Below are 71,403 nucleotides of genomic sequence, written 5' to 3' on the forward strand. Positions count from 1 at the left end.
TTCGAATAGAAGAACCAAAATGTTCCCAATCTAATAGTATTGTATATTGAAAAATTCTCTCATACTCTTTTCACACTGAACTCACATCAAACTACAAGCACAAACCACATAAGCGCTTCAAAGACCCACATCCAAAAAATGTTTGCAAATCCTTATATAAGCATATCAAGCACTATATACAAAAAAATTACCAGTTTTTACTCAGTTTCTCGGCAACCAAAAAAAGGGTCAAATCATGAAAAAACTAAGAGAGAGAGAGAGAGAGAGAGAGAGAGAGATTTCTGACCTATGACAGAGAACTACGTAGATCACGAAAGCTTCGAGAACACGAGTTTTCGATTAGGCAGCTTGAGAATGATGGCTATGGCAGCTGAGTGAGAATGAGAACTGAATTAGGAAACTTTTTCGGGATTTTATTTTTTATTTTTAAAATAATTACTTATTTATATGGGTCGGGTTGGATAATACCCATTGACAAATGGGCTTTTGACATGAGCCACTACCAAGTAAAGCTAGGGATATCACTTCTATCATTTCGATCAAAAAAAAAAAAAAAAAAAGAAGAAAAAGCTAGGGATATCAGTATCACTAATTAACGTATTACCTATTTACAAAAAGGGGAAATTGCAATTTACCCACCTGTGGTTTGACCCGTTTTAACAATGCCCACCCATGATTTAAAAGTTGTCATTTAACGCACCTGAGGTGGGCTCCGTTAGACCCCCTTTACCCACCTCTGCCCTTTCCGTTAAAAAATCTCATTTACTATATAAGCCAAAATTAGAACACAATTAGAACCCTAAAAAAGGACTGAGCTCTCTCCCTCTCTTTACCTTCGAACCCTCAAAAATCCCCAAACCTATTTCCGCTATATCAAGATCCCTTAAAAACCCCAAACCCATTTCCCTCTGTACTCCGATTGCCTAAGCTTAATCCCCGAACATGTCTTCTTCAAGTTATTACTCGGGTTGCAATCACCAATCATGCTTTGCTGACAGTTGCTGGCTACGGACTGCTCTGACCTTGAACAATTTTGGGAGAAGGTTTTATGGGTGCAGCTACTATGATGTGGTGAGTAATAGTTGGTTTTCATTTTTTTTTTCCTTTTTTAGTTTTTTTATTTATTTTTTTTTTCTGATTTTGTTGGTTTTCTAGTTTTGTTGGCTTTATAAATAACCCTAATTTGATTTTGTTTGTAGGATGATGAACATACTTGTAAATACTTTAGGTGGTTGGATGGCAAAACATGTAAGCGTGGATTCGAAGTTGCACCCATTGTCCTTGTAAGATTCAGCATGTACAAAAATCAAGCAAGAGTTGCAAAGGAAAACGAAAAGGAGGCTATTGATAGGGAAACAACAGCTATTGAGAGGGAAAACAAAACCAAGCGAATGGAAGAAAAAGCTAAGGTGAGAGAAAGGATAGCTAAAGAGAAGTTACAAAAGTACAAATTTGCACTTGTTGTGTATCATGGGGGGTTTTTGCTATTTTTTATGTGTTTTTTTATGTATATGTATATTATTGTGTATGTGTATGTGTATGTGTATATGTATGTACGTTTATGTGTATGTATATGTGTATGTTTATGTATATGTGCTTATGTATGTGTATATGTATGTGTATGCGTATGTGTGCTTATGTATGTGTATGTGTATGTGTTTATGCATACTTATATTTATGTATGTTTATGTGTATGTGTATGTGTGCTTATGTATGTGTATGTTTGTATGTGTATGTCTCTTTGTCTTTTTTAGATTCAAGTGCAATACCCTGATGCAATTGTAATAAATGGCTGAGATTAAAAGTTGAAAAAACAACTTTCAATTTCAACCATAAAATAAAATATATTAAAGGAGAGTTAAAAAGTTAAAAAAAAAATGTAAGAAATGTAAAAAATTACCTACGACAGTGCACCTGATCTCAGTCCGTCTTTCTTCTCTCACTATTTTTCTTTTCTTCTTTTTTACACGGTGCTTTGTTCTTCTTCCTTTTATTTCTCTTTATACATCGCCTAGACTGACAGGAGAGGAGCGAGCGAAAGCCACGTCAAGAAAGGAAATCGAAGATTGTGCTGTCGAGCCAAAGACTATGAAAATCTCTTCCTCTTAACTCAGAAGATCCTCTTAGGTGAAATTGTGGCTCACGAGGCTTCATCGGATTATGATGTGTGATTTTTGGTTATTTATTTATTTATTTGAGATTATGAAGCAAATAGTTTTTATATTTTGCTTATCCTTTCTACTTTCTGAAAACACTTTTCTGGGAAATATCTTTTTTTTTTGCTTTACTTTCAGTCTATCATTTTTGCTTGTGGTATGTGTTTGATTAATTTGGATCTAAAATTAGTTCAACAAGACAATTCTTCTTCTAAAATATAATAACAAAACCAATATATATTTTTTTAACGATGAGTTCATTTTCAGTGTTTTCATTTTGTGATTTTGGTTGTTTTGTGGGTTTTGTGCTTTGATTTCGGTGTGTGTGATTTGATTTGTGATTTGGTGGGCTTCTGGGTTTTTGTTGCGATTTGATTTTGGCTGGGTTTTGGCCGTGGTGGTGGTCGTGACTTGATTTTGGCTGGGTTTCGGCAATGGTGCGTGGTTGGAGGTGATGAGCTTGAAAAGCTCCGGCCATGGAGGTTTAGAAGGAGAACTTGGTGGTCAGCCATGGAGCACGGTGTGATGTGGGTTGAGGCAGAGAAAGGATGAGAGGGAAATAGGGGTGGCCCTAGACATTTTGGGGCCTAAGGCGAGAACTAAAAATGGGGCATTTTTTATACTTATATATTAATTAAATTAATGTTTATTTAATATTTTTATAGTATATTTTTCATCATTATTTTCATTTTCTTCTAAATTATTTTGAAGTTCATTATCAAGATTTGTTGTATTGCAAAATTAAACATCATTTTCTTCTAAATTATATTGGTGAATTTCTTGCTCATTTGTGATATTTTCATCTAAATTTTGTATTATATTTTGTTTATTACTAATAACAAATTTATCCATTAATCCTTTTTGAGACTCAATTAATTTTTCTTATTTTTTTTTTCTGTTTTTAAGTTTTTTATATTTAGATGCATATTTTCTAGTAGACATTTCTAATCAAACAATATATTTATAAAGACTAAAATAAAAAATAACTTTCAAGTGTAGAGCAAATGAGAAATAGAACCTGATTTATATAAAAAGTATTGTTGTAGTTTCACTGAATAATAACAAGTTTTTAGCAATTTCAACCTGCATAAATTAAAAAAAAAAAAAATTAAGCACAGCCATAATACTGACACAAGACTTATTAATAAGACCCACCAAAACAAAAAAAAACAAAAACACAAAACAAATCCTATCTATAACCAAAAAAAAAAAAACTTGAAGGCCCAAACTTAACGCCCAGTCCAGGCAGCCATAATGATAAACTGATAAGTGAAAAACAAAGTTACAAAACCAGCCAGAGCTAGGGAGGGCCCAAATAAACAAAGTTATCTTAAGTTCTTAACAAATAAAAGCCCAAATATTTTATAATTTTATACCTGATTCCTGAGGCGAGGTGAGCAGTTGAGACTTGAGAGAGGCGGAGAGCAGAGAATCAGACTGAACAGTGGAGACTGGAGACTTGAGAGAGGCGGAGAGCAGAGACTAGAGAGAAAGGTAAAATTTTTAGGGTTTTGAGTGGATTGTTTTGTGTTTCTACTACCCGGTTGGTTCTTTTCTAAAATTTTGGCAATTGCCTAACTCGCCTAAGGGGTCGTCTAAAATGGTTATGTTAATTGGATCTTTTGTTAGTTAAAATTTTCAAACTTAATGTACACCAGATTCTTTAATACATTGTGATTTACTAATTTTTAGAGCTGTAACCTGTTTATATATTGCCATTTAATCTGGATCAGTTTATGTTGGATAAATTATTCAGTGATTTTCCAATTGTTTTTAGAGCTGTAACTGCTTTTAAGGTCTCCAAACTCTAAACTTTAGATTTAATAGACCCTTAGATTAGATTGTGGCCATCCCTACTTTTTTCCTCTACTTTCCAATTGCTTATTCTATGAGATCATGGAACGAGTAGCTAGGGTATTTGTCATCTACTTTTTAACTTATGACTAGGCTAATTTGGTAATCAACTATGTTTTTATGAACAAAATTTGTAAAAGAAACATAATACAATTTTTTTTAAAAGAATGTTGTACACATTACATAAATTTCCCAAAATTTTAAAGTGATAAAAAAAAAAAATCAAAATAATATCTTAAGTTTCTCAATGGAAATTCTTATGTTTATACATTGATGGGTAAGGAATAATCTGATAGAATCAAAGTTGATAATGCAATTTTGGGATTAAAGGGGTTTCATTTCTAATGGAGTGGATTGTTGGAAAGTTGTTGTTGCATTTTTTTTTTTTTTTTTTTTTTTTGGGGATAAACTCTTGGATGTGGATGAGGCCGAAACCAAATGCAAACGGCTTGAAGTTTCAAATTTTGTTTCTGTTTATGTTGGGGATGTATTTGATGATTACTTTTTAATAATTTTGGGCTTGGAATTGTTAACTTCAAAGGTGGTTGTTGTTGTTGTGCAAATTATGTTGGGGTTTTGAGAATGGGTATGGAACTAAGGTGTGTGTAAGCACCATAGTGGCCATGACGGCTGAATGAATTATGCACACACTCACACTCTAAATTCCACAAGTAGACTTTGATTTTGGACTGTGGCTGAGTTAAATGCATCATGGTATTAAATGTTTATGTACTGTTTGATTGCCAATAAAACATGGCAAAGGAAATGAAAATATATGGTTCCATTGAAGATTAAATAATTGAATGCTAAGATACAATTAAAAGATAGATGAAATCAATGTTGATAAACTTCCAATGTTTTCGTGATGTGTGAGAAATTTTCTCAGCAGGTGAATGAATTTTATAATTTTAGAAATAAAACAGACAATACTGCGTTAATAAATGGAAGTCAAAGACCTTGAAGGAAGGATCGAAACCATAACCTCTATTTGCTTTCATACATATTTTTTTAATGATGATAGAAATTCCAAATCAGTTTTTAGTTATTAAATTTTGAAATGAAATTATGCTCACTGATCTTATTAGTGAGATGAGTTAGAGATAAAACAAAATTATAGATTTTTAAAAGCTTGCATGCACTTGCTGTTTTACTAATTGATTCCTCTTTTAGTTAGAAAGAAGATATATGTGCCATCAAGATTCCAAAATTTAATTTTCTTAATAGAGTTTTTTTTTAATGCAAAAATATAAATATTGTTTCTTAGGTTATAATTTGTGGTTTCTTTGGCTAATGTATTTTTATTAATTTTTTTTTTCCTTTTGACACTTGTTTATCTCTCAGAATTCAGGTGATCATTTCACTTTAAGCTTAATGGAAGCCAAATTTTTTCGCTTTCTTAAGATTGTGGGTGTTGGGTACAAAGCAAGAGCTGAAGCTGAAGGACGTCTCTTACTTCTCAAATTGGGATACAGCCATGAGGTTGAACTGACTGTTCCTCCAGCTGTGCGTGTGTTCTGCTTCAAAAATAATGTAATTTGTTGCACCGGAATTGACAAGCATAGAGTGCACCAGTTTGCTGCTGCTGTTCGTAGTTGTAAGCCGCCTGAAGTGTACAAAGGCAAAGGCATTATGTACGTTGATGAAGTTATTAAGAAGAAGCAAGGAAAGAAATCAAAATGATTGCAAAGAGGATGAGTAGTATTGGAGAATGTTTTATATCAAGCCATGTCTGGACATACTATTGCCTCATCCTGCAAAGATGGGTTTGGCACCTGACTTCAAATCAAAGTATTCATGCAGCACAGCACAGTGCTTTCGAACTAGTTTAAAAGCTTTGTAATATTTGATCCAATTTTCTCTGAATCAGCTAGGAGTTTTTGCTTAATTTAAGGCCTTATTATTACTGTTTTCGCTGTAATAAGATACTAAATATCTCCATGTAATTTCGTGGGCAGAGTTTTCAAACTAATTCTTGATCCTATTGTCAATTAGGAGAGTATAGAGACCCATCACTGACAAGCAAGAATGGCCAATCTGTGAGCCACCATCTCCCTGCTTGCTTCATGTAGAAATGGGGAACACATTTAGGAGTTTATCAAAACTGAAGGAAGTTAAAACCAGGGCATCAGCTAACCGTAAATTGAGTTGTTAAATATCATAAATGATATTATGACTAATCTATAGATATTCTCACTTCTTACAAGTAGTTAGTGAGCTCATTTCCACTTTCCTACTTCAATTATTTAATCTGATAAGCTGAGCCCTGAGTGTTAAAAGTCTGGTGCTCTGCCATATGATTACAATATTCTGATGTTAAAAAGGCAAAGCATTGGAAAATGCATGCTTGTTATTATGAATTGAAATCTGGAAAATCCCCCCCACCCAAAAAAAAAATTCTTTAGTGTTTGTAGAAGGGCAGTATAAACTGTATAATGTCAATCTGAAGAATTGCCGTTTGTTTCAAATGCCATAGTCACATTTGGAAATTTGTCTCATGCATTGAACGATGACTCGGGTCAATTCAAAAAAAGAAAAAAAGAAAAAAGAGGAAAAGAAGAAGTTGTAGTAGAAGGATGACTGTCTCAGGTAACGAGTCCATCAAACAAAGATACCTTCTCTCATTGAATAGAAAATATGCTTAAGAGCCTAGGAACAATTCCATTTTAGCTTCCATAAATGCTTTGGTATTGTCAAAGAACAAAAAATGACTCCCAAGTAGGCATTAATCAAGCACATAGATTCGAGAGGCTACATCCTGGACCAACCAATCAAATCCTTCAAGCAGCCCCTCGCCAGTATATGCACTACAACCAACAATTTGCCAACGCCGGGTTTTGTCCATGGCTTCCAAGTTCAGTACCTGTAGAAGTGATAATAACCCTTTAGAATTTTAGAAGTTAATGTACAAATATATAAACACTAATCAAAGTACCTGTGTAAATATCTATTATTTTAAACATACAATAACAATGCCTAGAATAAAATGGATTGATTTGGCCCATAAACTCATTACTACAAACATCATTCTTCTATAGAAAGAACAATCATAAAAGGCATACGCATTACATAGTATAAAGGCACCACATGTAGACATCTATATTTGACAACCACATACAGAGTTGAACTCATGACCAACATAAAGATATCCAGCATAAATGTGTTTATACACGAAGCTCGTACTCAGATTCCAAACTTGGTTTCACACTTCACACTAAAAGAGTAAAGAATTTAGTACATGCAAAGTTTGCCACTGGAATTTTTTTGAAAAAGAAAGAAAAAGAACTCATATGACAGAACCAGTTTCAACAGAAATTTGTGCATAAGCAGAAGACAATCTAGTAATCTACAGCTCTAAAATACAAATTTGAGGCTTTAATATGGCAAACAAATGTACCTTGAGTCAATGAGAAATCAAATGTCAAGTCTACAATATTTAATCTGCATTCTAACAAAGGCCATATTTAACTACATAAACAAGAGGAAATTATCAGCCAGCAGCCTTACTTTTGCAATCTCCTCTGGGGTAAGGGCACCTTTTATGTCCTGCTTGTTTGCCAGTATGAGTAAAGATGCTCCTGAAAGCCTCTGTCAAGTGAACAAACAAGTTAGAATTTTTCAAAAAGTTCAAAAAAGAAAAAAGACCAGAAGTCCAAGAGAACCCTTTTCTTTATTTCTTGCAATACCATTCCTGAAATTTTTTTATCTTGCAAATTTTAATTTCAGCTTTCCAAAACAAGCAAAACAATTAGAAACAATTGTTTTCAAGTGTACTACAAATCATCAGTTTATTCAGTAAAAAGACAAATTACATAAAAGAATTTAAGCACTGCCTCAAGTATAGACGCTTAAAGTATACATCTTATTGTTAACAGTTGGTTCATGGTCAATAAACCTAACAAAAAATATCTTAAGAAAAACTTTTTGAGTTCCATAAAGCAAATTAAGTGGCTCATTCTGGTAGTTGGGTCTCTCAAATTAAGAGGCATCTCAAGTGAACTACAAACAGAGAGCTCCTATTCTACGATTCTATCTAATGTAGATGAATGAACAAACATTCCACTGAGAAGCAAACCAAAAGAACAAAAGTAAGCAGGATGGATAAACTACCGCTCCAAATGACTCGCCTTTTAAGCATGTGTGTAGAAAATTTGATATGGGGTATATACCTCTTCCTTCAAAAGATTATCGAGTTCCATTTTGCAGTCATCTAACCATCTAAGATCCGAACTGTCAACCACCCATACCAAACCATCAGTTTGCTCAAAGTAGTTTCTCCAGTAAGATCTTATAGTTTTTTGGCCCCCAGCATCCCATATATTTAAAGTATACCTGCCAAAAGTCACATTAACTGGAATTTCAATATTCTACATATTGAAGCAAATTTTGATCAACTCAAAAGCATGAAGCAATATGCAATGAAGTGCAAGAACAGCAGTGAAAAGATTAAATTCAAGAACTTGATGATAGCTTTTTCAAGGGACTTAGACATACCCAATTAAGATATAAACAAGAAAACAAAGTATAAAACCCGTCTTACAAAATTAAATACCATTTCCATGCATGTTGCCCGTTGCCCATTGCCCATTGCCCAAATGGCAATAATTTTAATGAGACCTCCATTACTGTATGATATATTGCCCATTGCCCAATATACTAAATCATCATATATTTGCAAAAATATCAACCAAAAGACACAGACAAAAAATGTAATCAAATTGTTAAAGTTGAATTACTTTTGGTAGTGTTGAATTGGGCCCGTGTGTGGCTTGAATTGCCACAAGCCCAAGTCAAGTCTAAATTCACTTTGTTTTGACCGAATCCTATTTGTAATAGGAAACCTTATTCAGCCAACCTTAATATATATATATATATATATATATATTATATTTCAACTGTAGCCGTGGGCTGTGAGATTAGAGAGAAATTCCAATTAACCTAGTGAGCAGCCGCATGAGAGAAAATAGAAAAAAAAGAGGCAGCCAGCTTCTATTCTTATTTTTTCTGTGAGAGAGTGCTAGGGTGTAATTGGGATTTGGGTTTCTTGAGAGTGTTCTTTTGCACTATTGTATTTTCCCTGATAATAGTGAAATCCTTGCAACTCCGTGGACGTAGGCAAATTGCTGAACCACGTAAATATTGTCTTGTGCGTGTGATTATTTTTTTTTATTTTTTATTTTTGGCGTGTGTTTTCTCTATTTGTTTTGCTTCTCACAGGTTGGGATTTTGGTTAAATTCCCTACAACTGGTATCGGAGCCTAGGGTTAGGTTTGAGTGGGAGCAATGGCAGAGGAAGCAGGAAAGGTGTCTGGAATAGAAAAGTTTGATGGCACAGACTTCGCGTATTGGAGGATGCAGATTGAAGATTATCTCTATAGGAGGAAATTGCATCTAGCTCTTTTGGGGACAAAACCTGAGGCTATGAAGGCTGAGGAATGGGCTCTTATTGACAGACAGGTACTAGGAGTTATCAGGTTAACTCTGTCTAGGTCTGTTGCACACAATGTTGTAAAGGAGAAGACTACAGCAGATCTGATGAAGGCTTTGTCTGGTATGTATGAAAAGCCGTCAGCAAACAATAAAGTGCACTTAATGAAGAAACTGTTCAATCTAAAGATGGCAGAGAATGTATCAGTAGCACAACATCTGAATGAATTTAACACTATCACAAATCAATTATCGTCTGTAGAAATTGATTTTGATGATGAGATCCGTGCACTGATCGTTTTGGCTTCTTTGCCAAACAGTTAGGAGGCAATAAGGATGGCAGTAAGTAATTCTACAGGAAAGGAAAAACTCAAGTACAATGATATACGAGATTTAATTCTGGCTGAGAAGATTCACAGAAGAGATGCAGGTGAAACCTCAGGATCTGGTTCTGCCCTAAACCTTGAGACAAGAGGCAGAGGTAATAACAGAAATTCAAATCGGGGCAGATCAAAATCCAGAAATTCAAATTGGAACAGAAGTAAATCTAGATCAGGCCAACAAGTACAATACTGGAATTATGGGAAAACAGGTCACTTTAGGAATCAATGCAAAAGTCCTAAAAAAAAGAATGGAGATGATTCTGTTAATGCTATAACAGAAGAGGTACAGGATGCATTACTTCTTGCAGTAGACAGTCTACTTGATGATTGGGTTTTGGATTCAGGAGTTTCGTTTCATACCACTCTACACCGAGAAATCATACAGAATTATGTTGCAGGTGATTTTGGAAGGTGTATTTGGCTGATGGTTCAACCTTGGATGTTGTTGGTATGGGAGATGTCCGAATATTGTTGCCCAATGGGTCTGTTTGGTTACTGGAGAAGGTTCAACATATTCCTGACTTGAGGAGGAATCTGATTTCTGTTGGACAACTTGATGATGAAGGACATGCAATACTATTTGTTGGTGGTACTTGGAAGGTTACAAAGGGAGCTAGGGTATTGGCTCGTGGAAAGAAAACTGGTACTCTGTACATGACCTCAAGTCCAAGAGACACAATTGCAGTTGCTGATGCAAGTACTAATACAAGCCTATGGCACCGCAGACTTGGTCACATGAGTAAGAAAGGGATGAAGATGCTGCTGTCAAAAGGAAAACTACCAGAATTGAAGTCCATTGATTTTGACATGTGTGAAAGTTACATCTTAGGAAAGCAGAAAAAAGTGAGCTTCTTGAAAACTGGCAGGACACCGAAGGCTGAAAAATTGGAGTTAGTACACACTGATTTGTGGGGGTCTTCTCCGGTTGCATCCCTTGGAGGTTCAAGGTACTACATCACTTTCATTGATGACTCAAGCAGAAAGGTATGGGTTCATTTTCTGAAAAATAAATCTGATGTATTTGAAACTTTTAAGAAGTGAAAGGCCATGGTTGAGACAGAAACAAGTTTGAAAGTAAAATGTTTGAGGTCAGATAATAGAGGAGAGTACATAGATGGAGGGTTCAGTAAGTATTGTGCTGCACAGGGAATTAGAATGGAGAAGACCATTCCTGGGACACCACAGCAAAATGGTGTGGCTGAGCGCATGAACAGAACTCTCAATGAGCGTGCTAGGAGTATGAGGTTGCATGCTGGACTACCAAAAACTTTTTGGGCTGATGCTGTTAGCACTGCAGCTTACCTGATAAACCGAGGACTTTCAGTTCCCATGGAGTTTAGACTTCCTGAGGAGGTTTGGAGCGGTAAAGAGGTAAAGTTTTCACACTTAAAAGTTTTTTGTTGTATTTCTTATGTTCATATTGATTCTGATGCTCGTAGTAAACTTGATGCAAAGTCTAAAATATGTTTTTTTATTGGCTATGGTGATAAGAAATTTGGCTATAGGTTTTGGGATGAACAAAACAGGAAAATCATCAGAAGTAGAAATGTGATATTTAATGAACAGGTTATGTATAAGGACAGGTCAACTGTAGTGTTAGATGTTATAGAGATAGATCAGAAGAAATCTGAGTTTGTCAACTTAGATGAATTGACTGAAGGTACTGTCCAGAAAAGGGGTGAAGAAGATAAGGAGAATGTAAATTCACAAGTAGATCTGAGTACACCTGTAGCTGAAGTCCGCAAATCTTCCAGAAACATTAGACCTCCACAGCGTTATTCACCCACTCTAAATTATCTCCTGTTGATTGATGGTGGTGAGCCAGAGTGTTATGATGAAGCCTTGCAAGATGAGAAATCAAGCAAGTGGGAGTTAGCCATGAAGGATGAGATGGATTCCTTGTTGGGGAATCAGACATGGGAACTGACTGAATTGCCAGTAGAAAAGAAGGCTTTACACAACAAGTGAGTATACAGAATAAAGAATGAGCATGATGGTAGCAAACGTTACAATGCCAGATTAGTTGTTAAATGGTTCCAGTAGAAGGAAGGCATTGACTACACAGAGATATTTTCTCCAGTTGTGAAGATATCAACAATCAGACTGGTACTGGGAATGGTGGCTTCAGAAAACTTACATCTTGAGCAGTTAGATGTGAAGACAGCATTCCTTCATGGTGACTTGGAGGAAGACCTTTACATGATTCAGCCAAAAGGGTTCATTGCTCAAGGACAAGAGAATCTAGTCTACAAACTGAAAAAGAGCTTGTATGGCTTAAAACAAGCTCCTAGACAGTGGTACAAGAAATTTGACAGTTTTATGCATAGAATTGGGTTCAAGAGATGTGAAGCTGATCACTGTTGCTATGTTAAGTTTTTTGACAATTCTTACATCATATTACTGTTGTATGTGGATGATATGCTTATTACAGGGTCTAGCATTGAGGAGATTAATAATCTGAAGAAGCAATTGTCCAAACAGTTTGCAATGAAGGATTTGGGAGCTGTAAAGCAAATCCTTGGTATGAGAATCATTAGAGACAAGGCTAATGGTACATTGAAGCTCTCACAGTCAGAGTATGTGAAGAAAGTTCTCAACAGGTTCAACATGAATGAAGCTAAACCAGTGAGCACACCCTTGGGTAGTCATTTCAAACTAAGCAAAGACCAATCACCAAAGACAGAAGAAGAAAGGGACCATATGAGCAAGGTGCCCTATGCCTCAGCTATTGGCAGCTTGATGTATGCTATGGTGTGTACAAGGCCAGACATTGCACATGCAGTGGGAGTTGTGAACAGATTCATGAGTAGGCCTGGAAAGCAGCATTGGGAGGCAATCAAGTGGATTCTGAGATATCTGAAGGGTTCATCAGATACATGTCTTTGCTACACAAGTGCAAGTTTGAAACTGCAGGGTTATGTAGATACTGATTTTGCTGGTGATATTGATAGTAGAAAGAGTACTACTGGGTTTGTTTTCACTCTGGGTGGTACAACTATATCATAGGCTTCAAATCTACAAAAGATTGTTACTTTGTCTACTACAGAAGCTGAGTATGTTGCAGCAACTGAAACTGGAAAAGAGATGATTTGGCTACATGGTTTCTTAGATGAATTGGGTAAGAAGCAGAAGATGGACATTTTACACAGTGACAGTCAGAGTGCAATCTTTCTTGCCAAAAATTCAGCTTTTCATTCAAAGTCGAAGCATATACAAACAAAATACCACTTTATCCGTTACCTTGTTGAAGATAAACTGGTAATACTTGAGAAGATTTGTGGATCTAAGAACCCGGCAGACATGTTGACTAAGGGTGTCACTATTGAGAAGTTGAAGCTGTGCTCAGCTTCAATTGGTCTTCTAGCTTGAGGACAAAAGGATGAGTTGCAGGGATGAGGGATTGTGTTATGGAGGATTGTGGCTGATGTTTGCAGCTTGTGAGCCCTTAAGGGCTATGGTGGAGCTGATGGAGGAGTTCGCTAGTGTAGCTTGATCAATTCAAGCCAAGGTGGAGATTTGTTGAATTGGGCCCGTGTGTGGCTTGTATTGCCACAAGCCCAAGTCAAGTCTAAATTCACTTTGCTTTGACCGAATCCTATTTGTAATAGGAAACCTTATTCAGCCAACCTTAATATATATATATATATATATATATATATATTATATTTCAACTGTAGCCGTGGGCTGTGAGATTAGAGAGAAATTCCAATTAACCTAGTGAGCAGCCGCATGAGAGAAAATAGAAAAAAAAGAGGCAGCCAGCTTCTATTCTTATTTTTTCTGTGAGAGAGTGCTAGGGTGTAATTGAGATTTAGGTTTCTTGAGAGTGTTCTTGTGCACTATTGTATTTTCTCTGATAATAGTGAAATCCTTACAACTCCGTGGACGTAGGCAAATTGCCGAATCACGTAAATATTGTCTTGTGCGTGTAATTGTTTTTTTTTTCTTTTCTTTTCTTTTGGCGTGTGTTTTCTCTATTTTTTTTGCTTCTCACAAGTTGGGATTTTGGTTAAATTCCCTACAGGTAGGTGATGGTCTTGATATTGAAACCGAGTGTGGGACTGATTACGCTGGTGTCTTCCCCATTGATCTTCAAGACAATGGTAGTCTTCCCTGAATTATCAAGCCCGCTGCAAAGCAAGGCAAAGTATTCTAACATTTTTAGCAAATTACATATTCATATAACTATGAGATTTTGGAGGGTATACACTATACAATACATTATACATACACCACGAGTATACGCATTTCTTTCTCTTTCCTTTTGATTTTTCGGATTATACTGAGTAGCCCCATTGCCCCCGCAGCAAGCGACCACTGCTGTTCTCTTTCTCAAACCGATGTGTTTCTCCTCTCTTTCTCTGTAGCTGTTGTATTTCTCTCTCTGTCAAGTTGGGCTTCGTCTACGAGTAATTCTTAGATACTACCAAATATATTGAAATGACTTTTTTTTGGGGGGAAGAGGGCACCGCATTATTGTACTCTAGAAGTACCTCATAATTTTTGTTCATTCCAAAGTATTTTATATTAGACTTGATAGAATGCTGCCATAGGTCCAAGAATTGCCACATGGCATAGGCTTCATTTGGTTGTTGAATGGAAAAGTAATTAGTATTAGATACTTTGGGATTGTCCCTCCTTTCATGTCCAACATGAATGTCACTAATTAAATTAAGGGGAATGCATCATAAATTTGAGATATATTCCTTCCAGACTACCTAATAATATTTCTTAATTGTACATTATTTAAAAGTTTGGTTGAATGCGTCTCACAAAGAGGAATGAAAATTATTCAGCCAAAACAAATTTAAGGGCATGAAAATTAGTTACAACCTGATTGTTGGCTTCTTCTTTTTTTTAATGTGTGGGCTAGCATAGTCATTGTTTTATATATTTAATAAAACATGAATTAGTTAGAGTGTATTTTAGTGAGCATTTGTTAGACCCAATAGTGGATAGCGAATACCACCTATTGTTAATATTGAGCTATTTTAATGCATTAATAGTATTGTTTATTTGTTTAATTATAGGCCGCCTTTAATGTAATATGCTTGCATTTTTTTTTATACAAGATAGAATTTCTACTCTAACATAATCTAAGTGTATATGTGTGTGAAGTTCCCTCCTGAAGACTTGAACCCTGGCCCTTACCCCTCACACCCCACAAGCATTTGTACTTATGAAATAACCACTGCACCAAGGGTGTGCGGTGGTTATGCTTGCATTTTTAATTCTCACTTATTGGTTTGGCTCATGAAAATCTAATACATTATCTTACTCTCTCTCACACATATATATATCTACACCTAAGGCCAAAGTCCAAAAAACCGCCTCATTCAGGTCACATCACCAAGCTCATGACTTCTTCCTTACATCAACAAGTATTTGTACTTGTAGAGTGACCACTGCACCAAGGGTGTGCGGTGGTTATGCTTGCATTTTTAATTCTCACTTATTGGTTTGGCTCATGAAAATCCAATACATTATCTTACTCTCTCTCACACATATATATCTACACCGAAGGCCAAAGTCCAACAAACCGCCTCATTCAAGTCACATCACCAAGCCCATAACTTCTTCCTCTCATTAAAGTATGTTGTATTTTCTTCTCTGCTCATTTATTTTGGTGACAAAGATATGCTAGTAATACTTGAGTGATAAAGGTTCTTTTATCCAATCTTGATTTTCTGAATATTGGAGTTTTCCATCAATATCTATTATAATTCATAGATGTACACATTTATTTGAGTTCATTACTGACATCACTTTTATTATCTACCATTAACAATCTGTCATATTTGCAAATATCAAATTTGTTGTGTCTATAGACTTTCTAATATTCAAATACTTTAAAAATAGACTCTTTTTCCGCATGATGGATTTTTTTTTTTTTTTTTTTTTTTTGCATTATACATACACAAATATTGTGTATATTATAGTTTGATTGAACTTGAATACTCTTGTAAAGTTATTTATTGTGCCAAATTGTATTATTATTATTGACAACACAATTATCAAAATTATTAATAATGTAATCTATCTTGTAATATTTTCTTTATATTAAAGACCTCTCTCTCTCTCTCTATATATATATATATATTCATGCTTTTTTTTATCTTTTAATTTTTTTTTTAATTTGGATGATTAGATCTTAGTGTCTAAATTACAACTTTTTTAAATTTATAATGATACAAGGAAATTTATATTATGTAATTTGTTTACTGATTTTCTTGAAATTATAACAAAAATTAAATAAATATATAATCAATATATTATTTTCCTAATTAGTATTCTAAATTAGTTTATTCTAAAAATATCTTACAAATATATACTAATAGATAAAATAAATATGCTACTAAATTTAAATATGATAAAATAAATAATCTAATATAATATGCATAGTTGTTTTCCTTTTCCGAATTTCCTTTATTTAAATCCGTAAGATTATCCTATGTCTTTTTTGTTTTTTAATTTCTGTTCTATATACTATATTTTAATATATGTTTTTTAAGAGCAAATATACCTTCCAGTGTTCAAGTCCTATAGACAATGATTATCCAAACTTTAAAAAAATAAAAATAAAAATCAAGAGGTCATAGTTGGCCAATTGTGAGGATTCTCACTTCTCTTTTGTCATCAATTAAATAGATAGATAATTTAGAATTTTTCGATGAATAGGATGGCAGGAAATTAACAAGTCATGGATGTCAATTTAATATCATTGTCTTGGGCTGGCCTAACTTTTTGATTCCCTTTGTTTTGCTTGATAAAGATAATGATAGAAGTAACATACCATTTAAAAATTAGATGAGAAAATCCTTGCCATTCTCTAAGATATTTGGCCACATTTTGCTCCAAAAATCCCTAAATTAAAAAAGAATCTTGTTTTACATCTTCCTATTTCAATTTTCAAAAGTGTTGCTTTCATACTTGGTGGTGGGTTCCATGATCGCTTGAGAGGGCGAGTACCTAGCACTTTTGGTTTTGGGTGTAAATACCTCTTTTCTACCTTCATAATCATATCGTAGATTACAGATTGAATTGCATGCGTAATTTGCTTAAACTCATATGGAGAAATTACATAAAATGGTCCAGCGTTTATACTCTGCATCATATTAGGTTTGAATTTTTATTTATTTATTTTTTTTGTCAATTCAAAACCCCAAACTTATCAAGACTTTTAATTTAAATTCTCTGTACATCTCCATTATTCATTTACATTGTTTTGGGCAATAATGGAGTGGAGAAAATGGAAAAAGTATTGATAAAATCATGTGTTTCACCCAGGTAATAAATTTCGGTCTTTTGGCAAAATCACTTATGAACAAATCCTAGGGCCTAGGTGAAACGCCAAGTTAATCAATAGTTCTCTACTTTTATCAACACTCTACTGGTGTTCAAAATAATTGAAATGAATAACAAATGATGAACAAATGCCTTAAATTGAAATGATTCCATAAATTTGGGAATTTAATTGACAAGATTAAAAATATGTATGAATTATCCTCTATTAAAATGGTAGAACCCGTAGATAAGAGTTGTTAGAAATGGTTGTAGTGTTATTACCGCTCACCCTTGGCATAATAGTTAATCTACAGCCTACAGGTATAAGTTATTGTGGGGTGGGGGGCAAGGGGCAAAGGTCAAGATACAAGTTTTTAGGAAGAAGTTTCACACATATACACTTAAATTATATTAGAATATAATTTATATCTCATATTAAAAAAAAAAAAAATTGTGGTAGTGTCTCCAAATAGCAAAAAAAAAAAAAAAAAAAAAAAAAAAAAAAGCCCATGAAAAACAATTTTATGACTAAAAAAAGAGCATGATAAACTTGGGTGGGATTGGCATGGATGAAGAATGAATCGATGAATCAATAAAGTACATAAAATGGGTAAGATTTAGATTTATAAGACAGGCCCAAATTAGGCTCATGGCTGCAATGCATGCCCATTGATTGATTTTATGGTCCACAAGGGCCACAACCTGTAAACATGTCACGTGTTGATAGCCAATGAGGATTGAGTTAGGACCCTCACCGCACGTGCAAATGCTAGAAAATGTTTTGGAGAATAAGGACTAAAAACATGCATTTGTCAGCTCTCATTGCACCATTGCTTACTCTGTGCCTCCTCATGCCCATTCACCATCTGGGTTTCATGTGCTTCTTGAGAGCACCTGACATAGGAGACACACATGAGAATAATGTTTTTGAATTTCTAATCCAACATCAATGGGGAAAAAAAAGAGCAAATAAAGTTTTTCATTTTCTTTTTTCAAGTTTTGCCTTCCTTTTAGTTAAAATAAACAATAGGAAAATTCAAATTTTGAGGGGGAATTTTTTTTTTTTTTAATTTACATAATGTTTCTTTATTTATAACTTGCTTGTATTCAAGTTCTATATATAAAGTATGGTACTCTGACTGAAGGAGATATAGAAATTATGTGAGATATGTGATATGGTAGAATGTGTTACATATAAACGTTCTACTTTTAGTGGAGCATTTTTTTCTATTGTGCAATGCAAACCTTTTTCTTTTCTTTTCTTTTTTTGTTGAGAAACAAACACACACAATAGAAAAACTTTTTTTTTTCTATTGTGCAATGCAAACTTATATATGAAGCTTAAAGTATATATAGCTAGGCTATTGAATCATGAGAGCGAAATAATCATGCCTCAGCCAAGCTATATACCGATGATATATATCCTACTATTATTATTATTATTATTATTATTATAGATGTATTTGCATATAAAATGTATTATTATTATTATTTTTTTTTTTTAGAGGTAGAGTTTCAATTTATAGAATCCACATATTATTTTTTTGAGTGATTAAAATAATAATAAGTGAAAACTTATACAATTTGTTGTGGGTTTGCTAAATTTACTTTGAATTTTCTATACTACTATTTAAGGGGCTTCCCCTGTTTGGATTCTACATTTTTCATGCCTAAGATACCCTCATCATACCCACTTACAAGTTTTCAACTACCGGGGATCGATATGTAAATTAAAACTCCTACACTTTAAAACTACAAACTCACGTACACTTTGCAGTTTCTATCTCACTTTCTCTCTCTCATTCTTCTTCAAATTGAAGACATTTAGTTTAGATTTACATCTTCCTTTCTTTTTCTTCAGATTAAAGACATTTACTGTCAAAGGCTTTAACAAATTTTCAGGTTCTATTTTTTGCAAGTTCCTCTTTGTTTTCTTTTCTTTTATTTATGATTGACTTTCTTTAAGTTCTACTCTTTTTTTTTTCTTTATATGTATCACGTTAACTCTTTTTTTTTTTCTTCTTTTTTTTTTATTTTATAAATGTAATTTTGAAATAAACGGTTCCTTCATGTTGTAGACATTCAATTTAACTCTACATCCTTTTCTTTCTTCTTTTTCTTTTAGATTTGAGACTCCAACAGCTTTTCAGGTTCTATCTTTTGTAAGTTCTTTTTTTTTTTTTTTTTTTTTTTTTTTTTTTTTTGTTTATCATTGACTTTTTTTGAGTTCTTACTTGCCATGGCTGCCAAATACTTACCCGTGGGCTGTGGGTGAATGTGATTAGGGATTCAAAAGGTGTTTGGCAGTTGCTTATTACCCATGTTTCAAACAAGAGGGTTTGTGCTTGAATTGGCGGCTTGAGAAAGGATATTGGTTAGGGCTCTTTCTTTTTCTTTTTGCAAACTCTCTTTTGGTTTTTTTTTTTTTTTTTGGAATTTACTACGCTACTTGGTTTTTTTTTTTTAATTTTTTATAATAATAATAATAAGAATTTACGCTTTTTTTTAGGGGTAGGAATTTACTCTTCTTTTTTTAGGGGATTATGCTACTTGGTTTTCCAATTTAAATCAAACACAAACTCTTTGATAACAAACCACTATTATCTTTACGCTTCTTCCTCTTTTAGATGTAGGAATTTATGCTTCTTCTTTTTTTAGGGGATAAGGAGAGAATTAGAGAGGTTTACGAGAGAGAAATCGTAATGGCAGTGATATATTTACTTATTGTAGGTATTGCTGTTTGAGAATTTGGATTGAAATTGGCTTAATTGGATTTCGTATGCTTAAACTTTGTTGCTGATTGTTTGCCTTTTGCCTTTTGTTTTATAGGATTAATTATGCCATGTACGAAGAGCTTGACGCCCCCAAGACATGGAGCACACAAGAGAGGTGTATAGGTAAGTTTGTGATTCTTCAAAACTTCTTTTTGTATTTGGTAAAGTTGATGTACTGTGTAAAAGTTTATGTTTAGACTAAAAAATGTGGAGAATTGCTTTAATGGATTGTGTTGTTTCTTTTTTGAACGAAGATTGTGTTGCTTGAGTTTGGTGTTTGTTTAATTTTTAGGAATTTACGTTACACTATTTAATTTGTTTCTCAATTTAAAACTAACACAAACTCTTTTTTATTTATTTTTTTTTAATAGGAATTTACGCTACTTTTTTATTTTTGAGGGTATTACACGCTTTTTTGAGAAGGAACAACTTCCCAATATCCTAAAAAAAATAAAATAAAATAACTTCTCATTCAAAATGTATTAGTTGCGCTCCAAAATCAAATCAGTACAAAAGAAAAAAGAAAACCCTTCACGCATAAAAGGAAAAAAAAAAAAAAAACTGGTATTCTTACCACCCATTTATATTCAAATGATTGATTCTTATGTGTATTAATTTGTTGTCTATTAAAATTCAAATACTTCAATTATTTTTATACAAAAAAATAAAAGTAAATGTTACCACAATTCTTATCTCAATCCATACAATTATCAAAACAATTATCTTTTGAACAATAAAAAAACACTCTACTGAATATTCATCCACTCTCTTCTCAAAAAAAATAAAATAAATAAAAAAGAAAATTCACCCCCTCTTTCACCCACGTACAAGTTTAAACTCCCCTCATATAAAATAAATAAATAAAATAAAAATTAACTGCCCATTATCATCAAACAGTTAGGAGTCTAGCCGTTACAATTTTATTTGACTTTATCCATTCTTATCCTCACATCCCATCTTTTAAGCAAATTCAAATTCAAAAAAAAAAAAAAAAAAAAAAAAAGTCTTTGATACGTTAAGAGCCCTAGAGGTCTGGTATCAAACCAGAAAAATAAAAGATTGGTATCTTTCCTTATGTATTCTATTATTGACATTTTAGTTTTTATGTGTTGTGATTATCATAGGTTGTGATTTATTTATTAGTTTCAATTTGGTGGTGTGTAGGTGGAAATTTATTGGCAAAAATTTGATACAGTTGTTGGTGTATCTCATTTATATGCTAGGCCTCTCTCTCTCTCTCTCTCTCTCTCTCTCTCTCTCTCTCTCTCTCTCATATGTTCTTTTTAAATTTTTAGTTTTTTGTTTACTGCATTATTGCGGCCAAATCTTTTTTTTTTTTAATTTTTTTAATTTTACAATGTCTTATATAATTCTATCAGCAATTTATGGCATGTTGATTTTGTATGTTGGTTTTGTGTATTTTGTAGAAGATTTGCACAGATAAGGTCTTCTGGTAATGGATCAATGTCTTGCACTCGGCTAAGTAAGGATCAACAATTCGGTGGATTGATATTCATGTCTATATCTATACCTTAGAGTTTTTTTTTCCTATTTCCGTTTTTTTTTTTTTTTTTTTTAAGATTTTAGAATTTCTTATACAATTTTATTAGCAAATTATGGCTCCAAAAAACCAGGATGTCCATGAACAATTTTTTTTTTTTTTTGTAAATTTCAAATTTTCAAAAGAAATTTAACAAATCTTTTAGACACCCACATTTTCCTTTGTGCTGCTTTGTTATACTATTTTCAAGTTTTAACAAGAAAGAAACTTAATTTTGAGTTCCTTGATGCCCGTAAACAAGGGATTAAAGCTGCCAAATACAACACACTTGGAGTGGATGCTAAGTCAAGTGATCAATTCTATCCACATAAGGAATGGAATGGTCTATTTCTTCCCAAATTTGATGCCGCTGTCTAAAGAACCCGCAACATACATAATGGGTTAGGCTATACGGAAACCCCTTTCTTTGGATTTGTTATCGATAGATTCTATATTCTAATTACAAGGAACATAAATTGTATTCAGGCTTTTTTATTTTTTGCTTGAATAGTAAATGCTTTGTAGGCTTTAAAGTAACTAGCCTCTGAGCACGCGCTCACGCGCGTGCTTAGAGGCTCTTCTATTTTTTGGGTAAAGGTTAATTTAGAGCATTTATTATAATTTGGGATTACTTCATTTTCCAATCACAAAAAAATCTAGGGGTGTGATTGGAAAATTATTTCTCCACACATGACACTCATCACACCCCTAGGTTTTTTTTGTGATTGGAAAATATAGTAATCCCAAATTATAATAAATGCCCTAAATTAACCTTTACCCAAAAAATAGAAGAGCCTCTGAGCACGCGCGTGAGATGCTATTATAACTCACGCGTGTGCTCAGAGGCTCTTCTATTTTTTGGGTAAGGGTTAATTTAGGGCATTTATTATAATTTGGAATTACTACATTTTCCAATCACAAAAAAAACCTAGGGGTATGATGAGTGTCATGTGTGGAAAAATCATTTTCCAATCACACCCCTAGATTTTTTTGTGATTGGAAAATGAAGTAATCCCAAATTATAATAAATGCTCTAAATTAACATTTACCCAAAAAATAGAAGAGCCTCTAACGCGCGTGCTCAGAGGCTAGTTTATATTATGTTTTTTCGTTTTAAACCGCGGAACCAGCAAGAATAATTTTATAAAAAAAAAAATTAAAAGAAAAAAGAGAGAGAGAAAGTGAAAACATAGCTTACGTGTGTAGGCAGTGGAGAACCTGGAGACAAGTGGCGTAGACATGCCCTCTCTCCAAATTCAAACGAATATCTCTCTCTCATTAACATTTACTTAAACGATATTACATCAATTTTGACTCCAAAATTCAATTTGTTACCTTTCAAATTCAAAATATTTGGAGTTGTTTTTTAGAATCATAATATTTGGAGTTTAATTTATTATTTTTGAAACTATAGTATTTAATTTAGACTACTCCTAAACTATAAGGTTTAAAAAAGCGAAAATTTTCCTATACTTTATATATATATATATATATGATTTAGAAACTTGAATTCTTCTTTAATTTGTTTTTGATAATACTTGCCAAAAGTCACACTTCTCTTTCCTTTTTTTTTAGATAATTTTTCTCCACCCACCTCTTACCTTCTAATTTATCAGGTCATGTCATTGATTTTTATGAGATCATTAACTAGTGTAAAAATAAAAATCTTATCTTGTTAGCCAACTTGGCTTTTTTTGAGAATAAACGGCAAGCCAACTTGGCTTTAAAGCATTTCTATCTTATCAGTTATCACGTAGGTTATACGGTCTAGTAAGCAAAGCAATTCGTATGATTAGACTGAAAACTGTCTCACCTAAGTTAGTCTAGCTAACCATAATGGAAGTATATTAAAAGTCAAGAAAAACTCAACCATACTTTGGCATTTTAAATCTACGAAGGAGAAATGATATTCTCACACTAATTAACTATTAACTATATAAATCCATTTCCTCAAAAAAAAAAAAAAAAAAAAAAAAAAAATATATAAATCCAATGCCTTGAAAGAGAGTAAAATAAATGCTTAAAAAACTTATTGGTTTAATGAAATGGTTTTTGTCCCTTTTTTTAGCTAATATGACTATATGAGTATTTGGTCATTGAAATTTCGGTTTGAATCATGGCTTTCATCGGGTTAATTGGGAATTGGCTACTTTTGGATTTTAAAACCTAGAAAACAAAAGGGGAAGGGAGGTTGGTGGGGTTCAAAGGCCCAATGCCCAAGTACCACAATAGATGATGGAACCCTATCTTCTAGAACCCATGGTAAATTGTTAAAGAAAATAAGGCAATGTAAAAAATTTACATGGGACATTTGGATTTTTTATTTTTATTTTACATGCCTATTAATACGGTTAAAGTATTTCAATTGCTTTAAAGATAAAGGTATTTTGCATAAACATATTGGACTTTTAAAGATATTTTCAAGTTGTACAAATTTGTTAAAATAAATTAAATGACAAAAAAAAATCTGCTTAAAACATATAATAGCTAATGAAAATATCATTTTATCTTTAACCTCATTATACTATAATTAGTGGCGGAGCCAGGATTTCAATTTAGGGGGGGCAAGATTAAAAGAGAAAAGATTGAAAGTAAAATTATTCTAAAAAATAGCAATTCAATATTAATAACAAATAAATAAGCAATTATATGCTAATGTAATTGTCATTTGTCACACACAATCTAATACAAATGTAAACTTTAATTTATTTTTTTATACTTAGTTTAATTTACTTAAATGCCCTCAATGTAAATAGTTAATTAATGACAATCAAATTGAGAAATTAACTTGAATGCATATAGTTTAATCATATAATTTGATGATTTCTTCAAAGAAATTGAAAAAAATAAATCAATACAAAAGTGTTAAGAATATGACAATATGCCTACAAAGTTGTATACGTGTCTCATTGTCAGGAATGCTTTTAAAAAACTAAGCAAAATTCAATTTTCTTCTTTAATTCTTCTAAATAGTTAAAATTTTGGATTATAACAAAAATTCAAAATTCAAAATTGTGAAGAGAAGGAAGAGAAAGATTAGTAGATGCTCTAAGGTTTCCTTTAACAATTAGTCTGGAGTCACCATTTTTTTTCTTTTCACAATCATTGAGCTGACAATTTGTAAATGTAGACAATAAAATAATGTTAATGATAAACCAAAATGAAAATAAATAACATCTCAAAAGTTGTGGAATTTGTTGCAGAAAATATTTTGTTTAGCATTGCTCGCTTTTCAGTACTTCTACTAACGTGTATAAAGGCATGGGAGAGTTTTTTAAGTTTTTAAAAATTTGTGGGACTGGCACCTACTATTCAATCTTGATTCTAGAGTCCATGACTTACCGTGAATAGAATACTAGTTTTTTGCTTTTGAGAAGCTTTCTGTTAGTGGATGGTGCAAACTACTTTCAACTATAATAAGAGTATATTATACATGATTTTTTTGGTGAGCTCAGGGGGGGACAACTGCCCCCTCTCGCCCTCCCTTGGCTCCGCCCCTGACTATAATCTCTTTAGATTTAAAAAAATAAGAATTAGTGAAGATTGTTAATTTTTATACATTCATTTTATTTATATCCATATCACATAATTAGTAAGTCATCACGGAGTACATGTTCTTATCTTAGGTAGGTTAGGCAACCACCTAAGTCCCCCAATTTTTATCAAATTAAGTAAATTTTTTGATTCCCAAAAAAATTAATTATGTAAAATGAATAAATTAAACCCTAAATCATAGCCAAAAAATAAATAAATAAAAAAGGTCAAAGGAAAAAAGACCTATAAATTATACCTGAAATATAGCCAAACAAATAAGGAAAAAAAATATTTAAGAGAAAAAAAAAATGAAGAAGAAGAATAAGAAAGAGGGGAAGGAGGCCAATAAATTATGCCCAAAGTATAGCCAAAAAAAGGGAGGGGGGGGGGAAGAAAAAGAAAGTAGTTTGTGACCTAGAAGCTAAAATATCTCTCCCTTTCTCTTTTTTCTCTCTCAACAAAACAGAACAAATCAACAAAATATTAACCGCCCCCCCCCCCCCCCCCCAAAAAAAAAAACTCACACCTCTTCTTTTTCTTCTTCTTCATCTTTTTTTTTTTCCAATATCTCTATATTTTTTCCAATTTTTGCCTTAGGCCCAAAATTGCATAGAGCCACCCTTGACATCATGATTTAGCCTCTAGTTGGATCTTGATATGACCTTAAAACCTTAAACGTTTCTTATTTTCGGTTCTTTTAACGGTTCGGTTTTTAAAACTATGATTTGAATACATAACTTTCTGAATCATGTGCACATTATGCAATTATAATCATTCGACTTTGACAAAAAGATTATTATTATATTTTTTTTATACAAAATAAAATTTTTACTCTATCCTAATATAAGTATATATGTGTGTGAAGTTTTCTCCTGGAGATTTGAATCCCGGCCTTTACCCCCCACACCTCACAAGTATTTATATTTGTGAAGTGACCACCGCACCAAGAATGCGCAGTGGTTGACAAAAAGATTATTAACATAAGGCTTGATTTGTTACAAACTTAATATCTATGAGATAAACTTTTCAGGTCAAGTTTAAATTAACATTAATGTCAAAGTCCATTAATGATATTTAAAAAAAAAAAAAAAAAAAAAAAAAAAAAAAAAAAAAAAAGCATGTAATGTATCCCACCCTTTTAAAATTGATATTAATAACTATTTTTGTGTCACGCATTTCTTTTGCAGAACAAACCCCAAAAAAAAAAAAAAAAGTCTAATATCATGTAACCCTTTTACTTTAACTTTATTAAAATCTTTTTCTCCAAAAAAAAAAAAAAGATTATTAAAATCTTATATATATATATATATATATATTGTAGGGACACGATTCTCAAACGGCCCAACAAGGACGTTGGGCTCGCATGTGAAGGATCCCTCACAATAAGATTTGTAGAGAGTGGGCTTGAAAGGCTAGCGTTGGGTCATAGGTCGTTAGTTCAGCCCGGATCTTAAGGGAACTCAGGTAAGAAAGGACTACAGTCAGGATATCCAAGCCTTACAGCTTTGTAACTTGAGGGATTGGACTCCTCGGATTATGTCCGAGAAGCACTAATGCCTTTCTCCGGTTACCCGGCGGTGGGTTTTCTGTGGTGATCTACATATATTGTCCGAGCATTCTCATCCCTGGAGTTTTTTCCCGGAAGCGAGATGGGGGATCTCCCCTCCCCTCCCCCTTTTCTAATTAGTTTACCTTTCCTTTATACTAGCCTACGTTTGCTGTCCTTCGTCCACGTGTAGGGTCAACTTTTCCAGGACTGATATTTGTCCCGTCAGTCTAATCCCAGAATTGTTGGGGATGGTTAATAAAGCCTAAAAATCAGGTTCTGTTAGGTGTAAAGTATTATCAGTGAAGGGTATTAAGGACAACTTCCCTGAGATATTTTAGATATTCTTACGGATTTGTTCTTATAGCTCTCTTTTACCCCTTTTGTCAAGGGAGTTTTAGGCTTGCCGAGGACTAAACCGTCCTCGGCTGCATATCTGAGCCATCCTCGGCCTTATACTTTTAAGCTTGGGCCATAACTTTTTTCAGCTTGGGCTTGCAGGTTCCCCACGAGCAAGTGGGTCTGGCCCATAAACTATCGGGCCCCACATATATATATATAAAATAAAATAAAAAAATTCTGCATCTGGTTATAATTAATGTCGAGCAGTGGTAATATTACTAACTAAAATAATTCCAAACCCTCGTGAGTTTACGTCAAAATTATTGAATTTAGAGTTTATCAAGTTTCAGCAAGATGGAATAGATGTAAAAATTTTAATGTAAACTTCTTTTTATGTATTTTTGCTGGGCTTTGTACCAGTCATTTTGATAGTTACGACGGGGATAGAAGATTTGAAATACAAGACTCTTGGGGAATATAATTGTTTTGTACCTACTACTTAATTAAAGAATATTATTTCAAGATTCAAATTAATTTTAATGATTATTTAATAAATACAATAAAGAATAAAATCGGAAAAATAGATGCATGTATATAACAGTATATAAATATGGTAGTTTTAACTACTTCAAAGTAATTTTTATGATTGCACCCAAAAAAATAAAAAAATAGTTGTTCCCTAACTATTTTTATGTAAGTGACGTTTATGTATGCTTGTGATTAGCTTTTATCAAAAGGTAAGTTGCCCTGTCATTATTAGGGAGGTTCATGTATTTATTCAAATAAAAAAGGAAAATAGGGACGTTTATGTATGCTTGTGATTACAGAAAAAATTATGGGCACTATTACCCTATACTTTTAATGCGTGTTCAACTGTCGCAGTTGCAGACGTGTTCGATTTGTATCGAATGGTGTCTTGGCAAAACATGGTGCCTGTTTTAGCCACTTCACTCTTGACACACCCGACAACATGGCTTAATATTTGGTCGGTTTGTCACTTCCTCACACTGCCCCCCTTTCTCTACTGCTATTACTGCTGCTTGAACAATACAAACAACATTTGCTCAATCATTAGAATTCGGTGGGTTCTTGTTAACTCAACTGCTAAAATATATTGTTGTCGAATATGAGATTTGGGATTTGATGATCATTGCTTATACCAAAAATCAATTAATGCCTTGAACCTAAAGATAAAAAACAATTATTATAGAGCAAACATTATAAATTGAAATATTATTGTATCTAAAAGAAAGATAGAACTTGAATATACTCTGGGCCTATATCAGGAATTTTTTTTTTTTTTAAAGCGACTTTATCACGATTTTAATTATTTATTGTCATCTTCTTCTTTTGTTTATTTTATGATCAAGTTATCTGTTATTTATATATATTTGTATTCTTGCAAACTTATAAACTTATTTTGGCTCTTAAAATTATTTGTAGATTACTCATGGGCTTCATTACGAGTGTTAACTGTCTTCTACTATAGGACCTCTTTCAATGGTAACTCCAAGTTTATTAGTATAAATACTAGTTATTAATCCATGTGATGCCTATAAATGAGAAAATTCAATAAAAAATAAGTATTAATAATAAACAGTAAAATTAGAGAATTTTTTTTTTTGAAAAGAACACTCCTAATTCAATTAGAAATTCTTTTAAAAAGGGCAAACTCAATTTAATTAGAATTTTTATAGCATTAAATTATTTTATGAAAATGAGTTTGTAGATAGGTGAAACTGACAGACCGACCCAACTTCATTAAGGACATGGTTGTGTAAAAGTCCAATACAATTAAATTGAAGAGGTAGGTTATCAAGGCCAACCTTTCAAGCCTAACTAGTTATGTTAGATGATTCAGAGAAGAATATGCAATCAAGGAATAAGCTTCATGAGGGAAAAATAGTGGAAAAAGACAAAGATATTGGTATAAATTCTTCCTCAGGTTGGTCCGAGGGGCCTTAACTCATATGATATCACCTTCTCGGTTACAAAGTTCTTGATTACACTTTGTATTTCTCCTTCTCAGCCCTCCACTCGGACAACCATTAATCTTCACTTGGATGTTTGTTCTATCAGGGCCTTGCTGGAGGTGGTAAAATGTGCTACAAGTTGCGAAGGCACTGTTCAGGGGTCATTTTGCCATTAATATGACCAGTTGAGTTGGTGCAATGTATTGAATGCGGAGGTGATGGGTATTTTATCTGAAAACCTCCCCCTTTCTTTACTTGTATGTCTCTCCTTCCCTTCTCAGCTCCTAGCATTGTGGACTTAATGGTCATTCTCTGGTCTCCTGAAGAGTACTTGTCCCTCAGGTTCCTCGAGTGTACCACTCTCCTCAGTTTCTTAGAAAATCTTATCCAGATTGATCTGGACCTATCCTGGCATATAGTTTGGATGTATTACCCTTTGGGCAGGTTCTTTTTTATGGTTCTCTCTCTTTGATTCCTCATCCCCACAGAGTTCTAATTACTTTAAACTATATAATTTAATAACTCTAAAAACTAAATTAAATTATATATATATTAAAAGAATAACATAAAAGGTGTTAAAATTTATGTGTCAACATTAAAAAAAGTCAACAAAAATTTAAAGAATTTATTTTATATTATTCATGAATATTAATACGGGTATAGATCGAGAATATACTTAAAATACACAAAAATATCTATATATATATATATATATATATTATGTACACTTTATATATACAATAATATAATCAATAGCACATTTACTATGCATGCGCCTTTCAAAGTGGAGTTGCTTGGAGATTGCTCCTCAATGAGTCAATGTCATTATTATTAAAATAAAATAAAATAAAAGTGCCATGCTAGCAAAAATACTGTTCTATTTTATAATTTTTTTGTTTGTTGGAAACTGCAAAAAATACTAGTTTTTATTTATTTATAATTTTGCAATTATAATAATGAATGAGAATCGATTTGAACTCCGAATATTTCTATTGAAAATACTAAAAATTGTGAATTGAGTTACAAACACTTAGCAAAAATAGAGTTTTTTGTCATTAGTGCATTGTCATATTTTTTCTCTTTAATTATTTGCTATTGATTAATGTGATACACTAAATTGTGCATTTTTTTTTTTGAGAGAGAAACTTTGATTGTTTGAGTGTGTGTTATGCAATCGAGTGTTGAGTCTCATATTGGGTGTTTGCTGGATGTTGGGTTTATAAGTGATTATGAAGAGTCTTAGTTACGACTTAACTAGTCATTTTAAGTTTACTAAAAAAAAAAAAAACTAATCATTTTAAGTTATAAACGAAGATGTTGCCAACACATTTTTTAAGTTGTTACAAAATCGTGTAGATGTTGCCAGAAGAGATTTGACCTTTCACGTCCTTAATCAATCTCAATGTATCTTGTTTATAGCTATAGGGGACTGAAGTCCTTACAAACTCCTCATCAAATAATTTAGTTAATTTATCTTCCCTCCATGTATGAGTTATAGGGTTAATAAGGCTATTCACCATCATAATCTCTCTAACAATGGATCTATCTCTTGGTTTTTGTTTGAAATCTTCTAGTCAAGGTACCCAAGGACCATCCCATATATTAATCAGGTGTAACTTGATCCTACTCCTCTATATAACTTGTAAAAAATTTCACCATTTTACACTCATTATTAGTTAATACCCCCAAAATACTTATGGTGGCAAATATGATACATGGTACAAATATGATACTATTTTATATTTTTTAATGATTATTGTTTCTAGCAGCATCACTATCTATTGTTTTATTTTATATTTTCATTTATATTTTTTACAATATGTCAAAAAAAAAAAAACAATATATGAGACAGAGACAGTACACAGTTATGTTAGTTAATAGTTACTTAAAACAATCCGTGCGTATTTGCCCAAAAAACGGAAGACCGTATACATCTACGGTCTACCTTCCTACCTAACCGAAAGACAGTACCAGTTAAGTTTAAAATCCCCCACCTCTTATTCCTCCATTTCTAGTTTCTACCTTAGTTTCAACTTTCAACCTTTTCAAATCCTTAAATTTTACTAACCTTTTTCTTTTTCCTTAAAAATTAAGAAAAAACAAAAAAACACAAAAAACACAAACTATAATAAAAATATTCCAAATTTTTTTGAATCCGACAGATCCTTCGTTAGGGTTCGGATCCTCCGATCCATTGTCACCATCTTCATTATCATCTTCTGTCTCTCTCTTTCTCTCTCTCTCTCTCTCTCTCTCTTTCTCTCTCGGTTTTGGATGTGGTCCATAGATCTTTCAAAGCTTCTACTTCAAATGGAGATTTAATAATTGCTGCACGCTTTTTTTTTTTTTTTTTTTTCAGGTAAGAGCGAGCAGTTAGATTTTGAATTTTTATCTTACACTTTCTTTGTTTGGTTGCTGAGAAAATGATGGGAGAAAGTTTTTGAATCTAGTAGTTTCTATGTACTGTGATTCTGTAACATACGGGTATTTGTTGCATGTAAGTGTCTGTAGCAGATCAATGTGGAAATCTTAGTTTCTATCTTTGAGAATGTGCTTGATGTGGAATTTTTTTATTTTCTTTTGCTCTATTTTGATTTGGTTAGTTGGCTGTGGTTGCTTAATTCATTGGTTTTTCTAAGTGGGTATGTAATTGGATAGATATGCTCCGTTTGCTTCCTGAGAAAATAGTTTCAAGTTGGGTTTTTGTGTACTCTCTGAGTCTCAAATTTTCTCACATCTTGCATTATTCTTCGTTTTCACGTTCGCAATGGCCAATCCAGGTTAAAGGGTTTTCTGGGTAGCTTGGGGTTTTGTAAAATCTCATGTTGTCTGAGACAATTAGTGCACTGTGAAATACTATGCGATTTGATGAACTGCATTCTCTAAATGATTTGTTCTCTTCATAGTACTGGCATATTTATTTACTCTTGTTTGTGTGCGGGGTTTGAAAATTCAAATGATTCGTTTTTCATACATTCATAGTTCGTATAAAATAGAAGACTCGTACTAAAAATTATTTATTTGGGTTATAGGACTAGCAGCTGGTTGATTTTCAGCTTTATCTTTCTATGTTGTTTGCCCATGTTGTCTTAATGGTTAAGCTTATAGTTCTATGCGTCTTTTCTTTGTTGTAGTACTGTTTGAGTGATGGACTCAGATAATCTTGTACCCATTGCTGGGGTTGAGGCAACCCATCAAAATGGTGTTTATGGCCAAATTCCTATTGTTGGAGACGATGGCGTTGTTTTGGATAATGTCAATTGGACTGTCATTAAAGGTTCAGATACTGCAGTGCCAAATGGGAATTTAGAGAACGTTGTCAAGTTGTATGATGATGCAACTATTAACTCATCTACTGGGGAACTTGATGAGGGTTCAAATGTCCAGCTAGAAAGCAATGGCTTGACAACTTTTAAGGTAGGAGGTTGTTGTTTTGTTGTCTGTTTGGTTTGTTAAATTAGCTCTTATGATTTAAATTCTAGATGTGTACCCATGTTTTAGGATGGGGAAGTGAAAAACGAAGATCATTCAAAGCAGTCCAGACCTCAAAAGGCTCTAGGCAAGAGCAAGAATGAGAAGCCCTTGAGCCTTAAAAGTGCTTCAGCAGCTTCCGTGATGAAGAAAAAAGATGGAAAAGATGTGGAAGGAACATCCACTTCAAATGGTTCAGTTGGTTTGATTTCACTCTCAAAACAGCCTTCTAACAGCAGATCTTTCAACGGAAGACAGGTTCAGTTATCCAATATAAAGTTTCATATTGTCTTGCTTCTGTAGCCAACTTTATATTGTCTTGCCTCTGTAGCATGGCCATATTTTGATTTCAGCATACCACTTTTACCTCTTCATCTTGGTTGATCCTTTTTTACCATCTTTGTGGTTACTGATATTTCGCTCTCTATCTGCTTCTGACAGCTATCAGATAAGTCTGATGCAGCATTGTCTGTAGGTCTCATGTATGTATTTTTTACCCTTAAGTTTCATTTTCTTATCTAATCCTTTTGAGTTGGAGCTATATCTTCATCTCCAATTTAAATTAATGTTAAGTTCATGAGGCTGGATGTAGGATGCTCTTACAGACCATCTGTATTTGAAATGTTTGATTAATTTTATAGTTTTTTTTTTTTTTTAAATATAAAAATGTTAATGTTTAAGTTAATTGATAGAGCTATTTTCTGTGGCTGTTCTGTGATTTCTCTGGATACAGGGATAAGACAAAAGTGAAGCCCTTGAAAAAAGGACCTGGTGGTAAAGCTGAAGACATACAACCTTCCTTGTATCCTTTGCATTTTGAATGTTATTCACTTTCTCTTGGGTTAGAAATAGAAATATAATATTACTAATATCTGTTTGTTTATCCTTAAGTACTTCATAGAAGTCCCACAGGAGAAGATGGGAAGTCTCGCAAGGTTGGCATGCTTCCAAACTATGGGTTCAGTTTTAGGTGTGATGAACGAGCTGAGAAACGGAGAGAGGTTAGTTCTATACTTTCACCTTCTTGAATTATTATATGGTCTTCTCCAGCTATGTCTGTACTTCAATATATTTTTGATAATGCTGTGCAGTTTTACTCTAAACTTGAGGAAAAGATTCATGCAAAGGAAGTAGAGAAGAATAACTTGCAAGCCAAGTCCAAGGTGGTTTATTTGTGAATCTGAATTAGAATGTTTTGCATATGCAATATGTTCTTGCTATGACAACTTTCCAACTCTTTGCAGGAAACACTAGAAGCTGAGATTAAGATGCTCAGGAAGAGTTTGACCTTTAAAGCAACACCCATGCCAAGCTTCTATCAGGAGCCTCCACCTCCTAAGGTGGAGTTGAAGAAGGTAAGTATTTATGTTTTGTCATAATGGTATCTATCATAAACCTTTTTCTTCTGTCCATAACTTAAACATGCCATTGTATGGACAACGTCTAAACAAACTCTCTAGCCTCTTTTGGAATGTCTGTAAGTTAGTTCCTTTGTGTGGAGCAGCAGGTACTTGTTGCTGGTGTTGGTTTTTTCCCCACATCAAGCGGATTATCTGTTTCAATTTGTCAAGATACTGATGGTTTTAATTAAATTTTACTATTTTTTGGGGGAATGGGATTATAACAAAAAGCTGTTTAATTCCTGCACTTAAAGATTGGCTCAAACATGCTGTGATACCATATACATTCTTTATGCTTATTCTAGGGCCATCTTTTTTGGATAATTATTATTAAGTATACAAGATTTTATGTTGTTATATGTTTGTTAGTGGTTCCTAGGCTGCTTTCAAGATTTTGTAGTTGGGGATGAAAAAAGGAAAAAATAAAATATTTTTGAGCTTGGTGCCTTGGACACTAACTCCATTGCTTAATAAATATATATATATATATATATATTTTTTTTTTTTAAATTTTGGATTGGATACTGATCCTAACTGAGGCAGCCCTTATCAGAGTAAGGCTGTGCTAGTTGCATTGCTTTTTCTCATGATTGCTTTGTATGAACTGAAATCATTACCAGCCCTTTTGCCAAGAGCCTTGTAGCTCAATTGACACCTCTTGGTGTTTTCAACGGAGACATCAAGGCTCAAATCCCCCCACCACCAACTATTAAATTATCAAAAAATGAACTGAAATGGATAACGCCGAATTACATTGAATTTTCTTTGTAGAGAGTCCAGGCATGGAAATTATTATTAAGAGCGAAAGACTCACTCAGATTAATATTATTGGTGCTAATAACAGTAATCAGGATTCCACCGGTATTTTTTCCTACCTGTGGAGACTCCAGGTCCTAGAATACCTAATTAAGAGTTAAGGGCTCTCTCAGATTAACAGAATTGGTGCTAATAAGGGTAATCAGGGTTTCACAGGTGTATCTACCTATACTCCTTTATCTGAGTTGTTCGAAATTCTTTCCTGGTTATCATAGCATTTGTAATTGTCAATTTGTGGGTTAGACATGTCAGTTTTCAATTTTAGAATGATTGAGGTATACATTTATAGTCTGATCCCATTAATTTACATTTTTGAACTGTTATTCCTATTAATCCATGGCCTTACCACTTATCTGTCTATTACAGCTATAATGTGATATATGGTTGGGGAGAAGACATAAGAATAGTAAGGAAAACTTTGGGACATTATAGTAATCAAATTGATCCTTAACTGCTGTAGGAGTGTAGATTTCTTACAAAATCTTTTTTTATTTTTGGCCTGCCAAGTCACCAACTAGAAGCAGTGTTGCAAGCATGTTTGATGTTGAAAGGTTTTATCTTCTTAATGAGAGATTTCTCTGTCATGGTTCTAGACTAAATATTTATTATACATCCTGCTAATTTTTAGGTCATATAGTTGCTGCTTCATGTTTGAGTTTTTCCATGTGGGGGTTTTCTAAAGGTATTCTAATGGAAACCTAATGTTGAATTGGGTGGTCCTTTTTGCTTTCCCTGTCTGCTGTGTGGCACCATCAAGCATTTACTGATTTGGTTTGCGGAATTTTGGGGATGTTTGTTGTTCTTGTTTCTTTGTAATTTTTTGTGTTGCTCTTATATACTTCTCCTGCACTTTGGTTTTGCCATTTTTCTTATCAAGAAAATCCTGTTATAAAAAAATAGGAGGGGTTTTCATTTGATTGCAACTTCTTTGGCCCTAATGTCTTTATTACTCTGAAGCAGATACCAACAACAAGAGCTAAATCTCCCAAGCTTGGCCGAAAGAAGGGCTCTGAGACTGAAGGGAATAGTAGCAGTGTTGGAACTGGCCGCCTTAGTTTGGATGAGAAAGTGCCCAGGGAAAAACCTGCCCGAGGTCTTTCTCCCATCAATCAGAAGAAGCCACACCGAAAGTCTCTTCCTAGACTACCTTCTGAAAAGACCACTTTATCTAATGCAACTAATGCAGAAAAAAGCACTTCATCTAAAGCTTCACATGAGGAAAAGATCACATTGCCCGATGCAACAGATGAAGAGCAGACTGCCATGTCCAATGCCACAGATGAAGATAAGATCAATGTGTCCAGTGAAACAAATGGACGTCCATTTATTACTGAAGACCAGGAGGTAGTTCCCACAGCCGAGCCAAGTGAAATTCAAGAACATAAAGATTATGAGGCAGTGGTAGAAGAGCAGGCTCAACCAACTTGATTCAAAAACCCGCACCGCTGCAGCATTAAACAAAATGCAGCAATAGAATGGATGCGCACTTACAGAGCCCTCTCAATTTCATGAAAATAAGAGGTATAAGACCTGAATTATTTGACGATGAAGGTGAAAAAAATTTGCATTATGGTTTGTGATGTCATCCTGTCCATAGTCAGCAGCATTGGTTGTTTTGTGTGCTTGCTTTCTAGGTTGCTGGTCTTGCATTAGAGTTTTGCATTCCAGCTTGCAGCACTGTATGTAACTATTTGTCAGTGTCAGGTTATTTTAATTTATAATTGTTCAAGAATGTATTAGTTGCCTTGTCTTTTGGAAATGTTTGGGAAAATTTTGGGAGGATCTGCCATTAGATAGTTAAGGATGAAATGTATTGTTTGTCTAAGCCTATTCTGTTGAACAAATGGGTATTGTTTACGAAGGCTGATTTTGTGCTGGGACATCCTTGATAACTGTTTGAACTTGTTTAGTTGTTCTGTATCATATATTTGTTAGTTTCTTAATTTCAACCACAAACTGATGGGTTGTATACTTGTATTAGAGTAGAATGAATTTCCAAGCCACTGATAAATCTTGCTACAAAGTGCACGGCAATAAGTGGGTTTCTATTTTTTCAGTAATTGTTATTAATTCACGTTTGTTGAAATAATTTTATGAACACAAAGTCAAGAGCTAAACGGATTGGCTGCCCAAAGAGGGGACGAATGAGTCATTTATTTATATATTTCAAGAGCTTAATGGTTCAGTGGCATAATTCCTTCTCCATCAGAGTTTGAATCTCCTCTCCCTATTATTGTAGTTGTTGGGTTATCAAAAGAATTTATTTATATTTGTTTGTTTAGCAAACAAGCTATTCTCAGATATAATTTGTTAATGAATGGACTCAATTTGTTCATGAATGGGCACATTGTATTTTATTATAAATTATTATACAGAGTTATGGGCTTGAGATTGTATGTTCTAAAGTCGTAGATAGGGTTGTAAGATAAAAAATTAATAGAAGAATAAGGTTAGTGAATTTGGCATGGAGCGTGTTTTCAATGAAGACATCTAAAATTCAAATTCTCCCACCTGCAAATGAAAATTAGTCAATCTTTAAAGTTTACAAATGATTAGCATATGATTTCAACTGATAACTTAATAATAATTGTATCATTTGTGGTGTCTCATGTTTGTTGTTTAAAAACACCACATTTTCTTTTCTCCATTATCTAACGCGCTGTTTGTTTCAATTTTAACATTTTTTAGAAAATGAAAATATTTTTCAAATAGTAATTTTTAGAAAATTATCTCATTTTCTGTTTGGTAATAACTTTAAAATGAATTGAAAAACTATTTTTTGACTTTTCTTATTTTTAGTATGAGAGAACAACTCTCTCTCTTATGCTAAACTATAAATAAGGAAAGTTAAGAAATAATTTTCTATAAGCAAGAGCTTTGTCTGGTTCTTCAATCCAAAGAGCCAAATGTGTCAGAAGAAAGCGTGAGATGACCAAAATGATGGAGAATCTTTTTTTTCAAAAATATCATCATTTGCATGGGCCAGTAGTAATACAATAGTGGAAACTTCACCAGGGATAAATACTGTAGCATTTTGGCCGTCCTATAATATATATATATATATATATATATATAAAGGTTTTCTATTAAAAGTTTAAAACAAACAAGTGTAAGAGTAAAAGTTATTGTTATAATCTCACTGTACACTGCCACATTTTCTAGAGAGTGTAGTAGCGAGTGTGTGTGTGTGTAAAAGTAAGCATTGTCCATTTTCAATCCATAAGACTCGCACTCTGGCCCGACCCACAGTCTAAACGCACCGCATTAGGCACTCAATCGCTCCTTTGCATTTCGGGTCCGAAAAAGAAAAGGAGCTGGAGAAATCTAGACGAAAGAGAAAGTGAGAGAGAGAGAGAGAGAGAGAGGTATCAAAATCAAAGAAAAATGGGGGAGTCATCTTCATCATCATCATCATCATCTTCACAATCGTTCTTCAAGAAACACTATGAGGGGGTCAAGGAATTCTGGACCGAGCGTTTTTCGTTCTTGGAGAACTATGGCAGGTTCGTCCAGCGTGAAAAGCCTCTCCCATCTTGGTCCGACTCCGATGTTGAAGAATTCATTGCTTCCGACCCTGTTAATGGATTCACTGTCTGTAAATCTCTCTCTTTTCTAACTCTTTTTTCTATTCTGTGCTTTTTTTTAAGTTCTTTTTGGCTTTTCTTGATCTGGGTATTTGTTTCTTAATGGGTGTGAGCTGTTCTTTAAATTCTTAAATTGTTGTTGTTTTAGATTTTGTCTAGTAGATTTTGGCTTTGATGTGATAACACTCATCTGGGTTGGTCTTATTTTGGGCTTTGACCATTTCATTTTTTGTCTTAGTGTTTGTTTGTTCGTTTTTTAACCATGTTACACGACAAGCACTTTTCTGTTAGTGATGGCGATAGACTGGTTTTTATATTTCCGATGATCTTTATTGGGTTTTTTGATGCAGATTTTTTACTTGGGTTCTTTATCTCTTTAAACTAGATTCTTTCTCATTATATAGAATTTGGGGATATATGCTGCAGACTGGTGTGATTCTTCGTGCGTGGAAGCAGTCATAGATATGTGATTACTCATGGTCAGCGAGTGTGATTTTATCAGTAGTGTGTTTGGATTAGTTTATTTGTTTATATACAGCTTTTTAAAGCAAAAGCCTCATATTTTCTAGGTACAATTGTATTTTTGCTAACTTTAAGTTTCAGCAAATGAGTTTTTTTTTCAGTAAAAAGCTAATCCAAACTCCCTAGAAGTTGTATCTCCAAAGCAAGAGAATTACTTCTTTAAGCACACACCTCATTTTGTGCGTAGGCGCTAGGAGAATTTAGCGTTCAAGGGCACCTTCATACTTAAATAACACTGCCCATCCATTCTCCATCTTGTCTATAGTTATGCTCCTCAAAAGCAGCAGAAATGACCATGTGCCAGAAGACTTAGGAAAGTATCTGTTTCTAGCTATTAATCATATGAATTTATCAACATTGTTTTGGGAGTGACTAATATTGATTGGGTTTTTGGTGAAAATAAGTTTTGGTTCCTCCCTTAGATATCTTTAAGGTAATAATATTATAAGTTATTATGCTATTATTCAAGAACAGAGCTCACTTCTGTTAATACTTAAAATTGTGTCAAAGTGGAGACTAGTGAACTTGTGATGCCACCAAACTTTACTGTATGCCTTCATTCTGCTTTGGTTGATCTAGGAGAATGAGGAAAGATTTGTTGTGTTGGGTGTCTGCCTCTTTCAAATCTTGTCAATACATTTGGAGTGCATGCTTTACCTGATTCGGTCTCTCATGCGATGGAACTTTGCCAGTTACATGGCTAACATGCAGGACCTTCTCCCTCCTCTCAGGTCTAATATGTTTATGACATGGATCTCTACTGGAAATTCTTTTCTACTCTTGTAATCGTTGGTTGAGAGAGGGTGTAGGGGGAGGGGGGGTTCAGCTAATTCCGAGGTGCTCCCCTAATCTAAGGAAGAGAAAAAATTGACCCTCCTCAACTGCTAAGATCTTTAATGTGGTTCGTTCAATTTTTGAAAATTACAAATAGGACCTCCTTGTAGTATGAAGTTAGATTGAACATTATGACTTACTTTATTCTTGTCTTCCTTGCCATAAAATCTCAGCCTTTTCTATTGCTTGTGACACTTCTTAGAATTCTTAAATAGGGAGGATTAAATGATCTAAATAAGAGTGTAGCAGTCCCAGTTGGGGATGTTGAAGGATTGGAGGAATTGGCTGATAGTCTTCATTGTAAAGGTAGGAGTTTGCCAATGAATTATTTGGGTATTCCCTTGGGGTGTCTTTCAAGACCATGACAGTGTGGAATCTTATTATTGAGAAAACAGAGTGAAGATTGGCAGTATGGAAGAAGTTTAATCATTCAAAAGGGGGATGACTAACACTACCTAATAGTAAGATATCGAGTCTTCCAAACCACTACGTCTCGTTGTTTATATTTTTCATGTTTCAAACAGAGTAGAGAAGTTGCAGAGGAATTTTTTATGGAGTGGATTGAGGGAGGAGTTCAAGTTTCACTTCATAAATTGGAATGCAATTTGTTCTCAAATTGATTGTGGTGGTTTGGGGTGCATAAATTATTTCTTTTAATCAGGCTCTTAGGGAAATGTCTATGGCGTTTTGGGGGGAATGAAGAGACTCATTTGAGGAGGCTGGTCATTGCATTAAAGTATGGGCTGGATGGGGGAGGTTGGACTATGAAGCCAGTGCGTTGAACTCATGGGTGTAGCTTATGGAAGAGTGTTAGAGCAGGGCAGGATATATTTTTTAGCCATGTATGTTTTGAGGTGGCAATTGGAGAACGTGTGCAATTTTGCATGTTAGGTGGTGTTGGGCTCTACCTTTGAAGGAGTTGTACCTGATCTTGTACCCTTTGGCAGTTGACTAGGACGCTCTCATAGCTTCATACTTGGAATGCAATACTGAAGGTACGGAGAAACAGGGATTTCTGATTCAGTTTGATGACTGGAAGGTGTTCTTGGCTCCTTCCATACTTGGATTACTGTATCCAAAAGTACCGAGGGTGGGCCTTGATCAAATGGGGTAGAGTGTATGAGGTACAGGGGCGTTTGATGTGTGATCTTACTATGGTGTGCTATGGGCGCTAAGGGAGATCTCTTTTCCATAGAGTGGAATTTTATATGTCAAAGACCTAAAGCGGGTAGCTTTTCTTTTTTCTTTGTGTGTGCGCGTGTGTGGGTGTACAATAGTGTGGGGGGGGAAGATTTTGACTAATGATAATCTTAGAAAGAGAGAAATTGCACTAGTAAATTGGTATTTTTTTTTTTTTGTAGGTGTAGTGGGGAGTCCATGAATTATTTGTTTCTTCATTGTGATTTTGCCAATGCTATGTGGGGGCCATATATTTTGACTTTTGGAGTAATGGGTGCTGCCATGTAGAGTTTTTGATTTACTAGTTGGGTGGAATGATTGGTTTGGTGTATGCTTTTTATGCTGTGTCTAATGTGGCTTTTGTGGTGGGAGCGGAATTCTCAAACCTTCAAAGATGTGGAATTTTTTGAAGAGCTGTTGAGGCTTTCATTTCTAAAATTACTTAGTGAAGGGTCAAATGCCCTGGGTTTTAGTGAGTAGTGACCATGGTACTGTTATGAGTTCATTAATTTGGTATCCTTTAACTGTAATTCTTAAGGTACAATTCTATAGACTATCTTGTGCTTTGTATTGTTCACGAGGTAGATTTTCTGGAATAAAATCATTTACTTATTAAAAAAAAGAGGAGGATTAAATGTGCGTACTATTAGAGTTACTTTATTTTTGTTTTTTTTTTTTTTTTCATATTAACATGTTAATAAGGTTATTTTTGTAATCATGCCATAAATCCTAATATAAATATTTGCTAAGGTGAAGGGCTAATTACGGCAGCCTAAACCTCAAATCTCTCTTCATTCTTTTTCTCTCTTGCAACCCTAATATCTCATATTTCACAGCTCAACTCATACCATATTTAAGCAATTTCATTTCATTATAATTTTAGTTATATGGCAGCCAGCCATAAAGCAACTGTAGAGATAGGAGCCAAGTGACCACATAGCATATAAAGAGACCCTTCTGCCTTTCTTGTCCTTCCTTGATATGATGAAATTTCATGTTTTTGTTGAGGGAACAAAAGAACATTGGTAAAAGTAATAAAGAAGAATACAACAATTAGTCTCATGAGAATCAATAGCCAATCCCAACATTTTGTGATGGTCTAAGGCTTTGTTGTTATAGGGTGTTCTTTTTTTCTTTTTTTAATGCTAACTTAACTAGAGCCGCCTTCTTGGTTCATTCGTAGATATTTTTGAAGAATTATTCATGTGCTTCTCTGTTTGTCTGAGATTACGTTTTAGACTTCTAGGCGTATATGATGATAAGCCTTGTTGGGTTTTTTTTTTTTTAAAAATGTAGAAAAAGGTAATCAGTTAGCATCACTGATGCGCTTGAGATCAATAGCATATACAGCACTTTTTGTTGCCAAAATCATTATTTGTACTTTAATTTGGGTACTGACTTGAGCAGATGCTTGCCGTGACCTTGGGTAGTGACTGTATTTGGATTGACTAATATTTTCATTGAGTGATTTGTGGTTAAATATTAATCTTTGTACTGTAAAGTATGTTTCTGTGAAATGTTTGATTCATTTTTTCTTCTTTCAGCTGAAAACTGCTAGGGAAGCAGTGAACTTTGGCCTTACAGGAAGTGTTATTGGAGCAGTCTCTACTGCAGGTGTTGCCTGGAAATATTCAAGGAGCTTACATGGCAAGTCTACTGACTCTTCTTTCTAATAGCTGTTTTACCTTTTTATACCAGAATACTGCTTAGGGATGAAGTTGTTTCTAACTTTGATTTATGTGAAATTGATTACAGTGATTACTGATTTTTGTTGTTTAATGCTTTGAGGCTCTGGGAAAGATTAATTTGCTTATGGAACACTAAACCACCTCTCTCTATTAGCGTATATTTTACTGCTTTTTCATTGTCATGTTTCACTGTATCCTAATTTTGTTGAGGGTGCATTAAACCTCACCAAAAGGTTCACTTTTTGAAAATGCTTGCGTGAAGAAAATAAATTTAGCTGAAGAATATGATAATATGAATATTAATGGATGACAATTGATATTTAAAGACTTTTGTGTCTTGTTGGCTTGCCCAGGCAAAGAGAGAGAGAGAGAGAGAGAGAGTGGAATTTTGGGGGGAAAGAGAAGTGTGTGTGTGTGTGTTTTTTTTTTTTGGGGGGGGGGGGGTGTGGCTGTGTCTAAGTAATGTGGTGCACTATTATGCAAAGTTCCTATTGGATCAGGAGCTTTGCATGCTTTAGGTGGACACTAATTGCAAATTATGAGGATGAGTGGATGAGAGGTTTTTTTTTTTTTGGGAAGACATTCACATACGTCTTATTTGGTATGTAATTTTTGTTCTTTGGAGGCATTGACAAGGTTTTCAGTGTGTGACACCAATTTCACAGCCCCCTTTGCTTCTCTTCCATGTCTGACTTTGTACAAGCTCAAAATGGCTTTTTTGGTATTTTCATATATTAATTATGTGAAATTGCTCACCTGGACTAATTATATATCTAAAAATCTAGGGATACACATTTTCAATACCTCTTTTCACAATTGTTGACCCCAAAAATTTGGGATTAAGGCTGCTTGTTGTTGAGGTGGAATGTTGTGATTGCCTGATTGGTGCATAATAAAGTGGTCAATGTTGGGTCTAAGTGGTAAGTGATGTTACTTTAATCACAACTTGTTTCTTTAGCAAATTATAAATTAAAAAAAAAAAGAAAAAGAAAAAGAAAAAAGAAGAAGCTGTGTCCCTAGCATTGCTCATCATATATTTCAAATTGCTGACACAGAATTGATGCGTGTATCAATCAAGGGTAGGTTCTTGACAATGATTGAACGGGACAAATTGTTCACCGTAAAATTTCTTTTACGGGGATTTGTGTATTATGGTTCTTACCCCTCCTATATATGGCAGGTGCTGGGCTGTCCTTTCTAGCAGGAGGTGTGTTTGGTTGGACATTTGGACAGGAAGTTGCAAACCACTGGCTGCAACTCTACAGGCTGGACACAATGGCTGCACAAGTCAAGTTTATGGAGTGGTGGGAAAAGAAGAGTGAGGGACAGTCTTAACTGAAACATTACATGAAGAGTGAAGTGCAACTTTGTTTCCATCTTTTCAATAAGTTCACCAGGGTTACAAATGTAATGGTTGATTGAAATACCTTGAATATGCTTGGATTCTTTTGAAGTAAGGCAGTTCATCTTTTCTCTTTATGAAACAAAACTGATTACAAAGTGACTTTCTTGCAACCTGTTCTGCTTTATCTACTTCTCTTTAAAAGGTTGAATTTTGATGATGCTGTTCTGCCCAATTTATAATAAAGTTTTGTTGCACAAAATTAGTGAGCGCATTAGTAAATCAGTGCCCCAAAAGATGTTATGTGGATGAAATAAACCATGGCCCCCCTGCCTCCGCCCGTTTAAAATGTATGCAGGGAAAATTCATAAAAATTCTAGCCTCTCTTTTGTGATAGATCAAACCTTGACAAACTCAATGGCCTGCGTTTGGGCAATTACATATTTACCATGTTCATTGTAAAACTCGCATTTCAAATATGTCTACTTTGCCCGTTCTACATGTACATAGATGACGCATGGTACATGCCGTAAGTTTGAGTCTCTTGGATTATAATAGCTTATTTGTTGATCCATTGTAGCAATTCTCCATAATGACTAGCTTAAACAGAGGTTGAAGATGCAATAATAATGGAGGAAACTCAAAATGGTTAGAAGGATGACTCATCTATTGGAAAATAGTCAAAACTCAAGTACTAGTGTAGACTCTTCTGGGTCCTTAACACCACACATCATTAAAAACACACATACGAAACTTTCTTACTACTTATTAGATGAATGGACCATTTCAATTTTCAACAAACTCGCAAAAATTGGTAATATCTCAGCAATGTTATTTAGGCCAAGCACCGACTGCCATTCCCATGTGATGAGATTGACAAATCTTTGGTCATATCAATGTGTGGATTTTGTATACTTGCTTCATAATTTTTTTTTTTGAGAAAGAGCACTAAGGTGCAATACATTATGAAATACCAGCTAAATCAGCATGGTAAGAAGTCATTACATCACATGGAACATCTTCCATCCATACACAATTTGAAAAATTAACAGCCAATTGAGTCAAATTGTGTGCAACTGTGTTGCCCTCTCTCTTAGTATGAGAATAGGACAATTTTGAGAACCCAACAGATAAATCTAAGGAATCCTATAGCAGTAAACCGAACGGAGCTAGTCCAGTGTTCTTGAATTTCAGTGCCTTCATCACTTGTAGAGAGTCTCCCTCCAGAACGGCTTCTTTAATGTCCATCTCTCTAGCAAACACAAGGGCTTTGTTGGCAGCCAAAGCTTCGATTTCCACTGGCTGGAGCTGTTGTGGAATCCAAGCAGCCATGGAAGCCATAACAAGCCCCTTACTGTCTCAAATGATTACTCCCAGACCAGAACTTTTGTCCTCGGCAAAGATGGCGCCATCAAAGTTGATTTTAAAAGTTTCCTTATTAGGAGGCTTCCACTGTGCCCTTCTCACCGGTCTGCTGGGGAGTGGTGCGATTTTCAGAGCTTTGAACTCAACAAAGTTGTCATGAGCCCACTGTGAGATTTGGTTAAGGGGGTGGTGATTCTATTGAGTTCGTATCTGATTTCTTTGGTGCCATATAGACCAAATATTGAAAGCAAACAGCACAGGATTCCTTTGATGATCAAAAACCCAGGCCATGAGCTCGCTAAAACTTAAAAAGCTACATTGACTCCGAAAACTCCACACGGTATTCATTCCCCAGACTTCATCCAGCATTTTACGACTCCACACTGCGTGCAAAGCATCTTCAGTTGCTTCCTTGCATCGATCACATCACTGCTCTGTAATAATTGTTCGTCGGAATAGATTACATTTCGACGGGAGGGAGTTACGGCAAGCCCTCCAGATTAGATTTTTTACTTTATTTGGGCATTCAAGAGCCCAAATCTTCTTCCAGAGCCCTATCTCATGGTCTTGATTCACATCCACCTGAAAACCAACTTCGTCTTCTTTCAAGAACCAGTAGCCGGTTTTACAACTATACCTCCCATCTTGCTCCCACGGTCGATACATAGAGTCCTCCGTGTCTTTTCTAGCCAACAGGATATTCTTGATTTCTTCAGCTTCTTGTGGTGCAAAAATTCCATCTATCATTGCAGCATTCCATGTTCTAGTTTCCTCATTAATTAAGCAATCCACTGTGGCTTCTTCCATTGTATCCACCATTGGAGAGAGTATCTTGGTTGGATGTTTTCGAGGCAGCCATTGGTGTTGCCAAATTTTTATAGACTTTCCATTCCCCACCCTCCAGCAAGCACCGTCTAGAATAACATCCTAGCCATGTAGTATACTTTTCCAAACATAGGACCCGAAACTTGTTTCCTTAGCTTCTAAAAGAGATTGATTAGGGAAGAACTTTGCTTTGAAAACTTTGTAGAAGAGGGTTTCCTTATTATGCAAGAGCCGCCACGCTTGTTTTGCCAAAAGGGCATCATTAAAATGAGCCAGATCGCGAAAACCCATACCACCTACCATTTTTGATTTAGTCATTCACTCCATCGGATCCAATGAATTTTCCTTTTATTTCCCCTTTGTCCCCACCAAAACCTCTTAATCATTGCCTCAATGTCGTCACAAAGGCCCAAAGGTAATTTGAAGCATCCCATAGCATAAGTAGGGATAGCTTGGATTACAGATTTAATTAAAACCTCTCTACCCGCTTGAGAAAGCAACTTACCCTCCCATCCTTGGAGTTTCCTCCAAACCCTTTCTTTTATGTAATTGAAGCTAGCCTTTTTTCCTCTACCTACAAAAGAGGGGGGACCCAAATATTTCTCATAAGATTTCACTTCTTGGACTTGGAAGAGATTCTTTATGCTTGATTTTGCTTCATCCGTGGTGGATTTACTAAAGAAGATTGCAGTCTTGTCCTTGTTAATTTTTTGCCCTGACCAAGACTCATATTCACCCAATATCTTCAACACATTATGGCAATCCTTAGAGATTGACCTACAAAAAAGCAAGCTATCATCTGCAAAAAACAAATGAGTTAGCTTAGGGCCTCGTTGCATAAGGAAAAGCCCTTGATATCCCCATTCCTCGCCGAATGTTTTATGAGAGCATGAAGTCCTTCTGTACATAAAAGGAAAAGGAAAGGAGATAGTGGGTCTCCTTGCCTAATTCCTCTCTTAGGGTGGATCATCCCGATTGGTTTCCCATTCACCATAATAGAGTACGACACCGTTTTCACACAACTCATCATGAGAGTGACCCATCTAGCACAAAAACCCATTTTCTCCAAAAACCTTTCCAAGTACACACATTCCACCCGATCATAGGCTTTACTCATATCTAATTTGATAGCCATATACTCATGTTTCCCTGAATTATGTTGCTTCATATGATGGAGGGTCTCAAAAGCAACCATAATATTATTTGAAATTAGTCTATCCTTAGCAAAGGTAGATTGATGTTCAGTAATTAGGGAAGGTAAAAATTTCTTCAACCTATTAGCTAAAACCTTAGAATAAATCTTATACAGGACATTGCAAAGACTAATAGAGCAAAATTCGGACATATGTTTAGGATTAGCTATTTTAGGGATAAGTGTAATGAGTGTATGGTTAATGGGTTCGGGTAGGATACCTGAATTCAACCAAGAGAGAATGGCTGAAGTAACATCATGCTTCATCGTTGCCCAAAAGTGTTGATAAAACAACGGAGGCATACCATTAGGACCCGGAGCTTTTAGAGGAGCCATCTGGTCTAAGGCTTCCTTCACTTCCACTTCTGTAAATTCCTTCATCAAATCCGCATTCATCTCCTCGGTCACCATGCGAGGGATTTTCTTAAGAGAGTCAACGTCAAGAATCGGATTGGAGGTGGAGAAAAGATCTTTGTAGTAACTTTCCATCACGTGCCCTATTTCCACTTGATCGGTCAACCAAGCTCCATTCCGATCTCTTATTCCTCTGATTAAATTCTTCCTAAATCTCTTTGTAGCCTTACTATGGAAGAAAGCTGTATTGCTGTCCCCTTTGCTTAACCATAACACCCTAGATCTTTGACACCACATCCTTGATTCCCGGTCTTGCAACAAGTTAATCTCCATTCTTAGACTCCTAACTCGAGTATTATTTCCACTCACCATAGCTTCGTTCTCGGCCAAAACCAATTGTTTCTTCTTTAACTCTAAATCCCTTCTCACATGCCCAAAATTGTGTTTATTCCACCATAATAATCCCTGTTCACATTTAGCCACTTTTTTCAAAATGGCTATGCTTGGGTTTGAATCCCTTGTACTACTCCAAACTTCCTCCACCATTTCACCACATGATGGATCCGATAACCACATTTCTTCAAATCTAAAACATCTCTTCTTTCTAGGTTCCGGCAACCCTGACAGATTGATCAAAAGGAGAGAATGATCCGATGACATACAACTAAGGTGGTGTACCCTAGTTCCTGGAAATTTTTGAAACCAAGAATTTGTAGCCATGCACCGATCCAATCTTGTTTGTATGGAATGCCCATCAACATAGTGCTTTGCCCACGTGAATTTAGGCCCCACAAATCCTAAATCCATAAATTGACATTCGTCGATCACATCTGGAAATAGTTGCATTTGATTATGGTCTCTAGAAGCCCCACCCCACATCTCCTCTTGGCGGACTATTTCATTAAAATCGTCATCGCAAATCCAAGGAATATTCATTCTATTATTTAAACTTCTTAGTTTGCTCCATGCCTCACTCCTCTTGTGGGTTTCAGGTTCTCCATAAAAACTAGTAAATTGCCATGCATTATCAGAATTCCCATTGATGATCGTATCAATAAAATACCTATGGGAATCAATCACATCAATGTTAATAGAATTTTTCCAAAATAATACTAACCCACCGCCTCTATTCAATCCTGGAGCCACCCACTTCTGGTCGAAATTAATCTTGCTCAAAGTATGATCTAGCCTTGCTTTGTCTGTCCATGTTTTGGCTATAAACACGACAGAGGGAACTTTTGCCTATATCAATCTAACAAGCTCATTTTCTGTACGTGGATTCCCAAACCCACGACAATTCCATAATAATAGACTCATTACTTCTGACAGGACTGATTAACAACCTCCACCAATATTTTGTTTTTTGTTTCACCTTCCTGAGAAACCCTTCTTTTTTTGAGCAACTCATTTTGGTTTATTGCACTGCCTAAACTTCTTTTTCCCCCCATTGCTTCTGACATAGCTGCATCAGCTTCCACTCCTATTCTATTAATTCTTTTCCAAGTTCCCTCAGCATACCCGTGATTGACTAGGTGATGTGGTCTCTCTGCCAAAGATGATGGTATCTCTGCCAAAGGTGGTCTTGGAGGTAAAGACAAATGGGCTGAGAGTGTTAGAGTACACGATACATTAGCTTCAATGACTCTGGGCTGGCCCACGTGATTTTCCTTTCCTGTGCTAACTCTAGAGCTGGCAGACACATTGCTTTTTGCATCATACTTTCTTATTTCTTTATCTATCTCCCCTATAGCTTCCTCAAAAGACTTTCCTGACTCCTTTTTCACTGCTAACCCAACCTGCTGTGCTATCACATCTTCCATGACTCTCTCCTCCGTTGACTGCCTTGAATCATGTATGTATACCTCCTGAAGAACCGGCTCTATGTTTCCTTCATTGGGGACTGCAAAACTTTCCATTTCAGGCCTTATACTCTCTGGCATTATACTCTCTTTTTCCAGCCTAATAATGGCCGATGCTTGCTTGCTTGATCGGACTACAACCACCGGCGCTGCTTTCGCTCCTCTGTGCTTTTCTGTCGCCGGTTTATGTTTTCCGTCACTGCTTCGTGTTTTGCTAGTGAAGATACCGAACACTTTAATCACATATTTTCGGGATGCTACAAATGGTGCTGCTTTAAGCCATGGACCGTATTGTTGTGACTCAGGCAGGAGGCTTCCTTCACTTGCAATCCAAAGCTCACAATCACAATCATCATGCGTCAAACAGCCACACCAGAAGCACAGGCTAGGAAGCCTCTCGTATTTGAAGTGCACCCACAACTCCTTTCCACTGTCAAGTGCAACCACTCGTCCCCTACTCAATGGTTGGGTGATATCTATCGTGACCCGGACACGTATGAAGTTGTCTCCCTCTGTTTCAAATTCATCAGTCCCTACATTAACCTTACCAATCGCTTCACACAGCTGTGCAGCAATTTTTCTTGTCCAAAACCTGATTGGAAGATCGTGGACTTGCACCCAGAATGTCATTTTATTAAACTCCATGTCACCTACGTCCTTTTCCTTCTCATACCGTTGCAAAACCATTAGACGTTTATCAAAACTCCAAGGTTCTACAGCCATGACTTTCTCCATCTCATTCTTATCAATGAAAGAAAATAAAACCACATGATCACTTATTCACTTTCTTTTTTTATTTTGAAACCATTTCTCGATCTCCACAGGGGAGTGAAGGTCTTAGCTATAGTATCTATGTTTAGGGCTCTCTTAGTCAAGAATTTAGTTGCTAAAATATACTCAGTCTTCGCCTGCTCCTCTTTGATGCGAAAGTTTGAACCTTTACGGTTCGAGAGAGTTAGGCTGTTCCAAGTTTTCGTGAGCTCTTCCATCCTAATTTATTAACTGTTTCCCAAAATCCCTGAATAAAAATCCAACAAAGCCTCAAGATAAACCTGTTACCTTAAAGGACAGAGACACCTTCAAGAGAAGGGACACCAATTCTACACTCTAGAAGAGGGTCGAGAGCCACCCTTCACTAGCAGAGAGAAACTCAATGACTTTACTTGCTTCATAATGGCCAAAATGGCCTTAAAATCGTAACTATCTAGTTAGTAGGCACTGTTTAGAAACATATTTTGTTTATAGCATCTCGAGTCTTAAAGACTCGATTTTGGGCTTCAAAATCGAGTCTTTGAGGCTCGATTTGTATGCTTAGACCAGTTCTGATATGACACTTTGTCCACATGGGTATCCACCTGGAAATCGAGTCTCTAAGACTCGATTTCAAACCCAAAATTTTTTTTAAAAAACTCTAAGTCTCTACATGTCGAAATACCCAAAACAAATTTAAGAACGCAGATCAGATCAGATCAGAGGGAGAGAAAGAGAAACACACAGCTACTTAGATCAGATTAGAGGGAGAGAAACAGAGAACCTCACCGTTAAACCTCACCAGCACGGCCTGGGGCTCACACCGGCCAGCGTCGCGCGCGGCCAGGGGCTCGCAAGAGCCTCAGGCCGCGCGCGACCCTAGGCCTCGCGCGAGCCTCAGGTCGCGCGCGACCCTAGGCCTCACGCGAGCCCCAGGCCGCGTGCGACCCAGGCTCGCGCGAGCCCCAGGCCGCGTGCGACCCAGGCTCGCGCGAGCCCCAGGCTGCGCGCGAGCCCCTGGTCGCGCTCGATGCTGGCCGGCGCGAGCCCCAGGCTGCCTGGGTCGCTGGTCAGTTTCTAGTCATGCCGCACGCGCCTGGGTCTCCGATCTCGATCTTCTCTCCTTCTCTGTTTCTGGTTTTCTTTTCTTTTTTCTTTTTTTTTTTTTCTCTGGGTTTTTCCTCTGATTCTCTGGTGTTTGGTCTGAGTGGTATATATAGGGGTTAGAAATCGAGTCTTAGAGACTCGATTTCCATGTAAATGCCATGTGGTAGTTCTGCCACATCAGAGTTGGTCCAAGCTACAAACCGAGTCTCAAAGGCTCGATTTTGAAGATCAAAATCGAGTCTTTCAGACTCGAGATGCTATAAACAAAATATGTTTCTAAATAGCGCCTACTAACTAGATAGTTACAATTTTAAGGCCAGTTGGCCATTTTGGCCCTTCATAATTGATCTTGCATGATACCAGCACGACATGATCTCCATAGACAACACAATCATTTAAGATAGAATTTTTGAATGTGATTTAATGACTATTTTTTTTATAATCTTTTTCGGATTACTAAACTAATCCCACAAAAAATTTACTTAAAACAGCAGTTAAACCCCAAACATAGGAATCCCACGTCAGAATGATGATTAAGAAGATAATGTTTACCGAATCGGATACTCTTCCTAACTACTATAGATTTTCTCTTACGTTATATCACGAATACATATATAATAATATACCAGCACAATCTCCAAAAAGATTTCTACCTATGAGTACAATCAAATTTTGTAATGCGTGAAATATTGTTTGTTTTGGTAACGTGGTTCTTTATTTAGCAATTTCGATTCCATGCAAGAAAGAATTTTTGTTTTTTCAGTTTTGGCGCTTAGTGGCTAAAGCAAAAAACTAAAAGGTGTTCAAGTTATACTGTACAACCATGAATCCTTAATCAACATAAAAGACCCCAAACAAGTAGTAGAATTCAACATACCAATTCACAAAGTTACGGTGGTGGTTGGGCATCTAAACTATTTTAAATTGAATTGAGTAACCAAATCATATTGATTACAACAGTCGATAGCATGGTATAGAAAAAAAAAACCATACATAGGATATAAAGCAAGTTGCGTCTTTCTGTAGGTTAGAGAACAAACAAACAACATCATCAATAATCTTTTCACATTAAAAAAAAAATCAATAATCTTTTCACAAATCTTTGGTGCTCCAACTCTTTTGTTTTCTTGCTCTTTTTCTTTTGTGTGTGTGTGTACGTGTGCTTTGGATCTTGGGTTGTTGAATGGTTTAATGATATATAAGGATTTGTTAAAGAAAAGGGGACTTGGATTTTGATTTGATTAAGATCAGTGGTAGTTCTTGATGAGAGAGAAACATGTACAAAGCTGAAGTGAGTGATGAACAAATTGGAATAAAAAAACATCAAAATCCCGAAAGTGAAGGCTTTATTTGGATATGTAAAATGTCAAGAGAGGGAGAGAGAGATTGGAAATGCAAAGCACCCCATTAATTGAGAACAAAGAACCCAAAACCGATTGCATCTCTTCACTTGTCGATTGTTACATCCTTTGTATTAGATTATTATCTTCATTGGTATAAATTTTTTTTATTAGTTTCATCAAGAGAACCCACTAATTTTCCTAGACGACAGAACAAGGGACCATTTCAATCCTTGCTCAAGTCCTCTGTTTTTTATATTGTATAGATAATTAGATTCAAAGGAGGAATAAAGGAGTATTGCCATTTGCCATTATTGTATGCTTTGGCAAAGAGAGATCATTATTTTATGCATCTAAAACCCAACTTTTATAATATATTGATGTCAAACTTTTTTGGATCAGTTGTGGAGGCTTATGCATTATAGACTTACCTATAATACCTTATATAATGTACAACTTGTGGACTCATTTATTTACTATACAATGTACGATTTACTTTTCTTTCTTATTATTATTTGATGGTAGAAAGAAGAATTACTTTATTATTATTATTATTTGATAGTAGGAAGAGAGAGGAGGTAAGATTTAAACACTGGACATCTTCATTAAAAACATCAAGAGGAGCAAATTGAATTACAAGACTCTCTAGGTACACTTAAAGCACCATTTTCTTTACCATACATCCAAAAATAACAAAATTTAAATACAATTCTTTGGGTGTTATACAAATTGTGACCCATTAATCAATATAACCATATCATTAAATTTAATTGAACCCCCCCCCCCCCCCCCCCCAACTCTTTAGGACCTTTCTTCCCACCCCCACTCAATGATTTATAGAAATTGTGAACCATTAATCAATGTAACCATATAGTTAAATTTAATTGAAAAATCTTCCCACCACCCTTTAAGATCTCTTCCCACCTAAAAATCCTCGCTTCATCATGAAAATAATCATTCATCCTTCACCTTGATTCATTAGTCTCAATACTATAAATTTGTAGGATTTTGTTTACAAATGCCTCTAATATTGTTGTTAAGATACATTTAATGCTTTATTAAATAATACTTTTATACATTTTTCAAAATATAAAGTCAAACTGTACACATTAAAAAAAAAAAAAAAAAACACATATAATCACAATATATTTATGTGTAAATTTGTTAACATTTGTATTTTAATTTTGAAGAGTGCACATTACAACTCATAACGAGCATTTATTAGTCTTGCATTTATTACCTCTAAATGTAAAGCTAAAGTTTAAGTCAATAAAAAATTTACCCAATCACCGCACATACTTAGTACAATGATCACTCTACAAGTATAAATATTTATGGAGTATAGAAAACATATGTTAGGATTTAAGTCTCAGAATAAATTTATCACAATAAAAAATTTGTTAACATTTAATCACAATAAATTTATGTGTAAATTTGTTAACATTTGTATTTTAATTTTGAAGAGTGCACATTACAACTCATAACGAGCATTTATTAGTCTTGCATTTATTACCTCTAAATGTAAAGCTAAAGTTTAAGTCAATAAAAAATTTACCCAACCACCGCACATACTTAGTACAATGATCACTCTACAAGTATAAATGTTTATGGAGTATAGAAAACATATGTTAGAATTTAAGTCTCAGAAGAGAATTTTACACACATATACAATTAGATTAAATTATAGTAGAATTCTTATCTTGTATAAAAAAATTTACCCAATAGTAAGATCACTCAGTACCTCCTATACAAGACTTGCCACTCACTCTCCAACAATTGCAAACTACGAGGAGCTCTCTCTCTCTCTCTCTCTCTCTCTCTCTCATAAACAAACTTTCACACGCACCGGATTAAAAGAATCTCATGAAGATAGCCTTAAGATGTTGACTAGAAATTTCGAAATTAAGATCTCATAAATATCATGCAGCCTAAGAACCACTAAGCCAAGATTCTTATAAATAGGCTTCTAACATTGGATGAGCTATACCACTACTTATCCATCGTTCCAGAAACACGTTTTTTGCATACTTTTTATAAGTCAAAGAGAGCAGTGGTAGCAAATAGCAAGCACAGGACAGCACACCTTAAGTTGTCAATTTTTCTTTCCTGGAGATATTTACTTAAAAGGTTCACAAGTTCTGATAAATAGGGGCAAATTATGAAGTGGGAATTGCATGGAGCACCGTGAAAACCATTAGTCACACAAAAGGATTCCATTGAAAGCTACATATTACAAATACATAAAGACAGAAGATTTTTATTTATCATCACCCAATAGGATGGAATGCATACAACACAAAGGACAGATAACAATGTTCGTTACATCATAAGGAGGTTGCTCACAGTTTGAAAAAAAAAATATGAAGCCTGAAATACTAGGACTTGGTTAAAAAACAACCCTCCCTTAGGAGGACTGTAATGGCAGACTTTGTATTACCTGCTGCCATGGCCAAAGCCCCAGAGATACAAGGCACCAAAAATTCAAACTGCTAAGAGCAACCAGCACTACTGTAACTGACTCAGGTACATTAACCTGCCCTTTGAGGAAAACAGAGACCCAACCATCACGTGGAAAACAGAGGTTCAAAAACGTGGACGACTTGGTAAAAGAGACAACGTACAGACTCGGAACTGGGTAAAATGTAGAAGGAGAAGAGCTTAGCACATGCAGGAAGGCATAACCAGTACAAGGCTGAGCTAAAAAAAACTACCAGGTGCAGATACCCAGCAATATAAAAACCATGACTAGTGGAAAGAAACCCTACACTCAAAACCCGGTAACTATGTTCTCAGGGAAATGCAGCCATTATGCCCCATTGTTTGGAGCAAAAAAACTGGTAACAGATTTCTATTTTTAGTAAACCTGCAAAAAAGAGTTAATGGCTGCATTCCCTGGAAAAGGGAACCGGGTTACTGAATGATTGAAGACCCATAGCTGATGGACCCAAAAAAAAAAAAATACACAAACTGCTACTCACAAAACCTGACCGGAATTCTTAGACCTGATTGGTTCGAAAACATTCCCTGCTTAGGAAAGGATGTCACACTTCCATAGCTGCTCCACAAGCAGGTCAACTGTGCTGATGCTGATTGCATTGCAGTGTTGGAGATTCAACCCACCTAGGGTCTGACCCAATTTTCCCAAGGCAGGTAAGCTTTTGTCTGTTATCGAAGAGCACCTTGATACTGAAAGGATCTGGAGATTGAGCTGGTTTGCATTGGCCAGGGCAGCAATCCCACAATCTGTGATCATGCACTTCGAAAGATCAAGATCACTGAGCAATGGGCAGTTTTCTGCAATAGCAACCAAGCTTGCATCACTTATCTTCTGACAACCATCAAGATTTAGCATTTCTAGAGTCCAACCATGCATCTCAACCAAGGATGAAACCACTTTATCTGTCAGATTTACACAACCACTAAGATTAACCTTCACTAGACCAGCCTCACAGCTCTCAAGCATTGGGAGAAACCCAGCATCTGTTACTCCCTGAAGCCCGCTCAAGTCTAAGTGCTGCAGTTGAGGACACAACTTCCCCAACACTGCCAAGCTTGCATTACCAAATCCAGAGCAGTTACGAATGGACAATGATCGCAGAGATTTGCAAGGAGCCTGCAGAGGCAGTCCCAAATTTAGGTCCTTGATCCCCAGGCAGTTCACCATAGCAAGAGCCTTCAACTTTGCACCACAGTTTAAAAGTATGCCAAAAAACCCAAATTGGGTGATCCTGTGGCACTCTTCCAATTGCAGGCTCTCAAGTGAAGCTGCAGCTTTGGCAAAAGAGACCAACCCATTGTCAGATAAAAATGCACATTTACGGAGACAGAACTGTTTCAAGTTTGGGCAACCTCTCCCTACAGCTTCAAGCCCGGTATCTGTTACTCCTCGGCATGATGTAATTGACAATGACTTCAATTTCTGCAATCCATGACCATTGCCCATGACCCAGAAGCCCCTCTCACTAACGTTTGGAAGGCCAACAAGCACAAGATCAGTAATTGCCTTGCCATAGTGTCCAATAACTGCCAAAGACACATCAGTAATATTCAATGCTTGGAGCTTCACCTTAGTCATGACATAAGAAGTGGAAGATAACAAGTTCGCTATTCCTTGATCACCAAGAAGAGGGCAGTCTTTAATTGAAATGGACTTAAGATTGGGGCAGCAACGCCCAATAGCTTGAAGACCTTCATTCCCAATTTTTGAACAGGACTCTATTGTTAAATCAGTCAGATTAGGGCAGTGTTTCGCAACTGCAATCAAAGCCCTATCAGAAATTTCGGGACACTGGCTAAGGTCAAGCTTTTCAAGCAGGTTACAACCCTTAGCAATCTCACACAGACCTTCATCTCCTATGGAAGGAACATTCCACAAAGAAAGAACCTTCAGAGAAGGGCAGCCACGAGCAATCGCCCTAAGGCCAACATCTGTCACCCTGCGAGCAGAATTGCTTCCCCGGATCGATAGCTTGCCCAACCCACCATGACTAGCAGCACCAACAGCAATGGCAGCAAGTCTAACATCTGTTGCCTTCTTCCCTTCCAAGCTCCTAGAAAGGAATCCATCACTATCAATTTCTTGATCTTCAGCCTTATTCTCATTAACCTTTTCCTCGGGCTTAAGATTTTCAATGTTTGAGTTGCTGCTGAATTCACCCCTGTGGATATTGCTCAAAAGCGTAAGCCAGCGCTTGGAAACACAAGCACAGGCACTCCTTTCCTGGCCAGCAGGCAACCGCCTGAAGATCTCAAAGAGGCATTCATCTGGAAGAACTTCAATAGAGACCTCCTTCTTCCTCTCAAACTTCTCTCTGAAAACAATGGGAGCACTGATGCGAGACCTCTTGCGAGGAGGGAAGTAGACATCCACATGATGACCAAGGGACAAAAAGAGGCTAGATTCCTTGGGATTTGGGTATATTGACCCCCCAGGGCAAAAATCATCATCTCCTGAAAACCCAAAAACAATAGTAGCTTAGACAAATATTCCAATGAACTACAAATAATTTTTTGCATTCAATAATTTCTTTAATACACCCGCGAATATATATCAATATGTATTTTAATATGTATGTTCAAGTTAATATACATACATACATACATACATACATATATACATACACACATATATATATATATATATATATATAAAACACATGGTAATAATTTCTATGTTCGAGTTTCAGTTGTGTATATAAATTAAATATTTATAACTGGGAAAGTTATAATAGGTAGTATTACAATCTAACAAACAAAATTTCTGGAAAGAAAACTAGTTTCCTGCCTAACTATAGAACACCTAGAAATCTGCCTAACTATAGTACTCCTCGGAACCTGCCTAACCAAACTATTCCACTTTCTGGGAATTAAAAAAAAAAAAAAAAGCATACATCATACAACTCAATCTAGTTTTATTTACTCTCTTTTCTTATATTCCAACCAAACAGGATTTCTATACCAGCAAAGCACCATAGATAAAATTAGTATCAAGATCATATCTAAGATCTCTAACCAGATCCAACACCAATACGTGGTTATCTCACTTCTAAGCCATTAAATAATCTGCATCCACTTACACAAAATAAAGAATTACATAACAAAGGACCAGCAACAGAAACATAACCCATCTGATCATTTCTAAGAATACCTGGTCTAAAATTACCCCAAAACAAAAATAAACCCATCTGAGCATCAATCACAAGCTTACAAAACAACAGTTACTATATATAAATTTCACAACATAACTTAACCCATGACCCCCCAAAAGTCATGAAACCCATCTCAAAAATCAAGCATACACATCTGATCTACAACTATATCAGCTAAACAACATGAAAATCAGAAGATTGAAACAAAACCCACATACATATTCAGCTTAAAAACATGAACTTTGAAAGAAACCCATGATAAAAAAAGAAAAAAAAAAAAAAAAAAAAAAAAGAAACTTACCACTGAAACCGAAGAGCTTAGACATGGGTACAGCTCAAAAAACCCCGGGAGGTCGAACCCACACCGCTTTTCACCAAAGAACCCTCCAAAGAGAGCAAAAAAGAGAACCACAAAGATGGCTAAAAACACTGATATAGCTACGTACAAAGCTTCAAAGCAGAAGTTCATGAGATAGAGAGAAATCAGAGGAAGAAGAACATGGAAACCCTATAAGATAGGGAAAAAAAAAAAGGGAGAAGGTTAAAGAGAAAAAAAGAGAAATGAAATTGAAGGGTGAGAATGGTTCTATTGATTGCTTTTATTATTGTGAGACTGAAACAGAATGGGGGTCTGGGTACATGACAATACACGCAAGGGTCACCCAAATGCAATGTATTTGTGCATAGAAGTGGGGGTTTCTTTGTTATATTCTCCCACCAAATTAAAACCAGAATCCATATTCCGGTTTCTGGTTTTCTTTTTTGTGGTTTTCGGTTTTGCTTTTTGGGTTAAGTTGGGATTGTTTGGGTGCTGAGATAACATAAGTCAGGATCGTGGAGAACGTTTTGTTTATCTCTTTGTTTTTTAATTCTATCTTTGTAATCAAGGTGATGACTAATGACTAGTAATTCCCTTTTATTTTACTCCTTCATTTATTTATTTTTAAATATGAGTGGAAGGAACAAAATAGGCCAAAATGGCCAACTAGCCCTAAAATCGTAAGTATATAGTTAGTTGGCTTTGTTTAGAAACATAATAGCATACTAGCATCTCGAGTCTAAAAGACTCGATTTTGGCGTTCAAAATCGAGTCTTTCAGACTCGGTTTGTAGCTTGGATCAGCTCTGATGTGGCAGAGGCGTGACTTGGCATCCACATGGAAATCGAGTCTCTAAGACTCGATTTCTAACGCCTACAAATAGCACCAACTCAGACCAAACACCAGAGCAAAACCCAGAGAAAAAAAAGAAGAGCATCAGAGAAAAACCAGAGAAAAGAAAAAAAGAAAAGAAAATCAGAAACAGAAAGGGAGAGAAGATCGAGATCGCCTGGGTCGCGCGCGGCATGACCAGAAACAGAAACCGCCTGGGTCTCGCGCGGCCTGGGGCTCGCGCGAGCCTGGGTCGCGCGCGGCCTGGGGCTCGCGCGAGCCAGGGTCGCGCGCGGCCTGGGGCTCGCGCGAGCCAGGGTCGCGCGCGGCCTGGGGCTCGCGCGACCAGCGTCGCTCGAGCCCCTGGCCGCGCGCGACGCTGGCCGGCGCGAGCCCCAGGCCGCGCTGGTGAGGTTCTCTCTTTCTCTCCCTCTGATCTGATCTGAGTAGCGGTGAGTTTCTCTTTCTCTCCCTCTGATCTGATCTGATCTGATCTGCGTAGTGGCAAAGTTTGTTAAATTTGTTTTGGGTATTTCTGGCATGTACAGACTTAGAATTTTTTTAAAAAATTTTGGATTGGAAATCGAGTCTCTAAGACTCGATTTCCATGTGGATGCCAGGTGGCAGCTCTGCCACATCAGAGTTGATCCAAACTGCAAACCGAGTCTGAAAGACTCGATTTTGAACGCCAAAATCGAGTCTTTTAGACTCGAGATGCTAGTATGCTATTATGTTTCTAAACAAAGCCAACTAACTATATACTTACGATTTTAGGGCTAGTTGGCCATTTTGGCCAACAAAATAAGATCATTATTTATGGGAGACTCCGTGTTTCAGTGCCAACTTTTATACAACATTTGGTTTGAAGGAAGAAAAATATTGAGAAAATAGAAAAAAGAGACGTTAACAAGCATTGTGTAGTGCTTGTTAAGGTTGGATTAATGTGGGTTTTACTTAATAAAAAAATTAGATAAATGAAAGAAAAAACATAAAAGTAACCCCATAGTTTATTTTAATTTTTTTTTTGTCTCTTTATGAAGTTAGACCTATAGCTTATAAGACTATTTAAACCCAATTAAGTGCTTGACAAATCGAAATATTTAATTGGGCTCGATCCAAGATTCGACCAATCTGCTCAATGCGGAAGTCGACGACGGTTCACCTCCTTTGAAATCTGGCGAGATTAGGTCAAGTGACGGGTTGTTGCAAGAAAATTAGATTTCAACCGATTCGACCAATGTCCACTGTTAGACATTGCCATTCTCCATTGTTCTCCACGAGATTTTGGTTAGAACTTAGAACTTGACTAGATCTGATGAGATCATGACAAATCTTGTAAGAACTGCTTTCCTCATAGTTTTACCTACTCCGACCAACATCCTACTACCACACATTAAGACTCAAGCCGTTCGAATCGCTCTTCCCCACCCTAAATGATGGTCGAGTTCGAGTTGAGCACAAACCCAACTTGGATCGACCCATTGACACCCCTAGTAAAACGGATGGAAAAGTAAAAAGATATAAATTAAATTACTATTTTATCCTTATTGGTTATTTGAAGTGATGTCATACTATTCAATATTTTTTATTGGCTATGAGTTTAGACAAATCTACTATTAGATTACATTTATTTCTTATTCATTCCATACTTGCAAAATTCCAAGATAATCAAGGATATTAATAACTATATCATTTTATTGAATTTTTGAATAGTATATACCATTTAATTGGCATGGAATTTTGCATACATGTTAAGAACATAGAGAACATGTGATCCAATAGTGGGATTTTCGAAGTTGTAATTAAAAAGTTATTTAAATGGTGTAACATTAGTCTATTACTAATGTGTCTTGATCCCTATCCATCATTAGAGTTCAAAGTTTGCATTTCCACCCCCCTCCCCCTCCGATGACCTCTCAACATAAATTTTGTCATTCTCAATTTCACAAATTTCAACATTTTAAGTCTTCAATTCCATCATCATACTTATTCTTTTGAAATCTTTGTCATTGTTTTTGTGTTGCTGCTCACAAACTGATCCTCCACCTTTACCATCTTCTTCTTTTGGTTAGTGTCAAAATACTTAAGCAAGTTGGAATTAAAGTTGTTGTTGTTGCTATTGATACCATTCTTACTTATGCTATTATAAAGTGTTCTCTAAAATTAGAAACCTCTCCAAATGATGCTGCTATGTAAAGGCATGCATGCAATGCCTCCATCACCCACAAAAATTGCCTCACTTCCTCTTCTTAGAGGGAACCTTAAAAACCCTAAGCATTCTCCTATCTTTAGGGACTCATATTGCAAGAGTAATTATTAGTACTCCCGCCTTTCGCATAATAGTGGATCTCACTAATTAAATTCTTGGTGGGACCTACTATTCATATGAGAGGGGAAAACACTGAATAATTACACACATTGCAATTCTCTTTAATGTATATTCCTCACTTCAAATCTAAAACCTTAATTTCCATTAATTTTCAACAAATAAAATCAAACTATAAGTCAACACTAGAAAAGTGAATTGAAAATATAATTGGAAGAGAGCAAAATCAAGATAACTTTACCAAGAAAATTTAGGAGATGACTGCATAGATTGGAAATAATTTTTTTGGTAGTTGCGAATCGAACAACAACATAGAGCAAGAAAGGTCGAGAAAATTGAAATTTTAAATTTTATCTCTCTTCTAAAAATCATTCACTTTCTTTATCTCTCTATTGGTGTATATATGAATGACAATTAAGATTAGGATGGGGATGAGTGGTTTTCATTGTTGTTTATGAACAACTCCAGTTTGGTTCGGAAAAAATATTGTTTATGCTCGTTTTGTTTAGCAAACAAGGCAAACTCAAATCCAAGTTTAGGCTCGACTATTAAACGAGCTAAGCTTGAACATTATAATGTGTTTGTGAACAAGATCATAAACATCGTGACTTGATTTAACCATATATAATATTATATTTTTATATGTAAATTTAGTTAAAAATATACTTATATAAACTTGAAATTGAATTGTATAAGTTTTTAGATATTTTCATATGATATAAAATTATTATTTATAGTTTATTGATACTCTACACAGCCATTCATTGTGAAAATTCATTAATTTGTGGAGGGGTAAAACTTCGAGTCATCATTTTACTATATATAAGAAAATAATAAGTTAATTAAGTAGCTCATGAACAAGCTCGAGCTTTTTTGACAAAAAAATAAACAAATTTTGAACATATAATCTTATTTAGTAATGAGCTTAAGTTGGACTCATGTTCGAAATAAAATTAAATAAACAAATTTCAATCTTTAACGCTCAACTCGACTCGGCTTGTTTCCAACCCTAGTTTTCAATCCTCACATAGTGTCATTTTTTTTTTCTCTCTTAGACATTTGGGCATGATCTGGCATGCATACTAGGACATTTGAGCAAAAAATGGGTGACAAGTCTTATGACTAGACATTGTCTTATGACTTGTCATCTATGACTAGACATACCTTATGTGTTTACTTGTGTCATCTACGAGTCATTTTTGAAAAAGACTCAAACATAGGGGACTAAAATAAAAAACGTTAAACTTAAGGGATCCAAAATGAAAATAATTTCAAACTTAAAAGGGATGAAAGATAAATAGTTCTGAATATACACTAGTTGCATTATAAGTAAATGACAAAACTATATATTAAAAAACAAACTTAAATAATGCCTTTTCATAGTTTGATCCAGAGTTAATTTTCTCTGTAACGGAGGTGACGGGGCAGTGGCAGATGCATGTACGGGAACAATGAGCAAGAATAAAAAAAGGAGAAAATTCATGCACGGGCACAGTCTACGAAGTTTCCTTTTAAGTTTCAATAAAGGTCAAGTCTTTATAATCCACCTAATTAAATGCATGTGAGCGTTTTGTGGGGCCACATTATTACATTTTTGATTTTGCAGCAGATGTGCATGTACCCCTGCTCCTGGATACTTTCTTCTATTCGTAGTATTCGTACCACCTTCCGGTCCTTCCACGCGGACTCTAATTATCACATAGAAGTCATAACTCATGACATAAATGTTAAATAAATGTTAAAAGGGCAAAGCTAACTAATCCTTTTATGGAAATGGTTAACTAATGTCTTTTTGTGAAAATAGTTTGAGTAGGTTATTTTGAGTGTTTTTGATATATGTGTGGGTAAAAATATGTTGAAATGTGTATAAGTGTGTTTGAAATATGAAAAATATGTGTTGAGTAGGGTTACTAAACGGGTCCTAATCATTCATTTTAGGAAAATTTTAATACAATTTTTATAGAAAATGAAAAAAATTGTTAAAACATTAATTACTTTTTTTTCCTCATACAAATTTTCTTTAAATGGATCGTTAATCATTATCCTAAGGACATTAGTTAGCATTTTTCATATTAAAATAACAAAAATGTTTTTTTTTTTATTTTTTTTTTTATGGTTGATAAAACAGATGATTTATTTATTAACTATGGAACATTGTTACAAGTATTGTTCATTTAGCACTCGTGACAAGTTTATAGTTGCAAAATATCACACATATATTTGACATAAACAAAATTTAGACATTTATTATATTTTCTGACATTGCATTGGTGCTCATGTTCTCTCTTTATAAATAAGAAAAATGTTAATGTGATTTGTGGGTACCTAAGGCATTCTTAGACATGCTTGGCAACGTCCTAGGCATGCTTGGCAATATCCTTGGCCGACCTCGGCATGCTTTTGCAACGTCCTTGGCCGACCTTAGTATGCTTATAAGGTAGAAAGTGGGGGGAATTCTCTTCGATGTGGGACGCCTAGGACGTTGCAAAGCATGCCGAGGTCGGTCAAGGACGTTGCAAAAGCATGCCGAGGTCGGCCAAAGACGTTGCCAAGCATGCCTAGGACGTTGCAAGCATGCCTTAGGTACCCACATGATCTTTTGACTTCGACCGTGTAAATATAAATAGTGAGTTCCAATAAGCTCAATTCAAAAAAAAAATATTGTTGTTGTTAAATAAAAAATTGGGATTTAAATTAGTTGTTTACACAAAAAAAAAAAAAAAAAATCAATTGGTGTTTTGTCTTAATAATAAAAGAGGATAAAACAGGTACCATAAATTAAAATTCTATCATTTTATTAAAAAAAATATATAATTTTTTATTTTTTTTATTGATAAACAAAAATATATTAATTTATAAGATTTATGTTAAATTTATATCGTAATAATTACAATATTTTTCTACCGCAGTAACGTAGTACAAATAAATTTACTTTAAGTATGTCTTTCCTTTGAACTTGAGCTACATACACCTCTTCTTCCTAAATGATCTCCCAAAGTTGAGTGATTTCAAATAACCCTTTTTTTTTATACTTTAAGATTTTCCCAGTACGTTTCATTAATATAGAAAAGGGTTGTGTTAACGGGCACCACACAGTGCTCGTTAAGCGCACCTTTTTCTGAAAAAAAAAATTGTTTTTTTATTTATTTATTTATGTTATTTTTCAGTTTACAGGTACTATTTTAGGATATTTTTTACTTTTCCTGGTAAATATTTTTTGTTTTTTTCTGCCCTTTAAGCGGTGCTTGTTAACATTATCCTATAAAAAAAAATGAAAAATGGAAGTACATTCCTTATCCCAACTTGATGATATTCAACGTTTTAATTAAAAGCAGAACAATTTAGGAGCTGCACGTGTATCCGATTCATATGAAGAACTATATTCCCGGTACATTCCCCCTTGATAAACCGCATGATGATGATATGCATTTGATCATATATATACCACCACTCGCTAACGTTAAACCTTAAAAGAATAAAGACTCACAACTATTTCTATTTTCTAATGAGTTTTGACAGTTCCTGTGCCTCCAGCTGTGCAGCCCATGCATGTCCTAGGATCTAAATCCACGCCTTTTACGCCAACAATTAATGCATATTCTAACATAAATAATATAATATACAACCAGGACAAGTGGACCGGTTCCATTATTATTATATAATAATAATTTACATAATTACTTCATTAAACAAAGATTTTTTTAAAGAAAAATTAGGTTCTTTATCATGTAAGTTATCTCTGATCACAGCATGTTCTTTTAGATTTGGCGTGTGAAGCATGGTTTATTATTAGTTGGGGCAAGAACATGCATGATGGAGATGAATCTAAGTTCTCGTATGACCAATAAAAGACCAGCTATTAGATTCGCATTCATGTTGCCAAGTGTTGCACTATGATAAATTAGGTATGTTAGAGATATAACAAGTCCAATTCTAGACGATGTGTAAACAAGTCTAGTAATCATAGTTAATGTGTTCATATATATATACACGTATATTGAGTTCATTAATATAGAAATTTTACTTCACTTATATTTTTTTTTAAAATGTAAGAATTTTCTATATGGATGTAGGTTGTTAACACCGAACCACGTAATTCTCTTATGTTTTTATTTTTACTTCCGCTCATTACAATATTTTCTATATCTCCTCCAATTTATTTAACAATGTAATTTACTCACCTCTTCAAAGTTTGAAACCTGTTAACTATCAATCAAAGTAAAAGAATATAATCATGAAATTGGAAAGTCACCTTGTAAGGTGTGGAGGGTAAGCAAGAATAACTACTATTAATTTTAGGAAATCAAAATTAAAAAAAAAGAAAAAAAAAAGGTATAGGTTTTAGCTAGGGAAACCTTAATTATCATATACCAGAAAGAGTTTGGGACTTACGGCTGTCTTTATGCTGGACATATGTGTATATATATAGCCAATTTGTTCTTTGAATTCCATTTTGAAACATCAACTGGTAATTTCATATGGAGAGAGAAAAAGAGAGCCGAGCTGGCAAAGGCAAGGGGATCTGTATACAGGGAACTTGCATTAAGTATAATAAGAAAGGGATGTACGAATTCCTATGCCCGCATGGGCCATAGTGTGTATGGACTCCGGCAAACCTGCTTTTAAGACCACGTCTGGTGTTTCAAGTTTTATATATTCTTCTACTTCTTTCACACATTTGGGAACCCTACATGTTTTCATTATCCAACTTGACCATAGTCTACAATTTCCATCTCTCAAACAAAATTTTAAATTCATATATATATATATTGAAAACCACACATTCAAATAGCTAAAAATAATTAAAAAGAAATATAAAAAGTTCCAAGTTCAAAGAACAAAAACAACTTACTAAGCCAATCTACACTCAATCCATCTAGCAAAAAAAATTTCAAAAACAAAAGAGCTCATGAATCTTTCCTAGCTATTCAGCAAAATATATACACACACATATATTTGGCTAGTAACCCAAGGGATTGGCCGAGTTGGTTAGACTCTCGATCTTAAGGTGCTTGTACTGGGCTTGACTGGGTGTGCTCCCCAATTTGAGTTCTGCTACCTGCACTTTGAAAAGAATTTCCTAGGCCAGCGCTTTACCCCTTCGTGGGCCCACCTAGCGCAAACAGTGATTAGTTTCTAGTTGAAAGTTTTGAGGATACACTGTACGAGAGCAAATATATATATATATATATATATATAAATTTGGCTAGTGAGAAAACAAAACAATTAGGAAAATTTTTCCTTAAGATATAAGGAGTCCTTGAGCAAATTTGAGCATTTCCCACCACCATGACTCTAACATGTCATCTTCCTTTGATCGTGTCTCCCTCTTTAATTTCATTAGGCTCAATTCCTTCACCTAATTCCTTAGTTGCTCCTCCCACCAGCAGCCATGTCGTAACCACTATCATATTTGTCGTGAAGACCATGGTGCGAGCTAGAGCCAATGCCAAGCAATTTGAGTTGTTGCATTGGAGATGGTTAATAACTTAATTTTGCATATTTATATCATTATTATAGAACATTATAATACTTATATTATTTTGATTCATTCATTTTATATTTGGTTTGGATTGATCATTAATGTTAAATCATTTATTTTTCCTTAAAATGAGTTTATAACGTATGAATATGTTTTTTTAAGGAGAATGAAAGCAATTCTAGCAAAATTTATCAAGAAAGAGACAAGCAGATTTGTTTAAAGATAATGACTAATGGACTAAATTTTGAAAATGAATTCAAAGAAGTTAAAGAAAGTCAGCCTAATTCAATTTCAGCCTGTGAAGGTCTTATTATTTTGCACATAACTTCCAGTTCAATTATCGAATTGAGGCGATTCAAATTTATTTCGAAAGATAATTCAAAGGGCTAAAAAATTGAATTTCACAAAGATCTCCAAATTCCAAAGCTTAAGGGTTGAAAAAAGGCGGTTAATCAAAACCCTAAAATTATGGATTTTTTTTTTCTACATGAAAATTCTACTTGTATTATGATTTTCTTAGCCTATTTAAGTGTTATTTAGCTCAACTTAAAGGAGGTAACAACCTTAAGCATTATTTAAGCTTTTCCTTTTCTTGGGTTAAAAGAAAATGTAATCGTGTGGCCCATAAGGCAGCTAGATTGTCTCTTGCCTCCCTTGAATGTTTTTCTTTCAATAATCACAATCCACCTGATGCCTTAGTGTCTGTTTGTAAGGCAGGCTGTAGTATTTTTTTATTCTCTTTTAACTCATGAGACAATCTAGCTGCCTTATTGTCTCTGAACTCACGGTCCGGTTCAATTAAACCTCTATGTAGGGGTCAAAAGAATAGTTAATATACCTAAAATCAAGTGGGGACTCCTAAATTTTTCCTAACCCTTAAAAAAAAAATTGAAATCATATGTTTGTGTGTGAATGTGTTTATTTTTTGCGATTAGTCTCATGACACTCCTGGTTGTATCAGTAGTTCTCAAATGCATAATATGATTGAACATACACTCAAATCTCAAATTGTGATGAATAGAAAATTATGACATTAAACCAAAAAAAGAGAGCCCCATGCATGCATGAAGTGCGTGCAATGAGACTAGTTATTATAATTATTATATCATAAGACTCTTAATTGTAGTTTTGAATTATATACATATATGCATATACACACACATATATACATATATATATATATATATAATGGGAATTTTGAATCATTCATTGTTGGGATGTTATTTATTTATTTATGTATTTATGTTAGGATTTAGATTTGACTAATTTTAGTAAAAAACATTGTAATTTGTCTAGCAGCTACTAATGTTAATAATGAAAATATCAAGATTCAAATTCTCTTTCTCCATTCTTGTTGTGGGTACCCGAGGATCGAGGATGAAGTTGAAGGGTCACAGCCTTGGTCTGAGGATCGAGGATGAAGTCGAAAGGTCGCAGCATTGACATGGCAATGCTGGAAGCCACGGGCCCAAGGGAGGAGGCTACTCATGGAGCAGAAGAAATGAATCAAGGAACTCTTTTGTATTCTAAGTGGGAGCTAGGATCTGAAGATAGTGAAAGTCAATGGGCAGTAGGGAAGCTTTTTGGCCTGGTGTAGCTTGTTGCATCCACATTAAATGATGAACAACAGCTTTATCAGTCGCATTGATGAGAAAGTGACTTGAATAGTGTAAGCCATAGCTAAGCAGATTCCTTCCACCATCTTCTTCAGATGAGAAAGGTAACAAGCGTAAAAAAAGGTGGGAGATTAGGTAGAAATGGATGGTGAAGATGTGATGGAGGTAGAGGTTTATAAGGAAAGAAAAGAGCATTGAAAAGGGGATCGGAACAAGAGAGAGAAAACAAAAGGAAGAACATTGAGAAAGGAGAAAGTGAATAGTTCTACTTTTTATGTAAGCTCAATCTCCTCGGGAGCACTTATGTAGAGCTTGAGACTCATTTGTTTCTGAATATAAACTTGATTCTTCCTTTGTAGCTGTCTTCGGGCAGAGCCCATTGTTGTTGTTCGTTCCCTCCTCTTACAAATTTTATTGGATTAGACCACGTTTGAAAGGCACAACCCATTATTCTAAGTGGGCCTGCGCCACAAATTTTTGGGTCCTTACACTTGTAATTATCAAATTATTAAAAAAAATGAATTATTTTAATGATGGTACACATTTGTGCAATTTCATAACTTAATGAATGTGATTGCATTTTCAACAATACCATCTAGATGATTGCATTTCATCCTACACACACTAATAATTGTAATTAAAGTACATTATATCCACTATATTTTATTTGATTGCATTTTCACATAAAAAAAAAACTATCTATGAATCTTTCAATTCCTTCAATTATTTATTTATTTTTTATTTTGATGTAAGACATGTATATAAAACTCAATAAATGTCACTTGCCTTGATAATAATAATAAAAAAAAAAAAAACAGGTGCCTCACATCTAATTAAGAATGAAAAATTTTCTCCCAAAAAATATAAAAAAATAAATAAGAATGAAAATGAATTGGAAGATTAAATTGGAATCCTTTACCCAAAAAAAATAACAATACGAAGACAGAGTAAATATAAGTGCAACAAAGCAGCATTGTAGTATTGCAATTGTATAAGTTATTGGTTGGCAATGATATAACAAATGTAGTTCGCAAGCAAGCAAGGTTGTCAAAATTGGGATCTTACGTAAAATCGTGAGAGGTAGGTGGGATTGTGGATCATAGGATCGGATTGTAGATCGTAAGATCTTACATATTTTCATATTTAAAGCAAAAAACACATCGATAATGACTTTGTATGTTGAATAATCACGTAAATTGTGAATTTATCCATAAAAAAACAAAAATTTACATTATATGATATAATTTGCATGTCTTACATCGCTATATCTATACTAACGAAGCAAATATATTTACATTTTGACCCAATGTTTCTAAAAAGTTCAATAAATGTTTAATTAGCAACCAAATACCAAAATATTTACCAACAATATGGAAATATTTTTAAAGTTCTAAGTTCCAAGTTTAAAATCCAAAATAAGTTATCAAATGGAAACTAGCTAACTAAAATATGAAATCCAAAAGCAAGATTAATATAAGGTGAAATGAACATTTAATTATTCTCATTATAGGGTTCTTATGACCACCGTCCTAATCATCATCAACCATTTTATTATTTATGTAGACATTGTATATTTGCATACTATCAATTATTCAAGTTATATCACTCAGCAAGAATTACAGAGTGTGCTAAAAAAATATCAATCAATCAATATACAAATACAAGAATACTAATAAAATTATATATAAGAAAAATATTTTAGTAATATCATAACACAAATTAGTATATTGATCAAACAAATTTTACAACATTATAGCTTAAATGTAGCAAAACTAATATAAATTCTTTATTTAGAAATGATGTAGCATTCCTTTATTTTTATTACAAGTGAACTAAAAACTAGAAAACATTTGCCTAGGTTAACATAATTTTATAAAAAATAAAAATAAAAAGCCATACCATCTCAACATAGAAAAATAACAACCCTTAAAGCTTTATCAAAACCAAAAATTTATCCTTAAACCTCCCCCCCCCCCCCCCCAAAAAAAAAACCAAAAACCAAAAACTAATGTTTTGGTAGGATCAGTAGAATCGGTAGGATCCCCTACGATCCTACCATTTTTACAATTCTAGTGCGATTCTAAATGTTTTGGTGAAGTGAAATCGTAAATTGTACGGATCCTACCATTTTTACAATTCTAGTGCGATTCTAAATGTTTTGGTGAGTGAAATCGTAAAATTGTACGATCCTATAATCCAAATTGCGATTTTGACAACCATGCAAGCAAGGGATATAAAAAAACGCATAATTGTTTTGTTTTGTTTTGTACGAGGTGAAAAGACACAAAATAGTTAATAAATAATTAAGTATCCCATTTTGAAATCATGTCTCATACCTACAGCTTAAGCGTGGTTGATACTTTTCTTGACAAACCACAAAATGTCAAAAAAATAGAACAGAACACCCATTAATTTTAATTAAATTGATATTTCTATTGAAATAATCTTAGTATGAGTGTAAAGTATAAAATGGTGGCTTGCTCATTTGCTATGTATAACCTATCTTAGGTTTTTTTTTTGTTTTTTGGAAAAGGGGGGGGGGGGGGGTGTTGAAGGGTAATAGTTTTACAACCTTCATTTGATTTAGCAAAAGTAGGATCACTAGTTTACACTCCTCTAGCCTCTTTCTTTCTTTCTCTCTCTCTCTCTCTCTCTCTCTTTTTATTTTTTTATTTTTATTTATTTTTAGTTTTAATTTTTATTGTTTGAAAATAAAAAAAGTTGTTTTTCTCTTTGTATGTAC

The 71,403-nt window shown here is 34.8% G+C and overlaps 5 protein-coding genes across 8 annotated transcripts; 3 read left to right on the forward strand and 2 right to left on the reverse strand.

Moving 5' to 3' along the window:
• The first annotated feature begins 3,491 nt into the window (after positions 1-3,491).
• On the forward strand, positions 3,492-5,979 carry LOC126712927 (60S ribosomal protein L6, mitochondrial-like). Its single transcript, XM_050412467.1, has 2 exons — positions 3,492-3,650; positions 5,352-5,979. The coding sequence occupies exon 2, from the start codon at positions 5,382-5,384 to the stop codon at positions 5,688-5,690; it is 309 nt and encodes a 102-aa protein (XP_050268424.1). The 5' UTR covers positions 3,492-3,650; positions 5,352-5,381; the 3' UTR covers positions 5,691-5,979.
• A 623-nt stretch (positions 5,980-6,602) lies between these two features.
• LOC126712928 (ADP-ribosylation factor-like protein 2) lies at positions 6,603-14,194 on the reverse strand. 3 transcript variants are annotated; one of them, XM_050412470.1, is made up of 6 exons: positions 14,049-14,194; positions 13,840-13,947; positions 11,160-11,162; positions 8,177-8,339; positions 7,515-7,595; positions 6,603-6,870 (listed from the first exon to the last, which is right to left on the reverse strand). In XM_050412470.1, the coding sequence occupies exons 1-6, from the start codon at positions 14,111-14,113 to the stop codon at positions 6,733-6,735; spliced, it is 558 nt and encodes a 185-aa protein (XP_050268427.1). In that variant the 5' UTR covers positions 14,114-14,194; the 3' UTR covers positions 6,603-6,732. The 3 variants fall into 3 exon arrangements, with proteins under 3 accessions (XP_050268427.1, XP_050268425.1, XP_050268426.1); XM_050412468.1 differs by lacking the exons at positions 11,160-11,162; positions 13,840-13,947; positions 14,049-14,194 and adding an exon at positions 8,548-8,708; XM_050412469.1 differs by lacking the exons at positions 11,160-11,162; positions 13,840-13,947; positions 14,049-14,194 and adding an exon at positions 8,560-8,705.
• A 16,660-nt stretch (positions 14,195-30,854) lies between these two features.
• LOC126712930 (protein WVD2-like 6) lies at positions 30,855-36,453 on the forward strand. Of its 2 annotated transcripts, none has more exons than XM_050412471.1 (9): positions 30,855-31,169; positions 31,945-32,227; positions 32,312-32,539; positions 32,723-32,763; positions 33,015-33,083; positions 33,183-33,282; positions 33,373-33,444; positions 33,526-33,636; positions 35,458-36,453. In XM_050412471.1, exons 2-9 carry the CDS (start codon positions 31,958-31,960, stop codon positions 35,923-35,925), a joined length of 1,359 nt encoding a protein of 452 aa, XP_050268428.1. In that variant the 5' UTR covers positions 30,855-31,169; positions 31,945-31,957; the 3' UTR covers positions 35,926-36,453. The 2 variants fall into 2 exon arrangements, with proteins under 2 accessions (XP_050268428.1, XP_050268429.1); XM_050412472.1 differs by having other exon boundaries at positions 31,159-31,307.
• Positions 36,454-37,708: 1,255 nt separating this feature from the next.
• Positions 37,709-43,819, forward strand: LOC126712931 (succinate dehydrogenase subunit 6, mitochondrial). Its single transcript, XM_050412474.1, has 3 exons — positions 37,709-38,088; positions 42,161-42,263; positions 43,485-43,819. The coding sequence occupies exons 1-3, from the start codon at positions 37,882-37,884 to the stop codon at positions 43,637-43,639; spliced, it is 465 nt and encodes a 154-aa protein (XP_050268431.1). The 5' UTR covers positions 37,709-37,881; the 3' UTR covers positions 43,640-43,819.
• Positions 43,820-54,675: 10,856 nt separating this feature from the next.
• Positions 54,676-58,752, reverse strand: LOC126712932 (EIN3-binding F-box protein 1). The gene is made up of 2 exons (XM_050412475.1): positions 58,388-58,752; positions 54,676-57,388 (listed from the first exon to the last, which is right to left on the reverse strand). Exons 1-2 carry the CDS (start codon positions 58,410-58,412, stop codon positions 55,467-55,469), a joined length of 1,947 nt encoding a protein of 648 aa, XP_050268432.1. The 5' UTR covers positions 58,413-58,752; the 3' UTR covers positions 54,676-55,466.
• Positions 58,753-71,403: the final 12,651 nt, after the last annotated feature.

Source organism: Quercus robur, chromosome 2, assembly GCF_932294415.1.
Source record: "Quercus robur chromosome 2, dhQueRobu3.1, whole genome shotgun sequence".
NCBI lineage: Eukaryota > Viridiplantae > Streptophyta > Magnoliopsida > Fagales > Fagaceae > Quercus > Quercus robur.

What these genes read in the sequence shown, in the direction of transcription:
- LOC126712927 (XM_050412467.1), top strand. Translation starts at nt 5,382, where the DNA reads ATGGAAGCCAAATTTTTTCGCTTTCTTAAGATTGTGGGTGTTGGGTAC.
- LOC126712928 (XM_050412470.1), bottom strand. Translation starts at nt 14,113, where the DNA reads ATGGGGCTACTCAGTATAATCCGAAAAATCAAAAGGAAAGAGAAAGAA. An exon ending in ATAATCTTTTGAAGGAAGAG is followed by an intron (nt 7,596 to 8,176) that starts GTATATACCCCA and finishes TTCACTTGACAG; the next exon opens with AGGCTTTCAGGAGCATCTTT. An exon ending in CCCCAGAGGAGATTGCAAAA is followed by an intron (nt 6,871 to 7,514) that starts GTAAGGCTGCTG and finishes TCACTTCTACAG; the next exon opens with GTACTGAACTTGGAAGCCAT.
- LOC126712930 (XM_050412471.1), top strand. Translation starts at nt 31,958, where the DNA reads ATGGACTCAGATAATCTTGTACCCATTGCTGGGGTTGAGGCAACCCAT. An exon ending in GATCTTTCAACGGAAGACAG is followed by an intron (nt 32,540 to 32,722) that starts GTTCAGTTATCC and finishes TGCTTCTGACAG; the next exon opens with CTATCAGATAAGTCTGATGC. An exon ending in GAAGACATACAACCTTCCTT is followed by an intron (nt 33,084 to 33,182) that starts GTATCCTTTGCA and finishes AGTACTTCATAG; the next exon opens with AAGTCCCACAGGAGAAGATG.
- LOC126712931 (XM_050412474.1), top strand. Translation starts at nt 37,882, where the DNA reads ATGGGGGAGTCATCTTCATCATCATCATCATCATCTTCACAATCGTTC. An exon ending in ACCCTGTTAATGGATTCACT is followed by an intron (nt 38,089 to 42,160) that starts GTCTGTAAATCT and finishes TTCTTCTTTCAG; the next exon opens with CTGAAAACTGCTAGGGAAGC. An exon ending in ATATTCAAGGAGCTTACATG is followed by an intron (nt 42,264 to 43,484) that starts GCAAGTCTACTG and finishes TATATATGGCAG; the next exon opens with GTGCTGGGCTGTCCTTTCTA.
- LOC126712932 (XM_050412475.1), bottom strand. Translation starts at nt 58,412, where the DNA reads ATGTCTAAGCTCTTCGGTTTCAGTG. An exon ending in TAAGCTCTTCGGTTTCAGTG is followed by an intron (nt 57,389 to 58,387) that starts GTAAGTTTCTTT and finishes TTGGGTTTTCAG; the next exon opens with GAGATGATGATTTTTGCCCT.